The sequence below is a fragment of the Coregonus clupeaformis genome, unplaced genomic scaffold, assembly GCF_020615455.1.
Source record: "Coregonus clupeaformis isolate EN_2021a unplaced genomic scaffold, ASM2061545v1 scaf1445, whole genome shotgun sequence".
NCBI lineage: Eukaryota > Metazoa > Chordata > Actinopteri > Salmoniformes > Salmonidae > Coregonus > Coregonus clupeaformis.
In genome coordinates, this window is record NW_025534899.1 from 74547 (window position 1) to 139729 (window position 65183).

Consider the following 65183-nt stretch of genomic DNA (forward strand, 5'->3'; position numbering starts at 1 on the left):
CCTCTCCGGAGTCGGCAGCTTCTTGTTCCTGATTCCATCCCGAGCACAGAGGAGGAACCTATGCAAGTGGGTCGAGCTCGACTACCTCCAGCAGAGCGGCAACGGCGCCTCCAGGCGGGTGAGTGCCTGTACTGTGGAGACGCCACACACATTCTGGCTACATGCCCTAAGCGGCCAAAAGACAAGGCTCGCTCGTAACGGTGGGTCTACTTGCGAGCCCAGAGTTAGATCCTGAACCCATCATTCCCCGATTACAAGTACCTGTAACCTTACGTTTCCAGAGTCATTCCCTGCCACTCTCAGCTCTCATAGACTCAGGTGCAGAAGATAACTTTATTAGCCACCAGTTCGTTACACAAGCTCGTATCCCCATGGAGCCACTACCTACCCCCATTCGGGTCACAGCCCTTGATGGCGCCTCCTCGTGGAGATAACTCATCAAACCACCCCCGTTTCCCTAGTGATTTCTGGCAATCATTGTGAAAGCATTCAGCTAAGAGTTATGTCTGGCTCAGCTACCTCCCTAATCCTTGGCTTCCCCTGGTTGGCTCTTCACAACCCACAAATTGATTGGACACGTCACACCATTCTCAGTTGGAGCACTAACTGCCATTCCGAGTGCCTGAGGTCAGCGGTTCCCCCACTAAGTGTAACCCAACTCCTCCCTCAGCTCCTCTTGATCTGTCATCTGTCCCCAAAGAATACCATGACTTAGCGGAGGTTTTCAGTAAGGACAAGGCTCTGTCTCTACCACCACATAGGCCTTATGATTGCCCTATTGAACTGCTTCCTGGTGCTCCCTTGCCCTCTAGTCGGTTATACAATCTGTCCCGACCGGAAAGAGAGGCAATGGAGCAGTACATTGGTGATTCTCTGGTCTCGGGCATAATCCGTCCCTCGTCGTCTCCTTTGGGTGCAGGTTTCTTTTTCGTGGAAAAGAAGGACAAGTCGTTACGCCCCTGTATCGATTTCAGGGGTTTAAACAACATAACTGTTAAAAACAAGTATCCCCTTCCACTCATCAACTCAGCTTTTGAACCTCTGCATGGCGCCACAGTGTTTTCCAAGCTCGACCTCAGGAATGCTTATCACCTTGTCCGAATCCGAAAGGGAGATGAGTGGAAAACCGCTTTCAACACTCCACTGGGACATTTTGAGTATTTGGTCATGCCCTTTGGGCTTTCAAATGCCCCTGCGGTTTTCCAAGCCATGGTGAACGATGTTCTTAGGGATTTTTGAACCGTTTTGTCTTTGTATACCTGGATGATATTCTTGTTTTTTCCAAGTCACCCGAGGAGCATGAGTCACACGTCCGTCAAGTCCTTCAACGGCTCTTGGAGAACAAGCTGTACGTCAAAGCAGAGAAGTGTGAGTTCCACAAACAGTCTACATCGTTCCTTGGATTCATAATTGAGAGCGGGCAGGTGAAGGCGGACCCCGAGAAGATCCGGGCAGTGACGGAATGGCCCACACCCACCACCCGTAAGCAACTTCAACGATTTTTGGGCTTTGCTAACTTCTACCGTAGATTCATTAAGGGTTTTAGTAGAGTGGTGGCACCCCTTACAAGACTCACATCTCCTAAAGTCCCTTTTCGGTGGTCCCCTGAGGCGGAGCAGGCGGTAGGGGTTTTGAAGGAACTGTTTTCCACCTCCCCGTGTTGATACACCCCAATACCTCTCTGCAGTGTTGTGGAGGTGGACGCGTCGGACTCAGGTGTGGGAGCAGTCCTCTCCCAGCGCTCCCCCACTGACCAAAAGCTTCACCCCTGTGCTTTTTTCTCCAAGAAATTGTCACCCACAGAACGGAATTACGACGTTGGAAACCGGGAACTGCTGGCGGTCAAGCTTGCACTGGAAGAATGGCGGCACTGGCTGGATGGAGCTGAACTGCCGTTTGTGGTCTGGACTGACCACAAAAACTTGGCTTACATCCAAGCCACTAAGAGACTCAACTCACGCCAAGCCAGATGGGCCCTGTTTTTTAGTAGGTTTAACTTTATTCTTACATACAGACCGGGGTCAAGAAATGTTAAACCAGATGCTTTGTCCCGCCAGTTTGCTGACCCTTCGGAGACCAGCGAGCCTGAGGCAGTCCTGCCTTCCTCATGCGTCGTGGCGGCTGTTCAGTGGGAGATCGAGTCTCTTGTGAAGACTGCACTTGCCACGGACCCGGGACCGGGTGATGGACCTCCCAACCTACTCTTTGTTCCCGAGACGGTCCGGTCTCAGGTGTTGCAGTGGATTCACACCTCCCGTTTTGCTGGTCACCCTGGGATGAGACGCACGTTGACGCTGCTTAGGAGACATTTTTGGTGGCCTTCAATGGAAACTGACGTTCGGGCTTTTGTGGCAGCCTGTTCAACCTGTGCTCGGGGCAAAGCCTCCCATCAGTCCCCTTCGGGGCTGCTGCTACCCCTCCCAGTTCCCAGCCGTCCCTGGTCCCACATTGCCATGGATTTTGTCACCGGCCTACCCAAGTCTGAAGGTAATGATACTATACTTACCATTGTGGACAGATTCTCTAAATCTGTCCACTATATAGCATTACCAAAATTACCGTCTGCCAGTGAGACAGCGGACCTCCTAGTCCAACATGTATTCCGTCCCCATGGAATACCTGTGGACATCGTATCTGATAGAGGCCCACAGTTTACTTCCCGTGTTTGGAAGGTTTTCTGTTCTGCTTTGGGTGCTTCCGTTAGTCTGTCCTCAGGGTTTCATCCCCAGACCAACGGTCAAACAGAAAGAGCCAATCAAAACCTCGAAGCAACCCTTCGTTGTGTGGCTGCTCAACATCCATCATCCTGGGCCAAACATCTGCCCTGGATAGAGTATCGCCCACAACTCCTCACCGCCTCTGCCACCGGTCTTTCACCCTTCGAGGTTACCATGGGTTATCAACCCCCTCTGTTTCCTGCTCAGGAGAAGGAATTGGCTGTTCCTTTGGTTCAGGAGAACCTCCGCCGCTGCCAGAGAGTGTGGAGCGACGCTCGGGAAGCATTGCTTCGGACCACCGACAGGAACAAGACAACAGCGGATAGGAGCAGGACTCCACACCTGTGTTTCATCCTGGTCAAGAGGTTTGGCTGTCATCTAAGAACGTACCTCTTCGTGCCAAATCACGCAAGCTGTCTCCTCGGTACCTGGGTCCGTTTGTGGTGGAGTCCATCATTAACCCCCGCTGCGGTTCGTTTGAAGTTGCCTTCAGCCATGAAGATACACCCTACTTTCCACGTCTCCCAACTGAAACCTGTGTCCTCCAGCCTTTTGTGTCCGCCCGGCTGATCCACCTCCACCTGTTCGCCTCATTGACGACCATCCGGCCTACACCGTCAGTAGGCTCCTGGACTCTCGGAGGCGGGGTAGGGGTCTCCAATACCTAGTCGATTGGGAAGGTTATGGACCAGAGGAGAGGTCTTGGGTCCCTAAGCGTTTTGTGTTGGATCCTCAGCTGATCACGGACTTCCATCACGACAACCCTGACAGGCCTGGTGGGTCGCCAGGTGGCGACCATTGAGGGGGTACTGTTATGTGGGCAGCTTGTCTCTCCCTTTTCTGTTTCCCTTCCTCCTTGTTTTGTCCCCTCTTTTTCTGTTGTATCTGTATGTGTGTTTGTCCCCTTTATGTGGGTGTGTCTGGAGTGGATCAGGGCGTGCTCAGGATCTGCCTCTCCTGTGCAGCTGCGGGTTGTTTCCAGTGATTCCTGCCTACGAAGCTGCATCCTATTCTCTCATCAACCTGCACTACTTATTCCTGGGCATGGCTCTCCACCGGCGCCAGATCGTTGTTCTTACCAGAGCGTTTCGGACATATCTCCCAACCTGCCTGCCTTCCTGCCTGTCGGTCTGCCTGCCTGCCTGCCTGCCTGCCTGCCTGCCTGCCTGCCTCAGCCTCTCCTTCCTCCGGAGCCGACTAGCCCACTCTGTTCCTTTACTTCAGTTGTTTTTGGACTAAGACAATTTTAACTTTGATTAAATATTTTTGTTTCTTCCACTCCCTTTGTCGTGTTGTTTCTCTGAGTGCTGGGTTGAACCATAGCCTAACATGTACATATCTACCTCAAATACCTTATTATTATCTATCCTGATGCCGAGTCACTTTACCCTGCCTTCATGTACATATCTACCTCAAATACCTTATTATTATCTATCCTGATACCTAGTCACTTTACCCTGCCTTTCATGTACATATCTACCTCAAATACCTTATTATTATCTATCCTGATGCCTGGTCACTTTACCCTGCCTTCATGTACATATCTACCTCAAATACCTTATTATTATCTATCCTGATGCCTAGTCACTTTACCCTGACTTCATGTACATATCTACCTCAAATACCTTATTATTATCTATCCTGATGCCTAGTCACTTTACCCTGCCTTCATGTACATATCTACCTCAAATACCTTATTATTATCTATCCTGATGCCTAGTCACTTTACCCTGCCTTCATGTACATATCTACATCAAATACCTTATTATTATCTATCCTGATGCCTAGTCACTTTACCCTGCCTTCATATACATATCTACCTCAAATACCTTATTATTATCTATCCTGATGCCTAGTCACTTTACCCTGCCTTCATGTACATATCTACCTCAAATACCTTATTATCTATCCTGATGCCTAGTCACTTTACCCTGCCTTCATGTACATATCTACATCAAATACCTTATTATTATCTATCCTGATGCCTAGTCACTTTACCCTGCCTTCATGTCCATATCTACCTCAAATACCTTATTATTATCTATCCTGATGCCTAGTCACTTTACCCTGCCTTTCATGTACATATCTACCTCAAAATGTGGAAAAAGTCAAGTACAACAGGGTTTCACCCCTAATGATTTAAAACAAATCCAATTTATTTTTTACATTTTATTTCACCTTTATTTAACCAGGTAAGCCAGTTGAGAACAAGTTCTCATTTACAACTGTGACCTGGCCAAGATAAAGCAAAGCAGTGCGATAAAAACAACAACACAGAGTTACATATGGGGTAAAACAAAACATAAAGTCAAAAAATACAACAGAAAATCTATATACAGTGTGTGCGAATGTAGTAAGTTATGGAGGTAAGGCAATAAATAGGCCATAGTGCAAAATAATTACAATTAGTATTAACACTGGAATGATAGATGTGCAAAAGATGATGTGCAAATAGAGATACTGGGGTGCAAATTAGCAAAATAAATAACAATATGGGGATGAGGTAGTTGGGTGGGCTAATTTCAGATGGGCTGTGTACAGGTGCAGTGATCGGTAAGGTGCTCTGACAACTGATGCTTAAAGTTAGTGAGCGAGATAAGAGTCTCCAGCTTCAGAGATTTTTGCAATTCTTTCCAGTCATTGGCAGCAGAGAACTGGAAGGAATGGCGGCCAAAGGAGGTGTTGGCTTTGGGAATGACCAGTGAGATATACCTGCTGGAGCGTAGACTATGGGTGGGTGTTGCTACGGTGACCAGTGAGCTAAGATAAGACAGGGATTTGCCTAGCAGTGATTTATAGATGGCCTGGAGCCAGTGGGTTTGGCGACGAATATGTAGCGAGGGCCAGCCAACAAGAGCGTACAGGTCACAATGGTGGGTAGTATATGGGGCTTTGGTGACAAAACGGATGACACTGTGATAGATTACATCCAATTTGCTGAGTAGAGTGTTGGAGGCTATTTTGTAAATGACATCGCTGAAGTCAAGGATCGGTAGGATAGTCAGTTTTACGAGGGCATGTTTGGCAGCATGAGTGAAGGAGGCTTTGTTGCGAAATAGGAAGCCGATTCTAGATCTAACTTTTGATTGGAGAAGCTTAATGTGAGTCTGGAAGGAGAGTTTACAGTCTAACCAGACACCTAGGTATTTGTGGTTGTCCACATACTCTAGGTCAGACCCGCCGAGAGTGGTGATTCTAGTTGGGCGGGCGGGTGCAAGCGGGGGGCATGGGCAAGTTGCAGCGGAGGGTGCAGAGCTGGTGGCCGGGGTAGGGGTAGCCAGGTGGAAAGCATGGCCAGCCGTAGCAAAATGCTTGTTGAAATTCTCGATTATTGTAGATTTATCGGTGGTGACAGTGTTTCCTAGCCTCAGTGCAGTGGGCAGCTGTGAGGAAGTGCTCTTATTTTCCATGGACTTTACAGTGTCCCAAAACTTTTTGGAGTTAGTGCTACAGGATGCACATTTCTGTTTGAAAAAGCTAGCCTTTGCTTTCCTAACTGATTGTGTATATTGGTTCCTGACTTCCCTGAAAAGTTGCATATTGCGGGGGCTGTTCGATGCTAATGCAGTACGCCACAGGATGTTTTTGTGCTGGTCAAGGGCAGTCAAGTCTGAGGAGAACCAGGGGCTATATCTGTTCTTAGTTCTGAATTTTTTGAATGGGACATGCTTATTTAAGATTGAGAGGAAAGCACTTTTAAAGAACAACCAGGCATCCTCTACTGACGGAATGAGGTAAATATCCATCCAGGATACCCGGGCCAGGTCAATTAGAAAGGCCTGCTCGCTAAAGTGTTTTAGGGAGCGTTTGACAGTGATGAGGGGTGGTCGTTTGACCGCGGACCCATTACGAACGTAGGCAATAAGGCAGTGATCGTTGAGATCCTGGTTGAAGACAGCGGAGGTGTATTTAGAGGGTAAATTTGTCAGGATGATATCTATGAGGGTGCCCATGTTTACAGATTTAGGGTTGTACCTGGTAGGTTCATTGACAATTTGTGTGAGATTGAGGGCATCTAGTTTAGATTGTAGGTTGGCCGGGGTGTTAAGCATATCCCAGTTTAGGTCACCAAGCAGTACGAACTCTGAGGATAGATGGGGGGCAATCAATTCACATATGGTGTCCAGGGCACAGCTCGGGGCTGAGGGGGGTCTGTAGCAAGCGGCAACAGTGAGAGACTTATTTCTGGAAAGGTGGATCTTTAGAAGTACAGTGAGGGAAAAAAGTATTTGATCCCCTACTGGTTTTGTACGTTTGCCCACTGACAAAGACATGATCAGTCTATAATTTTAATGGTAGGTTTATTTGAACAGTGAGAGACAGAATAACAACAACAAAAAATCCAGAAAAACGCATGTAAAAAATGTTATAAATTGATTTGCATTTTAATGAGGGAAATAAGTATTTGACCCCTCTGCAAAACATGACTTAGTACTTGGTGGCAAAACCCTTGTTGGCAATCACAGAGGTCAGACTTTTCTTGTAGTTGGCCACCAGGTTTGCACACATCTCAGGAGGGATTTTGTCCCACTCCTCTTTGCAGATCTTCTCCAAGTCATTAAGGTTTCGAGGCTGACGTTTGGCAACGAACCTTCAGCTCCCTCCACAGATTTTCTATGGGATTAAGGTCTGGAGACTGGCTAGGCCACTCCAGGACCTTAATGTGATTCTTCTTGAGCCACTCCTTTGTTGCCTTGGCCGTGTGTTTTGGATCATTGTCATGCTGGAATACCCATCCACGACCCATTTTCAATGCCCTGGCTGAGGGATGGAGATTCTCACCCAAGATTTGACGGTACATGGCCCCGTCCATTGTCCCTTTGATGCGGTGAAGTTGTCCTGTCCCGTTAGCAGAAAAACACCCCCAAAGCATGATGTTTCCACCTCCATGTTTGACGGTGGGGATGGTGTTCTTGGGGTCATAGGCAGCATTCCTCCTCCTCCAAACACGGCGAGTTGAGTGGATGCCAAAGACCTCGATTTTGGTCTCATCTGACCACACCCAGTTCTCCTCTGAATCATTCAGATGTTCATTGGCAAACTTTAGACGGGCCTGTATATGTGCTCTCTTGAGCAGGGGGACCTTGCGGGTGCTGCAGGATTTCAGTCCTTCACGGCGTAGTGTGTTACCAATTGTTTTCTTGGTGACTATGGTCCCAGCTGCCTTGAGATCATTGACAAGATCCTCCCGTGTAGTTCTGGGCTGATTCCTCACCGTTCTCATGATCATTGCAACTCCACGAGGTGAGATCTTGCATGGAGCCCCAGGCTGAGGGAGATTGACAGTTATTTTGTGTTTCTTCCATTTGCGAATAATCGCACCAACTGTTGTCACCTTCTCACCAAGCTGCTTGGCGATGGTCTTGTAGCCCATTCCAGCCTTGTGTAGGTCTACAATCTTGTCCCTGACATCCTTGGATAGCTCTTTGGACTTGGCCATGGTGGAGAGTTTGGAATCTGATTGATTGATTGCTTCTGTGGACAGTTGTCTTTTATACAGGTAACAAGCTGAGATTAGGAGCACTCCCTTTAAGAGTGTGCTCCTAATCTCAGCTCGTTACCTGTATAAAAGACACCTGGGAGCCAGAAATCTTTCTGATTGAGAAGGGGTCAAATACTTATTTCCCTCATTAAAATGCAAATCAATATATAACATTTTTGACATGCGTTTTTCTGGATTTTGTTGTTGTTATTCTGTCTCCCACTGTTCAAATAAACCTACCATTAAAATTATAGACTGATCATTTCTTTGTCAGTGGGCAAACGTACAAAATCAACAGGGGATCAAATACTTTTTTCCCCCACTGTAGAAGCTCAAACTGTTTGGGTACAGACCTGGATAGTACGATAGAGCTCTGCAGGCTATCTCTAGAGTAGATTGCAACCTCACCCCCTTTGGCAGTTCTATCGAGACGGAAAATGTTGTAGTTGGGGATGGAAATTTCTGAATTTTTGGTGGCCTTCCTAAGCCAGGATTCAGACACTGCTAGAACATCAGGGTTGGCGGAGTGTGCTAACGCAGTGAATAACTCAAACTTAGGGAGGAGGCTTCGGATGTTAACGTGCAAGAAACCAAGGCTTTTACGGTTACAGAAGTCAACAAATGATAACGCCTGGGGAGTAGGAGTGATACTGGGGGCTACAGGGCCTGGGTTAGCCTCTACATCACCAGAGGAACAGAGGAGGAGTAGAATAAGGATACGACTAAAGGCTTTAAGAACTGGTCTTCTAGTGCGTTGGGTACAGAGAAAAATCACTGGAGGCACCGATTGAGTCGGTCTCCGCGTGTATGGGGGGTGGGACAAAGGAGCTGTCTAAGGCAGGTTGAGCTGGGCTGGAGGATCTACAGTGAAATAGTACAATAAGAAATAACCGAAACAGCAATAAGCAAGGCATATTGACATGGGAGAGAGGCATAAAGCAATCACAGGTGTTATTCGAGAGAGCTAAGACAACAGCTGGTATTGGCGACAAAGTTTGGGGTGAGGCTAAACAGGATGCGGTATCGTAAAAAGGAACAGTCCAGCAGGCATCAGCTGTATAGCTGAGTTATCATAAGGTCCGGTGAACAGCAATAGGATAGTTCGGAGGTAGTTCGGGGGCTGCTACAGCACTGGCGAGCAAGAGGCCACGGCTTGCGTGTGCTAGCGGGCCGGGGCTAGCAGATGGATCTTCGTGGTCGACGTCGTTACGGGAAGCATGTTGAAACCACATCAGACGATTTCGTCGGCAGACCAGTCGTGTTGGATCGGCGGGGCTCCGTGTCAACACTAGGAGGTCCCAACCAGTTGACAGAGAGGTAGATAGCCGGGAGATGGGCCTGGCTCGAGGCTAGCTCAAGGCTGATTAGCCAACAACAACATCCATTTGGTTGCAGCTAGCTAGTTGCGCTGATCCGGTGTTAAAGGTCCAGTGATTCAGTGATTCCGGCAGAAAAAGCGATATGTTCTGGGTCGATAACGCGCTGTGCAGACAATGCAGACTGGCCGATAATAGTCCAGACTAGTGCTGGCTGGTGAGTGGTGCAGGCCACGGACAATGGTGAAAAACCGCTAACGGTGGCTAATAGCAAGTAGCTAGTTAGCTGGCTACTCCCGTCCGGTAGACAGAGCGGTAGATAGCCGGGATATGGGCCTGGCTCGAGGCTAGCTCAAGGCTAACTGGTGCTTGCTTCTGGGACAGTGGTGATTAGCCAACAGCAACATCCATTCGGTTGCGGCTAGCTAGTTGCGATCTGGTGTTAATGTCCAGTGATTCAGTTATTCCGGCAGAAAATCCGATGTTCTGGGTGAAAACCGCTAACGGTGGCTAATAGCAAGTAGCTAGTTAGCTGGCTAGCTAGTTTCAACTGGAGATTCTAGATGAAAGGTAAGTCAATAATAGAATCCGTTCCACATTGAGTGAGGCGGGTTGCAGGAAAGTATATTTAGTAGAAGGATGAAAAGTGTGAAAGGGAAATATGTACGAAAAAGACAAAAAAAATACAAAAAACTGGCTATTTACACGGACACACAACAAAGAACACGACCGCACTGCTACGCCACCCAGTACAACAGGGTTTCACCCCTAATGATTTCAAACAAATCCAACCAGTACAACAGGGTTTCTCCCTAATGATTTCAAACAAATACAACCAGTACAACATGGTTTCACCCCTAATGATTTCAAACAAATACAACCAGTACAACAGGGTTTCACCCCTAATGATTTAAAACAAATCCACCCAGTACAACAGGGTTTCACCCCTAATGATTTCAAACAAATCCAACCAGTACAACAGGGTTTCACCCCTAATGATTTAAAACAAATCCAACCAGAACAACAGGGTTTCACCCCTAATGATTTCAAACAAATCCAACCAGTACAACAGGGTTTCACCCCTAATGATTTAAAACAAATCCACCCAGTACAACAGGGTTTCACCCCTAATGATTTCAAACAAATCCAACCAGAACAACAGGGTTTCACCCCTAATGATTTCAAACAAATCCAACCAGTACAACAGGGTTTCACCCCTAATGATTTCAAACAAATCCAACCAGAACAACAGGGTTTCACCCTAATGATTTCAAACAAATCCAACCAGTACAACATGGTTTCACCCCTAACGATTTCAAACAAATCCAACCAGTACAAGATTTAAAACAAATCCAACCAGTACAAGACTTAAAACAAATCCAACCAGTACAACATGGTTCCACCCATAATGATTTAAAACAAATCCAACCAGTACAAGATTTAAAACAAATCCAACCAGTACAACATGGTTTCACCCCTAAAGATTTAAAACAAATCCAACCAGTACAACAGGGTTTCACCCCTAATGATTTAAAACAAATCCAACCAGAACAACAGGGTTTCACCGCTAATGATTTAAAACAAATCCAACCAGTACAACATGGTTTCACCCCTAATGATTTAAAACAAATCCAACCAGTACAATATGGTTTCACCCCTAACGATTTCAAACAAATCCAACCAGTACAAGATTTAAAACAAATCCAACCAGTACAAGACTTAAAACAAATCCAACCAGTACAACATGGTTCCACCCATAATGATTTAAAACAAATCCAACCAGTACAAGATTTAAAACAAATCCAACCAGTACAACATGGTTTCACCCCTAATGATTTAAAACAAATCCAACCAGTACAACAGGGTTTCACCCCTAATGATTTAAAACAAATACAACCAGTACACCATGGTTTCACCCCTGATGATTTAAAACAAATCCAACCAGTACAAAATGGTTTCACCCCTGATGATTTAAAACAAATCCAACCAGTACAACATGGTTTCACCCCTAATGATTTAAAACAAATCCAACCAGTACAACAGGGTTTCACCCCTAATGATTTCAAACAAATCCAACCAGTACAACAGGGTTTCACCCCTAATGATTTAAAACAAATCCACCCAGTACAACAGGGTTTCACCCCTAATGATTTAAAACAAATCCAACCAGAACAACAGGGTTTCACCCCTAATGATTTAAAACAAATCCAACCAGTACAACAGGGTTTCACCCCTAATGATTTAAAACAAATCCAACCAGTACAACAGGGTTTCACCCCTAATGATTTCAAACAAATCCAACCAGTATAACAGGGTTTCACCCCTAATGATTTAAAACAAATCCAACCAGAACAACAGGGTTTCACCGCTAATGATTTAAAACAAATCCAACCAGTACAACATGGTTTCACCCCTAATGATTTAAAACAAATCCAACCAGTACAACATGGTTTCACCCCTAATGATTTCAAACAAATCCAACCAGTACAAGATTTAAAACAAATCCAACCAGTACAAGACTTAAAACAAATCCAACCAGTACAACATGGTTCCACCCATAATGATTTAAAACAAATCCAACCAGTACAAGATTTAAAACAAATCCAACCAGTACAACAGGGTTTCACCCCTAATGATTTAAAACAAATACAACCAGTACACCATGGTTTCACCCCTGATGATTTAAAACAAATCCAACCAGTACAAAATGGTTTCACCCCTGATGATTTAAAACAAATCCAACCAGTACAACATGGTTTCACCCCTAATGATTTAAAACAAATCCAACCAGTAAAACATGGTTTCACCCCTAACGATTTCAAACAAATCCAACCAGTACAAAATGTTTTCACCCCTAATGATTTAAAACAAATCCAACCAGTACAAGATTTAAAACAAATCCAACCAGTACAAGACTTAAAACAAATCCAACCAGTACAACATGGTTCCACCCATAATGATTTAAAACAAATCCAACCAGTACAAGATTTAAAACAAATCCAACCAGTACAACAGGGTTTCACCCCTAACGATTTAAAACAAATCCAACCAGTACAACAGGGTTTCACCCCTAACGATTTAAAACAAATCCAACCAGTACAAAATGTTTTCACCCCTAATGATTTAAAACAAATCCAACCAGTACAAGATTTAAAACAAATCCAACCAGTACAAGACTTAAAACAAATCCAACCAGTACAACATGGTTCCACCCATAATGATTTAAAACAAATCCAACCAGTACAAGATTTAAAACAAATCCAACCAGTACAACAGGGTTTCACCCCTAACGATTTAAAACAAATCCAACCAGTACAACAGGGTTTCACCCCTAACGATTTAAAACAAATCCAACCAGTACAACATGGTTTCACCCCTAATGATTTAAAACAAATCCAACCAGTACAACAGGGTTTCACCCCTAACGATTTAAAACAAATCCAACCAGAACAACAGGGTTTCACCCCTAATGATTTAAAACAAATCCAACCAGAACAACAGGGTTTCACCCCTAATGATTTAAAACAAATACAACCAGTAAAACATGGTTTCACCCCTAACGATTTCAAACAAATCATATTAATTTCCAATTCAATTCTAAGTATATTCTTTACAATTCCAATTAACACATTTCCAATTCAATTCCAATTCCATAACTTCAAGATTGTTGAAATTCGAAAATAGAATTCAACATAAATTCTCCACTTTATGAGTGAATTCAAGAATTGAATTGGAAATTCAATTTAAATTGGAATTAACCCCAACCCTGGTGTGTGTCCAACCCGAGATTGGAACCGGAGGTCTGAAACACAACAACAACAACAACAACAACAACAACAACAACAACAACAACACAACAACAACCCCTGTGTCACACCAGCCTTGGCTTTGGCTCCCCCTCCTGTCCATCTCAGGCGTTGGGCATCGCCGGCCTTCTAGCTGCTGCCGAACCTGCTGCTGGCAAACGCCCTTCACTCATCAACCCCGGCCTTCTAGCTGCTGCCGAACCTGCTGCTGGCAAACGCCCTTCACTCATCAACCCCGGCCTTCTAGCTGCTGCCGAACCTGCTGCTGGCAAACGCCCTTCACTCATCAACCCCGGCCTTCTAGCTGCTGCCGAACCTGCTGCTGGCAAACGCCCTTCACTCATCAACCCCGGCCTTCTAGCTGCTGCCGAACCTGCTGCTGGCAAACGCCCTTCACTCATCGACCCCGGCCTTCTAGCTGCTGCCGAACCTGCTGCTGGCAAACGCCCTTCACTCATCGACCCCGGCCTTCTAGCTGCTGCCGAACCTGCTGCTGGCAAAGCGTCCTTCACTCATCGACCCGGCCTTCTAGCTGCTGCGAACCAGCTGCTGGCAAACGCCCTTCACTCATCAACCCCGGCCTTCTAGCTGCTGCGAACCTGCTGCTGGCAAACGCCCTTCACTCATCAACCCCGGCCTTCTAGCTGCTGCCGAACCTGCTGCTGGCAAACGCCCTTCACTCATCAACCCCGGACTTCTAGCTGCTGCCGAACCTGCTGCTGGCAAACGCCCTTCACTCATCAACCCGGCCTTCTAGCTGCTGCCGAACCTGCTGCTGGCAAACGCCCTTCACTCATCAACCCCCGGCCTTCTAGCTGCTGCGAACCTGCTGCTGGCAAACGCCCTTCACTCATCGACCCCGGCCTTCTAGCTGGTGCCGAACCTGCTGCTGGCAAACGTCCTTCACTCATCGACCCCGGCCTTCTAGCTGCTGCCGAACCTAATGCTGGCAAACGCCCTTCACTCATCAACCCCGGCCTTCTAGCTGCTGCCGAACCTGCTGCTGGCAAACGCCCTTCACTCATCAACCCCGGCCTTCTAGCTGCTGCCGAACCTGCTGCTGGCAAACGCCCTTCACTCATCGACCCCCCCGGACTCGTCTCGTCATCATTACACACACCTGGTTCCAATCCCCACTCTATCACTGTATATAGACTCCCTCTGTCATTTGTCTTTGTCGGTCATTGTAAATGTTGCTTGTTTTTTTTCCTGAGAGGAGTCTCTCCTACTATTTCCTGAGTGCGTTATATTTTGCACTGTGGGTTTGGTCCCGCTTTAAGCGATGGCGCTTTAATAAATTCAGTAGTTCTAAACCTGCGACTGCCTCCTGCCTCCTCCTCTCTTCCCTGTGACACCCTGTCTATATAGTCCAGGCCTTTATTAGTCCAGGCCTTTATTAGTCCAGGCCTTTATTAGTCCAGGCCTTTATTAGTCCAGCGACATTAAAGCTACAAGACGATCAGTATATACACCACATTACCAGAACATTCATGCACAGGCGCAGTACTCAATCAGTATCAATGCTCTAGGTTCCACGGTTACAACATAAAGTAGTGCCTAGTATAAATGCTATAGAATGGTATCACATTATATCATACATAACACCTTACAGATACACCACATTACCACAAGTATGTGGACACCTGCTCGTCGAACATCTCATTCCAAAATCATGGGCATTAGCATGGAGTTGGTTCCCCCTTTGCTGCTATAACAGCCTCCACTCTTCTGGGAAGGCTTTCCACTAGATGTTGGAACATTGCTGCAGGGGATTTGCTTCCATTCAGCCACGAGAGCATTAGTGAGGTCAGGCACTGATGTTGGGCGATTAGGCCTGGCTCACAGTCGGCGTTCCAATTCATCCCAAAGGTGTTCGATGGGGTTGAGGTCAGGGCTCTGTGCAGGCCAGTCAAGTTCTTCCACACCGATCTCGACAAACCATTTCTGTATGGACCTCGCTTTGTGCGCGGGGGGCATTGTCATGCTGAAACAGGAAAGGGCCTTCCCCAAACGGTTGCCACAAAGTTGGAAGCACAGAATCGTCTAGAATGTCTAGAATGTCATTGTACGCTGTAGTGTTAAGATTGCAACCGAGAACAGACGATTTTTATGCGATACACGCTTCAGCACTCGCTGGTCCCGTTCTGTGAGCTTGTGTGGCCTACCACTTCGCAGCTGAGCCGTTGTTGCTCCTAGACGTTTCCACTTCACAATAACAGCACTTACAGTTGACCAGGGCAGCTCTAGCAGGGCAGAAATGTGACGAACTAACTTGTTGGAAAGGTGGCATCCTATGGCGGTGCCACGTTGAAAGTCACTGAGCTCTTCAGTAAGGCCATTCTACTGCCAATGTCTGTCTATGGAGATTGCATGGCGGTGTGCTTGATTTCTATACACCTGTCAGCAACGGGTGTGGCGGAAAATAGTCAAATCCACTAACATGAGGAATGATTCAATGAATGAATTAATGAATGAAACATTCTGTTGATGATATATCTAATAATTCTGTCACACTACGAGATCAGAACATTCTTCTTCTAAAACGTGACGTTGTGTTGATGAAGAATAGAAATATGTTTTGTTCTATAAGAGTTGAAGGTGTGTTATAGACTGAATGGGTATATAGTATCTAAACGAAGAGGCGGCAGGTAGCTTAGTGGGTGAGAGCGTTGTGCCAGTAACCGAAAGGTAGCTGGTTCTAATCCCTGGGCCGACTAGGTGAAAAATCTGCCGATGTGCCCTTGAGCAAGGCACTTAACCCTAATTGCTCCTGTAAGTCGCTCTGGATAAGAGCGTCTGCTAAATGACTAAAATGTACAGTTGAATTTGGAAGTTTACATACACTTAGGTTGGAGTCATTAAAACTTGTTTTTCAACCACTCCACAAGTTTATTGTTAACAAACTATAGTTTTGGCAAGTCGGTTAGGACATCTACTTTGTGCATGACACAAGTGATTTTTCCAACAATTGTTTACAGACAGATTATTTCACTTATAATTCACTGTATCACAATTCCAGTGGGTCAGAAGTTTACATACACTAAGTTGACTGTGCCTTTAAACAGCTTGGAAAATTCCAGAAAATGATGTCATGGCTTTAGAGGCTAATTGACATAATTTGAGTCAATTGGAGGTGTGCCTGTGGATGTATTTCAAGGCCTACCTTTCAAACTCAGTGCCTCTTTGCTTGACATCATGGGAAAATCAAAATAAATCCCTTTTTTCTAAGAGTGTAGAACCGTAATGGACTGATATTCTAGAACCGTACTGGACGATCTAGAACCACACTGAACTGATCTAGAACCATAAAATGGAAGTAAAGTGCTTCAATGAATCCAACTTGTAAAAAAAGGTTTAATTACAATGAACAGTGAAGAAAAATACATGATTAATAATAATCTCACCAGAATAATGTTTTTATTCAGGAACAACGGCCTGATGCTATTGGTCAAGAGTCAATACCAGACAATAAATCAATCAAATATATTTAGAAAGCTTCAGCAGATGTCCCAAAGTGCTTATACAGAAACTCAGCCTCAATCCCCAAAGATGCCTAATGTTATCAGGGTTGGGGTCAATTTAAATTCCAGTCAATTCAAAAAGTGAACCAAACTCCAATTCAAATTCTAAATGTTCCTAATTGAAAAGAATTGAAGAGAATTGGAATTGAAATGTTTGTGTACTTCCTGAATTGACTGGAATTTAAATGGAATTGACCCCAACCCTGAATGTTATTGATCAAGACCAAACAAGGGCTGATGTTATTGGTCAAGACCAAACAAGGCTTGATGTTATTGGTCAAGAGTGTTCTACTCTATTTTAGTGTGTTCTTTTCCCACAAGGCACTGCACACTCAGGAGTCCAGTTCTGACACTTCATGAAGTGTGTGTGTAAGCGTGCATTCATAAGTGCACGTGTTTGTGTGTGTGTGTGTCTGTCTGCGTGAGCGTCTGTATGCCTGCGTCCGTGTGTGTTTACTGATCCTTCTTGCTCATCAGGTGTCTGTTGTACTGGGAGTCCGTGTGGAGTATCTTGTCCCACCAGGTAAAGGTTGAGGCGTAGTTCCCTACAAAGTTCATATGGTGGAAGTCATGGAAACGAGCTCCGGCATAGAACGGGATCAGGTGGAGAGGGTTGAGAGGGATGTCATACCCACTGGAGAGAGGAGGAGAGGAGAGAGGAGGGGAGGGAGGGAGGAGAGAGGAGGGGAGGGAGGGAGGAGAGGAGGAGGAGAGAGGAGGGGAGGGAGGGAGGAGAGAGAAGGAGAGGGGAGGAGAGAGGAGGAGAGGAAGGAGGGGAGGGAGGGAGAAAGAGAGGAGAGGAGGAGGGAGGGAGGGAGGGAGGGTGAGAGAGGAGGGAGGAGGAGAGGAGAGAGGAGAAGAGGGAGGGAGGGGGGAGAGAGAAGGAGAGGGGGGAGAGAGGAGGAAGGAGGGGAGGGAGGGAGAAAGAGAGGAGAGGAGGAGGGAGGGAGGGAGGGAGGAGGGAGGGTGAGAGAGGAGGAGAAGGGAGGAGAGGAGAGAGGGAGGGAGAGAGGAGGAGGAGGAGGGAGGGAGGGAGGGAGGGAGGGAGGGAGGGAGGGAGGGAGGGAGGGAGGGAGGGAGGGAGGGAGGGAGGAGGAGAGAGAGGGAGGGAGGGAGGAGAGGAGAGAGGGAGGGAGAGAGGATGAGAGAGGAGGGAGGAGGAGAGGAGAGAGGAAGAGAGAAAGGAACTTTGTTAATTTAACATTTGAATATGAATACACATAACCTACACATAAGGTAGTATGTGGTGGTCAGACCAGAGAACAACATGGTACATCTGGAGCCCCCTGGTGGTCAGACCAGAGAACAACATGGTAGATCTGGAGCCCCCTGGTGGTCAGACCAGAGAACAACATGGTAGATCTGGAGCCCCCTGGTGGTCAGACCAGAGAACAACATGGTAGATCTGGAGCCCCCTGGTGGTCAGACCAGAGAACAACATGGTACATCTGGAGCCCCCTGGTGGTCAAACCAGAGAACAACATGGTAGATCTGGAGCCCCCTGGTGGTCAGACCAGAGAACAACATGGTAGATCTGGAGCCCCCTGGTGGTCAGACCAGAGAACAACATGGTACATCTGGAGATCTTTACGTGCATTTACCCTCCACTACACCACTTCCTACAGTCTCTAGGAGTGTGTGTGTGTGTGTGTGTGTGTGTGTGCGTGCTTGTGTGCGTGTACCTGTGTACGTCGATGGTCTCCAGCAGACGGAAGGCGACCCATGCCCACAGTAACGTGACGTGGTTACAGAACACCATGATGCCGATGAAGAACCCAGACCCCAGGATCACTGTCTCAGCTGGGTGGGCGTACTCTGCCTGCATGCCAAATGGAGACTACACAGAGAGAGAGAGAGAGAGAGAGAGAGAGAGAGAGAGAGAGAGAGAGAGAGAGAGAGAGAGAGAGAGAGAGAGAGAGAGAGAGAGAGAGAGAGAGAGAGAGAGAGAGAGAGAGGAGAGAGTGAGATTTGAATTGAGAGAGAGAGAGAGAGAGAGAGAGACAGAGAGAGAGAGAGAGAGAGAGAGAGAGAGAGAGAGAGAGAGAGAGAGAGAGAGAGAGAGAGAGAGAGAGAGAGAGAGAGAGAGAGAGAGAGAGAGAGAGAGAGAGAGAGAGAGAGAGAGAGAGAGAGAGAGAGGGGACATACAGACACACAGGCATATACACACACAAAGAGAGATAGGTTATAGCAAGTTTGTTTCACATTTTAGTCATTTAGCAGACGCTCTTATCCAGAGCGACTTATAGGAGAATTAGGGTTAAGTGCCTTGCTCAAGGGCACATTGACAGATTTTTAACCTAGTCGGCTCAGGGATTCGAACCAGCAACCTTTCGGTTACTGGCCCAACACCCTTAACCGCTACATACATTTGCATTTGTGCGTACGTTTGTGCCTGCCTGTCTGCGTGTGTGTGTGTGTGTGTGTTTGTGCCTGCCGTGTGTGTGTGTGTGTGTGTGTGTGTGTGTGTGTGTGTTTGTGCCTGCCTGCGTGTGTGTGTGTGTGTGTATGTGTTTGTGCCTGCGTGTGTGTGTGTGTGTGTGTGTGTGTGTGTGTGTGTGTGTGTGTGTGTGTGTGTGTGTACTCACAGTGAACTCGTGGTGCACTTTGTGGATGTACTTGTAGATGCTGCGGTGATGCAGCAGGCGATGGAGGAAATAGTGCCAGGTGTCCTCTATCACAGCACAGCCTAGACACTGAGCTAGCAGGTAGGGCCTGGGGAGGGGAGAGAGAGACAGAACAGCCTTAATACTGAGTTAACAGGTAGGGCCTGGGGAGGGGAGAGAGAGACAGAACAGCCTAGACACTGAGCTAGCAGGTAGGGCCTGGGGAGGGGAGAGAGAGACAGAACAGCCTTAATACTGAGTTAACAGGTAGGGCCTGGGGAGGGCAGAGAGAGACAGAACAGCCTAGACACTGAGCTAGCAGGTAGGGCCTGGGGAGGGGAGAGAGAGACAGAACAGCCTTAATACTGAGTTAACAGGTAGGGCCTGGGGAGGGGAGAGAGAGACAGAACAGCCTTAATACTGAGTTAACAGGTAGGGCCTGGGGAGGGGAGAGAGAGACAGAACAGCCTAGACACTGAGCTAGCAGGTAGGGCCTGGGGAGGGGAGAGAGACACAGAACAGCCTTAATACTGAGTTAACAGGTAGGGCCTGGGGAGGGGAGAGAGAGACAGAACAGCCTAGACACTGAGCTAGCAGGTAGGGCCTGGGGAGGGGAGAGAGAGACAGAACAGCCTTTATACTGAGCCAGCAGGTAGGGCCTGGGGAGGGGAGAGAGAGACATAACAGCCTTAATACTGAGTTAACAGGTAGGGCCTGGGGAGGGGAGAGAGAGACAGAACAGCCTAGACACTGAGCTAGCAGGTAGGGCCTGGGGAGGGGAGAGAGAGACAGAACAGCCTAGACACTGAGCTAGCAGGTAGGGCCTGGGGAGGGGAGAGATAGACAGAACAGCCTTTGTGGCATGCTGTCGTAGGGGAGGTTGTGTATGTGTTGGGCTGTACCATCGTGGCATGCTGTCCCAGTCGTAGGGGATGCTGAAGAACTCAGTGAAGTGGTACGTCCCACAGATCATGGGCAGCTGAATACAGAAGTGATTGAACAGAAGCATCTTGAAACACTTCCACTGTTTCTCCCACGTCTCTGGCTTGTCCTGCACACACACACACACACACACACACACACACACACACACACACACCACACAGCACAGCACACAACCACACACACACACACACACACAACACAACACACACAACACACACAGGATGAGAGAGAGCATTTTAAAAATTCCACTGCTTCTTCTATAAAAAATAACTACCTGTTGGATCTACCCCCCCCCTACTTGGATCTAACACACACCACCTACCGGTTGGATCTTGTACTTCTGCATGAAGGGAAGGAACTGAAACAGGAAACCAGGTAGACAAAACAGGAAGTAGATGGCCTCATGGACGATGAGAGAACCCCAGGTGGCGATCTGGAATTTAGTGTAGTTCTCATTCACATACCTGGTGGACAGAGATCAACAGATATCAATCAATTAATCAAATGATATGTCCATCAGTCTGTCTGTCTGTCTGCCTGGAACTGGGTGTGGTCAGCCATTCAGTCAGCCATTCAGCCATTCAGTCAGCCAGTCAGCCACTCAGTCAGCCAGCCATTCAGTCAGCCATTCAGCCAGTCAGCCATTCAGTCAGCCAGTCAGTCAGCCAGTCAGCCATTCAGCCAGCCATTTAGTCATTCATTCAGTCATTCATTCAGCCATTCAGTCAGCCATTCAGCCAGTCAGTCAGTCAGTCAGCCATTATTTCAGCCAGTCAGCCATTCAGTCAGCCATTCAGCCAGTCAGTCAGTCATTCAGCCAGTCATTCATTCAGCCAGTCATTCATTCAGCCAGTCAGTCAGTCATTCAGTCAGCCATTCAGTCAGCCATTCAGACAGCCATTCAGTCAGCCAGCCATTCAGTCAGCCATTCAGTCAGTCTTTCAGTCAGTCATTCATTCAGCCATTCAGTCAGTCAGTCATTCAGCCATTCAGTCATTCATTCAGCCATTCAGTCAGTCAGTCATTCAGCCATTCAGTCAGTCATTCAGACAGTCAGTCAGTCATTCAGCCAGTCAGTCATTCAGTCAGCCATTCAGTCAGTCTTTCAGTCAGTCATTCATTCAGCCATTCAGTCATTCATTCATTCAGCCATTCAGCCAGTCAGTCAGTCTTTCAGTCAGTCATTCATTCAGCCATTCAGTCAGTCATTCAGTCAGTCATTCAGTCAGTCATTCATTCAGCCATTCAGTCATTCATTCATTCAGCCATTCAGCCAGTCAGTCAGTCTTTCAGTCAGTCATTCATTCAGCCATTCAGTCAGTCATTCAGTCAGTCATTCAGTCAGTCATTCATTCAGCCATGTCAGTCATTCATTCATTCAGCCATTCAGCCAGTCAGTCAGTCTTTCAGTCAGTCATTCATTCAGCCATTCAGTCAGTCATTCAGTCAGTCAGTCATTCAGTCAGCCATTTAGTCATTCAGTCAGTCAGTCAGCCAGTCATTTAGCCATTCATTCAGTCAGTCAGTCAGTCAATCAGTCATTCAATCAGTCATTCATTACCCCCAGGCATGCTGTAGTGAGGGCTGGAGGTTGTCAGGTAAAACTGTAGTAGTATAGTAGTAGTATGGTAGTAGTAGTAGTAGTATAGAAGTAGTAGTATAGTAGCAATAGTAGTATAGTAGTGTATTAGTAGTAGTATAATGGTCGTAGCATTGTAGTAGTATAGCAATAGTAGTAGTAGTTTAGTAGCAGTAGTATAGTAGTATTATAGTCATAATGTAGTATTAGTGTAGTAGTAGTAGTAGTAGTAGTAGTAGTAGTAGTAGCAGTAATAGTATAGTAGTTTAGTAGTAGTACAGTAGTATATGGGTAGAAGTCGTAGTAGTAGTAGTAGTATAGTAGTAGTAACAGTAGTATATTAGTATTATAGTAGTAGTACAGAAGATTAGTAGTAGTATAGTAGTATTATAGTAATACAGTAGTTTAGTAGTAGTATTATAGTAATAGTATAGTAGTAGTACAGTAGTATTATATTAGTAGTACAGTAGTACAGTAGTAGTATATAAGTTTAGTAGTAGTATAGTAGTAGTATACTAGTATAGCAATTGTATAGAAGTAGTATATTAGTTGTAGTATAGTATTAGTATATAAGTTTTGTAATAGCATAGTAGTAGTAGTACAGTAGTTTAGTAGCAGTATATTAGTAGTAGTACAGTAGTTTAGTAGTAGTAGTAGTAGTAGTAGTAGTGGTATAGTAGTAGTATAGTCCTATTACCCCCAGGCGTATTGTAGTGAAGGCTGTAGAGGGTTTTCAGGTAAGACAGCGTCAACATATTCCACGGCCAGGAAGGCAGAGGACAAGATGGTGGCCGTGCTGTTCATCTCCATTCTGATTGGCTTGTGGGGATGGGCTGGGAGGAGACTGGAAAACACAGAGAACACACACACACACACACACACACACACACACACAGACACAGACACAGACACAGACACAGACACAGACAGACACAGACACACAGATGAATATTGATTGTCTCTGACCAGGGAGAGGACTGGGCAAACACAATACTGTTTAATATATTAATAACCAGACTAGTCAACCACACACACTGCATAGCCATGGACATAGTCATGAATCAAATAACTACCATATTGTTTGTTTTTAAATGACTAGAAATAAATGCTGCACAAAATAAATAAGATGGTAAAAGACCTCTGGATTGAAATACACAGGGAAAACCTCTGGACTAACCAGGACATATAACAGAAATATACAGGGAAAACCTCTGGACTAACCAGGACATATAGAAATATACAGGGGAAACCTCTGGACTAACCAGGACATATAACAGAAATATACAGGGAAAACCTCTGGACTAACCAGGACATATAACAGAAATATACAGGGGAAAACCTCTGGACTAACCAGGACATATAACAGAAATATACAGGGGAAAACCTCTGGACTAATCAGGACATATAACAGAAATATACAGGGGAAAACCTCTGGACTAACCAGGACATACAACAGAAATATACAGGGGAAAACCTCTGGACTAACCAGGACATATAACAGAAATATACAGGGGAAAACCTCTGGACTAACCAGGACATACAACAGAAATATACAGGGAAAACCTCTGGACTAACCAGGACATATAACAGAAATATACAGGGAAAACCTCTGGACTAACCAGGACATATAACAGAAATATACAGGGGAAACCTCTGGACTAACCAGGACATATAGAAATATACAGGGGAAAACCTCTGGACTAACCAGGACATATAACAGAAATATACAGGGGAAAACCTCTGGACTAACCAGGACATATAACAGAAATATACAGGGAAAACCTCTGGACTAACCAGGACAACCTCTGGACTAACCAGGACATATAACAGAAATATACAGGGGAAACCTCTGGACTAACCAGGACATATAACAGAAATATACAGGGAAAACCTCTGGACTAACCAGGACATATAACAGAAATATACAGGGAAAACCTCTGGACTAACCAGGACATATAGAAATATACAGGGAAAACCACTGGACTAACCAGGACATATAGAAATATACAGGGAAAACCTCTGGACTAACCAGGACATATAACAGAAATATACAGGGGAAACCTCTGGACTAACCAGGACATATAGAAATATACAGGGAAAACCTCTGGACTAACCAGGACATATAGAAATATACAGGGGAAACCTCTGGACTATCCAGGACATATAGAAATATACAGGGAAAACCCCTGGACTAACCAGGACATATAAAATACATATACAGGGAAAAGGGTTAATGTACAGAGACTGTGACAGGACAGAACCTATAACCAGGACATATAAAATACATATACAGGGAAAAGGGTTAATGTATAGAGACTGTGACAGGACAGAACCTATAACCAGGACATATAAAATACATATACAGGGGAAAGGGTTAATGTATAGAGACTGTGACAGGACAGAACCTAGAATGATCAGTGATCACCAAACAGTCTGAAAAGCTGCATAGCAGAAGAGATTTTATAACATACTGCAAAAATGACAAGAAATATAGAAGATAACAGATAATTATACAGGGCTAAGGATTCATGTGTACAAATTAAATATTATTATTATTACTACAGATTGACAATGAGAAAGCCTATATAAGGACAAGTGATCATCACTATGGAATATGACCGCTTGCATAACTACAGGACAATGATACTGAGTTGAGATCCATATTGGACCAGACCAATTCATATGTTATCGAGATGTTACACACTCACAGTTCTTATGTCCGATAATAGTCTGATTAACAGATCATACGATTATTAGTATAAAAATGTCAGTAAACGTTTACAATCCTGACTAGACGTTATAGAAACATCAACTTGCAACTTTACAGGAGACCTTAACTCAGTTAAATAATATAGCCTAAAACAATATAGTTCTACAATAACTGGTAACAACACAGTTATAAGACTTTCGACACATTCCCCGGGTCCCTTGGGCAGGCTAGCAATGTTTCAGAACTGCGTCGGTTAGATACGCAGACTCCTCTCCGCATCGAGTTTCTCTTACCAAGTGCATTTATCTGATCGTTGGCTACATTGTCCCGTTATTTTGTCCGGTCAACAACACCTATACATTTATAAAGCTTTACAGTACAGTGCCATACATCTGACCCATATAACCTAACCGTCGGTATTACGCCCTATAGCCTCTCTAGTCTGCCTTAGACCGCAAACGTTCCTGCTGCGTTAGAATATAAAGTAAATGTCGTTTTGTTATTGATTAGATTTAAGAACATTAGTATAATATCTTTAATATATTACCTCGGTGCAGCGGTGGGTCCGTCTACCTGAGCCAGAGGCTGCGGTGCGGCGTCAAGTACATGTATTATCTACGAGCCTGATTGGACGAGGGGGAGAGGAGACTGACGTCAAGGGGCCGAGCGGGCGCTCTGATTGGCAGTGGGAATGGAGTGATGATAGTGAGACGCGGAGTTCCTAAAGCAACGACCAATCGGCGAGCAGCAGGGCTTTCATAACCTCAGAGCGCTATACAGAGAGTAGGAGGAGGGAGAGGATGGGGTGGTGGGCGGGTAGGAGAGTGTGTGTGTGGTGTGTGTGTAGGAGAGTGTGTGTGTGTGTGGTGTGTGTGTAGGAGAGTGTGTGTGTGGTGTGTGTGTGTGTGTGTGTGTGTGTGGTGTGTGTAGGAGAGTGTGTGTGTGTGTGTAGGTGTGTGTAGGAGAGTGTGTGTGTGTGTGGTGGTGTGTGTGTGTGTGGTGTGTGTGTGTGTGTGTGTGTGTGTGTGGTGTGTGTGTGTGTGGTGTGTGTAGGAGAGTGTGTGTGTGTGTGTGTGTAGGAGAGTGTGTGTGTGTGTGTGTGTGTTCTGTAATCAGCGATCTTTACAGAGTAACAGAGGTGTGTCCATAGGTCTCACTCTCCCTCCCGAGTACACAGTATTTACAGGAGGTTTGTACCTGTTGTTCAGTCCAGAGGGTGCACATGTTGGTTCTAACCCTGCAGTAACATACCTGATGCAGCACACGTTGGTTCTAACCCTGCAGTAACATACCTGATGCAGCACACGTTGGTTCTAACCCTGCAGTAACATACCTGATGCAGCACACGTTGGTTCTAACCCTGCAGTAACATACCTGATGCAGCACACGTTGGTTCTAACCCTGCAGTAACATACCTGATGCAGCACACGTTGGTTCTATCCCTGCAGTAACATACCTGATGCAGCACACGTTGGTTCTAACCCTGCAGTAACATACCTGATGCAGCACACGTTGGTTCTAACCCTGCAGTAACATACCTGATGCAGCACACGTTGGTTCTAACCCTGCAGTAACATACCTGATGCAGCACACGTTGGTTCTAACCCTGCAGTAACATACCTGATGCAGCACACGTTGGTTCTAACCCTGCAGTAACATACCTGATGTCACATAAACCAATTCTCTGGTTCCCTGTCGGACCAACGCGCCCATACTGTAGTGCCCTCCATTATCATTGGCACCCTTGACAACGATGCACAAAACAATATGGTAATTCATTCATTTTGACCACTATCTTTTAGATTGTTTTTATTACTTGTTAAACAAAATATTTCTCTGAGCAATTGTATTATTATAAAATAGTATAATTTTCCATTTTTTAAGCATACAATATAACTCAGTATTTGAATGATTTATTTTGTCTTTTTTATCAAGATGGACCTGACAGTATCCTGCCCAGTCAAACCCACCTGACACCTATTCTGATCCAAACTCATGTATTCTGTCAGTACAAAACAACCAGTGTTGTTCTGATCCAAACTCATTTATTCTGTCTGGACAAAACAACTTGTTCTGATCCAAACTCATTTATTCTGTCTGGACAAAACAACCAGTGATGTTCTGATCCAAACTCATTTATTCTGTCAGGATAAAACAGGCGATGTTCTGATCCAAACTCATTTATTCTGTCAGGACAAAACAGGCGGTGTTCTGATCCAAACTCATGTATTCTGTCAGTACAAAACAACCGGTGTTGTTCTGATCCAAACTCATTTATTCTGTCTGGACAAAACAACTTGTTCTGATCCAAACTCATTTATTCTGTCTGGACAAAACAACCAGTGATGTTCTGATCCAAACTCATTTATTCTGTCAGGATAAAACAGGCGATGTTCTGATCCAAACTCATTTATTCTGTCAGGACAAAACAGGCGGTGTTCTGATCCAAACTCATGTATTCTGTCAGGACAAAACAACAGACTCAACAGAAATATTTACACAAGTCAAATAGAAAACATAAAGATGACGTTCTCTCTGGAAGAGAGAGAGGTGTGTGTTACGTCAGAGTGGAGCGAAGGACAGGCTAGCGGAGGTGTGTGTTAGGTCTGTTTGAGTGGTGCAGGGGGCAGACTAGCGGAGGCCTGTGTTAGGTCTGTTTGAGTGGTGCAGGGGGCAGACTAGCGGAGGCCTGTGTTAGGTCTGTTTGAGTGGTGCAGGGGGCAGACTAGCGGAGGTGTGTGTTAGGTCTGTTTGAGTGGAGCAGGGGGCAGACTAGCGGAGGCCTGTGTTAGGTCTGTTTGAGTGGAGCAGGGGGCAGACTAGCGGAGGCCTGTGTTAGGTCTGTTTGAGTGGTGCAGGGGGCAGACTAGCAGAGGCCTGTTCCAGAAAGGCCAGGGGTCCAGGTGGCGGGAGGTCTGACGGTTTACGATGCTGGACACTGACATCCTCCAGAACCTACAGACAGTACAGACATTATATTAACTACAGACAGACATGTTATCATGATGCTGGACCTGACATCCTCCAGAACCTACAGACAGTACAGACATTATATTAACTACAGACAGACATGTTATCATGATGCTGGACCTGACATCCTCCAGAACCTACAGACACGTTATTATAACACCTACACTACCAGTCAAAAGTTTGGACACACCTACTCATTCAAGGGTTTTTCTTTATTTTTACTATTTTTTACATTGTAGAATAATAGTGAAGACATCAAAACTATGAAATAACACATATGGAATCATGTAGTAACCAAAAAAGTGTTAAACAAATCAAAATATATTTTATATTTGTGATGCTTCAAATAGCCACCCTTTGCCTTGATGACAGCTTTGCACACTCTTGGCATTCTCTCAACCAGCTTCATGAGGTAGTCACCTGGAATGCATTTCAATTAACAGGTGTGCCATGTTAAAAGTTAATTTGTGGAATTTCTTTCCTTCTTAATGCGTTTGAGCCAATCAGTTGTGTTGTGACAAGGTAGGGGTGGTATACAGAAGAAAGCCATATTTGGTAAAAGACCAAGTCCATATTATGGCAAGAACAGCTCAAATAAGCAAAGAGAAACGACAGTCCATCATTACTTTAAGACATGAAGGTCAGTCAATCCGGAAAGTTTCTTCAAGTGCAGTCGCAAAAACCATCAAGCGCTATGATGAAACTGGCTCTCATGAGGACCGCCACAGGAAAGGAAGACCCAGAGTTACCTCTGCTGCAGAGGATAAGTTCATTAGAGTTACCAGCCTCAGATTGCTGCCCAAATAAATGCTTCACAGAGTTCAAGTAACAGACACATCTCAACATCAACTGTTCAGAGGAGACTGCGTGAATCAGGCCTTCATGGTCGAATTGCTGCAAAGAAACCACTACTAAAGGACACCAATAATAAGAAGAGACTTGCTTGGGCCAAGAAACACGAGCAATGGACATTAGACTGGGGGAAATCTGTCCTTTGGCCTGATGAGTCAAAATGTGAGATTTTTTATTCCAACCGCAGTGTCTTTGTGAGACGCAGAGTAGATGAACGGATGATCTCTGCATGTGTGGTTCCCACCGTGAAGCATTGAAGTGGTGTGGGGGTGCTTTGCTGGTGACACTGTCTGTGATTTATTTAGAATTCAAGGCACACTTAACCAGCATGGCTACCACATCATTCTGCAGCGATACGCCATCCCATCTGGTTTGGGCTTAGTGGGACAATCATTTGTTTTTCAACAGGACAATGACCCAACACACCTCCAGGCTGTGTAAGGGCTATTTGACCAAGAAGGTGAGTGATGGAGTGCTGCATCAGATGACATCAAGGCAAAGCGTGGCTATTTGAAGAATCTCAAATATAAAATATACTTTGATTTGTTTAACACTTTTTTGGTTACTACATGATTCCATATGTGTTATTTCATAGTTTTGATGTCTTCACTATTATTCTACAATGTAGAAAATAGTAAAAATAAAGACAAACCCTGGAATTAGTAGGTGTGTCCAAACTTTTGACTGGTACTGTATGTACAAATAGAATTTCATATACATCTTAAAATGACCACATTTTCATGAATTTTATGATATAATCAAATCTGTCGATGTGCCCTTGAGCAAGGCACTTAACCCTAATTGCTCCTGTAAGTCGCTCTGGATAAAAGCGTCTGCTAAATCACTAAAATGTAAAATGTAAATGTAATAATCTTGAAGCCCATTCAAAAACAGTATGAGACTGGATCCAGGAAGTGATGCGGGAAAGGTGGGACTGTGCCAGCGAAGTAGACCATGGGCTTTTGCTCAACTCCTGTGTCTTCTCTCGCCTCCTTTAGAAAAAGGGGGTGCGGCAGATTTCCAAACTCTTCCGTGAAGGACTCATGTAGGATACACTTGTGCTTCCTCGCCAAAAGGATGCTATCGAGGAGGGGAGGACCATCTTCCGTTTGCCTACTAACAAATGTACAGACTCCTCAACCACTTATCGGTTGCCCGGGTCACGGAGGAGAGAGGACGTACCTGCTGCCAGTGGTGAAGCTTAGACAGGTGTTTCTGGACCAGCAGCTCTTTCCTCTGGAGTTCATTCCGCAGCTCAGACACATCCTGGAGAGGGAGAGGAGAGGGAGGGAGAGAGGAGAGGTAGGGAGAGAGGGAGAGAGGGAGGGAGGAGAGGGAGGGAGAGAGGAGAGGGAGGGAGGGAGGGAGGAGAGGGAGGGAGAGAGGAGAGAGGGAGAGAGGAGAGAGGGAGAGAGGTAGGGAGAGAGGAGAGAGGGAGGGAGAGAGGAGAGAGGGAGGGAGAGAGAGGGGGAGGGGGAGGGAGAGAGGGAGGGGGAGGGGGGGAGAGAGAGAGGGGAGAGGAGAGGGAGAGAGGGAGGGAGAGAGGAGAGGTAGGGAGAGAGAGGGGGAGAGGGAGGGAGGGAGGGAGGAGAGGGAGGGAGAGAGGAGAGGTAGGGAGAGAGGAGAGGTAGGGAGAGAGGAGAGAGGGAGAGAGGTAGGGAGAGAGGAGAGAGGTAGGGAGAGAGGAGAGAGGGAGGGAGAGAGGAGAGAGGGAGGGAGAGAGAGAGGGGAGGGAGAGGGAGGGGAGGGAGGGAGAGAGAGAGGGGGAGAGGAGAGGAGAGAGGGAGGGAGAGAGGAGAGGTAGGGAGAGGGAGGGAGGAGAGGTAGGGAGAGGGAGGGAGGAGAGAGAGAGGGAGAGAGAGAGGGAGAGAGAGAGAGAGAGAGGGAGGGAGAGAGGGAGAGAGGGAGGGGGAGAGGAGAGGTAGGGAGAGGGAGGGAGGAGAAAGAGGGAGGAGAGATGGATCAGCTGTTAATAGCGGTGGGTGGCCGTCCTAACACCAGAATATCACTATACTGGTGAAGTCCCCCCATACATAGAGCTCCAGGGTGCATTTTCCCCTTTATACAGATCTAGAATCAGCTTCTCCTCCCCCAATCCTAACATTAACCATTAGTGGGGAAAATGAAACACTGACCCCAGATCTAGAATCAGCTTCTCCTCCCCCAATCCTAACATTAACCATTAGTGGGGGAAATGTAACACTGACCCCAGATCAGCATCTAGGGGCGACTTCGCCCTCCTCCATCATGAGCCATCAAATTCAAATCTGGAACTAGAAGCCAGTTCCACTGGTGTTTTTTCTCCCATTCTTCCTCTCTAATCAGGGACTGATTTAGACCTGAGACACCAGGTGGGTGCTATTAAATGATCTGGTAGAACAGAAAGGCTGGTAGGGTAAGATTTGAATACCCCTGGTGTACACTATCACCTACCTCTTTGACCACCTGCTCAGGTTTCTGGACTGATAGCTGAAGACGCTTCTGCAGGAAGAAACATTCTGTCTGTCTGGCAACATCCAGAAACTTCTGAATACACTGATCCACACCTGGGGAGACAGACAGGTAGGTTAGAGACAGACAGACACAGAGACAGCTAGAGAAACAGACAGGTTAGCGAGACAGACTGGTTAGAGAGACAGACATGTAAGTCAGGTAACTGTAGCTAGATAAGCAAAGTGATGAAATATGAATGTGTTTCAAACTGTTTACAATGCAACTAGCTAACTTCCCCAAGGCTGGCCAACCCTCCTCCTCCTCCTGAGTTACTGGGTGTGCAGGCTTTTGCTGCAGCCCCGCTGTAAAACACCTGATTCCACCAACCAGCTGCTCATCTGGACCCTGATTGGCTAAATCAGGTGTGTTAGAACGGGGCTGGAGCAAAACCATGCATACCCTGTAGCTATCCTGGTGGGAGGACGTTTGTTGGTCACCTAGGAGCTTGTCTGGGAATAGGGTGCCATTTGGGCCGTTAGCTTTACTGGTCTCACCTGTCCGAATTTCTTCCTGGTCGGTTCCGTTCACGTAGTCTTGACTTACTAGGGAAGCAAAGCAAGCCTGCTGACACAAGACAACTGGGTTAACAGTTCGCTGCTAGCACTTAGCTAGCTGCATTAACGACACGCCAGAGATACTGTACTTAGCTAGCTATAACATTACATTTAACGCGCGAATTATGTGTCCAGGCAACCCAGCATAGCATAGCAAAGCATTAGACGCAAAGCATGCCTGCAGACACAATGTAACTAACGTTAGCTAACTACTTAACGTTACCTGGCTTCGGTAACGCCAGACAGTCCAAAGGCTATGCTTCATTTAAGGTAGCTGGTTACATTTTTCAAAAGAACGGTAGCTTTGTAACTAGCTGACATACTGGGCAGTAACCACAGACTTAAGTATATTTGGTAAGCAGTCAGCTAGCGCCATCTAGTTAGTAGACAAACAGTGTGGTGCGCTAGCTAGCATCACTACGTTAGCTATACCACGGCTGGCTAGGCTAGCTAGCATCATTACGTTAGCTATACCACGGCTGGCTAGGCTAGCTAGCATCATTACGTTAGCTATACCACGGCTGGCTAGGCTAGCTAGCTAGCATCATTACGTTAGCTATACCACGGCTGGCTAGGCTAGCTAGCATCATTACGTTAGCTATACCACGGCTGGCTAGGCTAGCTAGCATCATTACGTTAGCTATACCACGGCTGGCTAGGCTAGCTAGCATCATTACGTTAGCTATACCACGGCTGGCTAGGCTAGCTAGCATCACACCGGGACAGCAGAGTAGTCGCTCTCGTACCTCGAAAGAAGCCTCCAGGTCGTCTACCAGAGTGTTGGGGCCCTGGACCCTGTTCCCTGGAGCTCCTCCGGGCAGTAGTCCCGGCTGACCCGGGCCGCCGACAGGGTGAGGACCAGCGGGCTGCTGGCCGGGGAACATCCCGCTGCCCATAGAGGAAGACATCTTGGATGGTTTGTCTGTACCGGTCCGTGAGGCCGCTGCACGCAATGCTCAGTACATGCCACACTGGCTGACGAATTTGATAGGTTCTACTAAATGACTATAAAAAAAAGTTGTTATTCAAATACAAAAAGTAAAGCAAATTGTAATTTACATGCAGTTATAATATTATAGTGAGGATACAAGACAGGCAAATTGATCCAAAATATAGTTTTATTGGTGTTTTATTTAAATTACATGATAATATTGGCAAAACTATTTTACAGTTTTTGTCTGCAGAAGTGCATACCAACTTCAGTATAGGAGTTTCTCCCACTACTACCGGTTTGTTTCCTGACTGACACTGAAGCCTAGTTTTTACCCTTCGTATGCAACGCAAGAACGCTACGCAAAATGGCCATCCAGTTATAAATTGCGGGGCTGCGTCGTGTTGCTACGCAACAACATTTTGCATAGCTACTTGTAGTTACTCACAAAAAAAAGATTGCAGTAAAAGTGAAGTCGACTGTGGTATTTTGGATGCAGTAATTGCAGAATAAATGCAGTGGAAAATTACTGCAGTAAAAAACAACTTATTTTGGACGCAGTATTTGCAACATACTGCAGTTATACTGCAATCCTTTTTGTAAGGGTAGGATACAACACACTTTATTGTCCATTTACATGAAAATGCAGTTTCTCAATGAGTTCGTATGTAGGCTATAAACTAGGCTTAGTTGCTAGTGCTGTGGCCCGGGGGGGGGGGTGGAAATGTCCTCTTCAACCCTCTATCCACAGCAGGCTACTACCAGATGACTCAGAGTACATCCCAAATGACACCCTATTCCCTATATAGTGCACTACTTTTGACCACAGTCCTATGGGTAGTACACTACATAGGGCAGCAGGTGTGAAACTCATTTTGCCCTTCACCGAGGCCTGCACTTAAAATTCATTATATTTCATGGCCGTCAAAGTTTGCTAAAAATTGTCCATCCAAGGCTTTTGGAATTGTGTATGCTCCCTGTCTAGCTTTCATTTTGATGACTGTTATCAAGCTGGACAGAGTGAAGAGACTATAAATGACTGTTATCAAGCTGGACACAGTGAAGAGACTATAAATGACTGTTATCAAGCTGGACAGAGTGAAGAGACTATAAATGACTTATCAAGCTGGACAGAGTGAAGAGACTATAAATGACTTATCAAGCTGGACAGAGGGAAGAGACTATAAATGACTGTTATCAAGCTGGACAGAGGGAAGAGACTATAAATGACTGTTATCAAGCTGGACAGAGTGAAGAGACTATAAATGACTTATCAAGCTGGACAGAGGGAAGAGACTATAAATGACTGTTATCAAGCTGGACAGAGGGAAGAGACTATAAATGACTGTTATCAAGCTGGACAGAGTGAAGAGACTATAAATGACTGTTATCAAGCTGGACAGAGTGAAGAGACTATAAATGACTGTTATCAAGCTGGACAGAGGGAAGAGACTATAAATGACTGTTATCAAGCTGGACAGAGGGAAGAGACTATAAATGACTGTTATCAAGCTGGACAGAGGGAAGAGACTATAAATGACTGTTATCAAGCTGGACAGAGTGAAGAGACTATAAATGACTTATCAAGCTGGACAGAGGGAAGAGACTATAAATGACTTATCAAGCTGGACAGAGTGAAGAGACTATAAATGACTTATCAAGCTGGACAGAGGGAAGAGACTATAGATGACTTATCAAGCTGGACAGAGGGAAGAGACTATAAATGACTGTTATCAAGCTGGACACAGTGAAGAGACTATAAATGACTTATCAAGCTGGACAGAGTGAAGAGACTATAAATGTAGGTCCATTATCAATTCTACAGTTTCCAGTTGGTTTTTGTCATTTCAATGTCCGTTAAGATCATCACACCACCCACAGGCCGGACTGAATGGGCTCGCGGGCCAAATGCTTCACAGGACTGATGTCTATTTAGTGCACTACTTTTGACCAGACTCCTTATGGGGTAGTGCACCAGATAGGGAATAGGGTGCTATTTGGGATGTAGTCTGTGATTCTACACGGTACCACAGTCTCTGTCTCTACAGAATAATCCTTCTCCAGCCAGCTCAGTGTGTGGGTGTGGTCTCTCTCTTCAGGCTTGGTTGGCCAGTCCAGCAGCGAACTCCACCAGCGTTCGTGTCGGTCGTCCAGACATTCCTTTCTTCAGGTAGGGAACCTGGAGAGAGACAAACAGACAGACACAAACAGTGAGCGAGAAAGGAGCAAGAGAGAGAATCTAAAAAGAGAAACAAAGTGTATTGTTAATGTCTAGCAGGAAAACAGCCAGTGTCTCTCAGCAATCCAACCCGTCACCCTTACAGAACATTCATTCTGTTTCCGAAACAGTTCTGATCATCATGGTTCTAAAAGTCTAACGCGGTTCTGATCATCCTGGTTCTAGAACACTAACAGAAGTGATCATGGTTCTAGAACACTATCAGAAGCAGTTGTGATCATGGTTCTAGAACACTATCAGAAGCAGTTGTAGCTGTTCAACTGATGTTTTTAAAGGTCGACTTTGGGCACAAAAAACGGTCCAACTCCGCCTCTTTCTCAATTTTCAAACAGAAATGGGATGTGCCTTTGGTGGTTCATCGGTGTCATTCTGATCATGCGCGCCGCGACCGACATAGCTAGTTCGTTAGCTAAGCTAGCCACTGTAGCTGGCCAGTAACTCCTCCAGTATGTGTTGATGTGTCGTAGCTAGTTCGTTAGATAAGCTAGCCACTGTAGCTGGCCAGTAACTCCTTCAGTATGTGTTGATGTGTCGTAGCTAGTTCGTTAGATAAGCTAGCCACTGTAGCTGGCCAGTAACTCCTTCAGTATGTGTTGATGTGTCGTAGCTAGTTCGTTAGCTTAGCTAGCCACTGTAGCTGGCCAGTAACTCCTCCAGTATGTGTTGATGTGTCGTAGCTAGTTCGTTAGCTAAGCTAGCCACTGTAGCTGGCCAGTAACTCCTTCAGTATGTGTCGTAGCTAGTTCGTTAGCTAAGCTAGCCACTGTAGCTGGCCAGTAACTCCTCCAGTATGTGTTGATGTGTCGTAGCTAGTTCGTTAGCTTAGCTAGCCACTGTAGCTGGCCAGTAACTCCTCCAGTATGTGTTGATGTGTCGTAGCTAGTTCGTTAGCTTAGCTAGCCACTAACTCCTCCAGTATGTGTTGATGTGTCGTAGCTAGTTCGTTAGCTAAGCTAGCCACTGTAGCTGGCCAGTAACTCCTCCAGTATGTGTTGATGTGTCGTAGCTAGTTCGTTAGCTAAGCTAGCCACTGTAGCTGGCCAGTAACTCCTCCAGTATGAGTTGATGTGTCGTAGCTAGTTCGTTAGCTAAGCTAGCCACTGTAGCTAGCCAGTAACTCCTCCAGTATTTGCTGACGTCATTTCACAGGAAGCTGTAGAGATCAGTAAGAAACGTCACTTCACAGGAAGCTGTAGAGATCAATAAGAAACGGCTTCTGTAGCCAAATATCTTCTTCATCCATTTGTTTTAGTTTTGAATGATTCACTGACCTGGTGCGATGGTGCATTGATCAGTTCTACAGTTAAAAGCCTTTATTTTAGCATTTTCCCCAATAGTCACACTTTAAACTGTAATAATAATAATAATATGCCATTTAGCAGACGCTTTTATCCAAAGTGACTTACAGTCATGTGTGCATACATTTTTACGTATGGGTGGTCCCGGGGATCGAACCCACTACCCTGGCGTTACAAGCACCATGCTCTACCAATTGAGCTACAGAGGACCACAGTGTTTTATGTTGTACATGTTTTAAACTTTGTGTGCTGCTATTTTGGCCTGGTCTCTTTTGCAAAAGATGTTTAATCTCAATGAGACTAACCTGGTAAAATAAATTTTAAAAAATCAAACAGTTCTAAGATCAACGTTCCAGAAGACTACCGTACCTCGTCCTTATTGGTCATCACCCCGGCGATGTCCAGGTGCGCCCAATGAGGGGCCGTCACAAACTCCCTCAGAAATGCTGCCGCCGTGCAGGCTCCACCAGAACTACACACACACACACACACACACACACACACAGGTCAGAAGATGGCATTAACACAGAAGTTGTTTAGGGTTGTTTCTAGTTCTTACCTCTGTGTGTGTGTGTGTGTGTGTTCTCGTGTTCTTACCGGCTGTACTTGCCGACGTTGTTGAGGTCAGCCAGCTGGCAGTCAGTGACCTGTCTGGTGTAATGTTCAAACAGCGGCATCCTCCACACCCGGTCTCCTGTTACCACGCTGGCCTAAACACACAGACGCACCACAGGGTGTTAGTGTTGTCACGACGCACCACAGTGTGTGTTAGTGTTGTCGCGACGCACCACAGTGTGTTAGTGTTGTCACGACGCACCACAGTGTGTTAGTGCTGTCACGACGCACCACAGTGTGTTAGTGCTGTCACGACGCACCACAGTGTGTTAGTGTTGTCACGACGCCAGAATTTTGCCTTCGATACTCAATACCAAAACGATACAGGGACAAGGACAGATTCTTCCAGGTTTCCACTCTCAAAAATCACACTTTTTAATAGAAAAACAATTACATTCGATGTTCTAACTCCACATCAGGAGACCACTTGAGGTCGGGGAAAAAATATATCTCTAAGGACGTTTCTGTAGCGCACATGTAGCGGAGTTAGCAAAAACATATGCCCACTGGTTTGATGCAAATATGCATTGGCTACTTTGTAGTGAACTCTTAACTGAGATGGTTTTTGGGAAAGCCTTTCCATCTACCTGAAGAATGTTATCATTAGCATCCGTATCATTAGCATCGCTAACGGTTACAGAGTATAGACATGCAGTGCCTTCAGACAGTATTCACACCCCTTGACTTTTCCACGTTGTCTTTGAGTTACAGCCTGAATTTAAAATGGAGTACATTTAGATTTTGTCTCACTGGCCTACACACAATACACCATAATTTCAAAGTAGAATTATGTTTTTCAAAATTTTAACAAATAAATGAAAATGGAAATGTCTTGAGTCAATAAGTATTCAACCCCTTTGTTATGGCAAGCCTAAAGTTCAGGAGTAAAAATGTGCATGGACACTGTGTGTAATAATAGTATTTAACATGATTTATGGATGACTACCTCATCTTTGTACCCCACACATACAATTATCTGTAAGGTCCCTTAGTCAACAGTGAATTTCAAACACAGATTCAACCACAAAGACCAGGGAGGTTTTCCAATGCCTCGCAGAGAAGGGCACCCATTGGTAGATGGGTAAAAATAAAAAATCAGCCATTGAATATCCCTTTGAGCATGGTGAAGTTATTAATTACACTTTGGATGGTGTATCAATACACCCAGTCACTACAAAGATACAGGCATCCTTCCTAACTCAGTTGCCGGAGAGGAAGGAAACCGCACAGGGATTTCACCATGAGGCCAATGGTGACTTTAAAACAGTTACAGAGTTTAATGTCTGTGATAGGAGAAAACTGAGGATGGATCAACAACATTGTAGTTACTCCACAATACTAACCTAAATGACAGAGTGAAAAGAAGGAAGCCTGTACAGAATAAAATATTCCAAAACATGCATCCTGTTTGCAACAAGGTACTAAAGTAATACTGCAGAAAATGTGGCAAAGCAATTCACTTTTTGTCCTGAATACAAAGTGTTTATGTTTGGGGAAAATCCAATACAACACATTCCTGAGCACCACTCTCCATATTTTCAAGCATAGTGGTGGCTGCATCATGTTATGGGTATGCTTGTAATCATTAAGGACTGGAGAGTTTTTCAGGAGAAAAAAATCGATTTACTCCATTTTGAATTCAGGCTGTAACACAACTAAATGTGGAATAATTCAAGGGGTGTGAATACTTTCTGAAGACACTGTACACACACCAGACAGACAGACAGGCAGGCTGTTGCCTCTACAGACAGTATTCACAACACACCAGACAGACAGGCTGTTGCCTCTACAGAAAGTAGTCACAACACACCAGACAGACAGACAGGCTGTTGCCTCTACAGACAGTATTCACAACACACCAGACAGACAGACAGGCTGTTGCCTCTACAGAAAGTATTCACAACACACCAGACAGACAGGCAGGCTGTTGCCTCTACAGAAAGTATTCACAACACACCAGACAGACAGACAGGCTGTTGCCTCTACAGAAAGTATTCACAACACACCAGACAGACAGACAGGCTGTTGCCTCTACAGAAAGTATTCACAACACACCAGACAGACAGGCAGGCTGTTGCCTCTACAGAAAGTATTCACAACACACCAGACAGACAGACAGGCTGTTGCCTCTACAGAAAGTATTCACAACACACCAGACAGACAGACAGGCTGTTGCCTCTACAGAAAGTATTCACAACACACCAGACAGACAGGCAGGCTGTTGCCTCTACAGAAAGTATTCACAACACACCAGACAGACAGACAGGCTGTTGCCTCTACAGAAAGTATTCACAACACCAGACAGACAGACAGGCTGTTGCCTCTACAGACAGTATTCACAACACACCAGACAGACAGACAGGCTGTTGCCTCTACAGAAAGTATTCACAACACACCAGACAGACAGACAGGCTGTTGCCTCTACAGAAAGTATTCACAACACACCAGACAGACAGACAGGCTGTTGCCTCTACAGAAAGTATTCACAACACACCAGACAGACAGAAAGTATTCACAACACACCAGACAGACAGACAGGCTGTTGCCTCTACAGAAAGTATTCACAACACACCAGACAGACAGGCTGTTGCCTCTACAGAAAGTATTCACAACACACCAGACAGACAGACAGGCATTTCCGTGTGTTGCCTCTACAGAAAGTTGCAGGAAATCACAGATATTTTCTGTTCTTGTCTTATGATAATATTGGGCAATTAAATAAATAAAAAAATCGAACAAGTTCAATACATTTCGTTGATTTCCAAACGTGAGACATTTGATAGAAGAACCCAAAGTACCCAATCCTTAATACAGGGCCGTTTTTCTCTAAAGTACTGATGTTTCAGTACTCTGTGTGTGTTACCTTGTGAAGCTGTTCCCAGAGCCAGTCAGAGTTGGTGAAGACTCCTGTTGCTGCTGAACCCAGAGCAACATCCATCGCTCCTGAGAGCCAGACAGACAGAGAGTCAGACAGACAGACAGACAGAGAGCCAGACAGACAGAGAGCCAGACAGACAGAGAGCCAGACAGACAGACAGCCAGACAGACAGCCAGAGAGACAGACAGCCAGACAGACAGAGAGCCAGACAGACAGCCAGAGAGTCAGACAGACAGAGAGCCAGACAGACAGAGAGCCAGACAGACCGAGAGCCAGAGAGACAGACAGACAGACAGAGAGCCAGACAGACAGTCAGACAGACAGAGAGTCAGACAGACAGACAGACAGACAGACAGAGAGCCAGACAGACAGCCAGAGAGTCAGACAGACAGAGAGCCAGACAGACAGTCAGACAGACAGAGAGCCAGAGAGTCAGACAGACAGACAGACAGCCAGACAGAGAGTCAGACAGACAGAGAGCCAGACAGACAGACAGACAGACAGACAGAGAGTCAGACAGACAGAGAGCCAGACAGACAGACAGAGAGCCAGACAGACAGACAGCCAGAGAGACAGACAGACAGCCAGAGAGTCAGACAGACAGACAGCCAGCCAGCCAGAGAGTCAGACAGACAGAGAGTCAGACAGCCAGCCAGCCAGAGAGCCAGACAGACAGCCAGAGAGACAGACAGACAGACAGAGAGCCAGACAGACAGCCAGAGAGCCAGACAGACAGCCAGAGAGTCAGACAGACAGAGAGTCAGACAGACAGCCAGAGAGACAGACAGACAGACCATGAGTGACCAATAGACTAGCCCTTTAGAGAACAGCGATGGCGCTCTCACGCACACTGTACTAACCAGTGAGGGTAGCAGCGTTGACGATGGCCCTGGGGTTGAAGCTGTGAGCGTAACAGAGAGCATCTGCAAGGATCAACCTTCCCTCTGCATCCGTGTTGTCCACCTACACACACACACACACATTAATACTTCATTTGATGGGAATGTAAACAAACACACACCTGTATGGTTTAGTAGCCACGGTAACAATTACCTGTATGGTTTAATAGCCATGGTAACAATTACCTGTATGGTTTAGTAGCCACGGTAACAATTACCTGTATGGATTAGTAGCCACGGTAACAATTACCTGTATGGTTTAGTAGCCACGGTAACAATTACCTGTATGGTTTAGTAGCCACGGTAACAATTACCTGTATAGTTTAGTAGCCACGGTAACAATTACCTGTATGGTTTAGTAGCCACGGTAACAATTACCTGTATAGTTTAGTAGCCACGGTAACAATTACCTGTATAGTTTAGTTGCCACGGTAATAATTACCTGTATGGTTTAATAGCCACGGTAACAATTACCTGTATGGTTTAATAGCCATGGTAACAATTACCTGTATGGTTTAATAGCCACGGTAACAATTACCTGTATGGTTTAGTAGCCACGGTAACAATGACCTGTATGGTTTAGTAGCCACGGTAACAATGACCTGTATGGTTTAGTAGCCACGGTAACAATGACCTGTATGGTTTAATAGCCACGGTAACAATTACCTGTATGGTTTAGTAGCCACGGTAACAATGACCTGTATGGTTTAGTAGCCACGGTAACAATTACCTGTATGGTTTAGTAGCCACGGTAACAATTACCTGTATGGTTTAGTAGCCACGGTAACAATTACCTGTATAGTTTAGTAGCCACGGTAACAATTACCTGTATGGTTTAGTAGCCACGGTAACAATTACCTGTATAGTTTAGTAGCCACGGTAACAATTACCTGTATAGTTTAGTTGCCACGGTAACAATTACCTGTATGGTTTAATAGCCACGGTAACAATTACCTGTATGGTTTAATAGCCACGGTAACAATTACCTGTATGGTTTAATAGCCACGGTAACAATTACCTGTATGGTTTAGTAGCCACGGTAACAATGACCTGTATGGTTTAGTAGCCACGGTAACAATTACCTGTATAGTTTAGTTGCCACGGTAACAATTACCTGTATGGTTTAGTAGCCACGGTAACAATTACCTGTATGGTTTAGTAGCCACGGTAACAATTACCTGTATGGTTTAATAGCCACGGTAACAATTACCTGTATGGTTTAGTAGCCACGGTAACAATTACCTGTATGGTTTAATAGCCACGGTAACAATTACCTGTATGGTTTAGTAGCCACGGTAACAATGACCTGTATGGTTTAGTAGCCACGGTAACAATTACCTGTATAGTTTAGTTGCCACGGTAACAATTACCTGTATGGTTTAGTAGCCACGGTAACAATTACCTGTATGGTTTAATAGGCACGGTAACAATTACCTGTATGGTTTAATAGCCACGGTAACAATTACCTGTATGGTTTAATAGCCACGGTAACAATTACCTGTATGGTTTAAAAGCCACAGTAACAATTACCTGTATGGTTTAATAGCCACGGTAACAATTACCTGTATGGTTTAGTAGTCACGGTAACAATTACCTGTATGGTTTAAAAGCCACAGTAACAATTACCTGTATGGTTTAATAGCCACGGTAACAATTACCTGTATGGTTTAATAGCCACGGTAACAATTACCTGTATGGTTTAATAGCCATGGTAACAATTACCTGTATGGTTTAAAAGCCACAGTAACAATTACCTGTATGGTTTAGTAGCCACGGTAACAATTACCTGTATGGTTTAATAGCCACAGTAACAATTACCTGTATGGTTTAGTAGCCACGGTAACAATTACCTGTATGGTTTAGTAGCCACGGTAACAATTACCTGTATAGTTTAGTAGCCACGGTAACAATTACCTGTATAGTTTAGTTGCCACGGTAACAATTACCTGTATGGTTTAATAGCCACGGTAACAATTACCTGTATGGTTTAATAGCCATGGTAACAATTACCTGTATGGTTTAATAGCCACGGTAACAATTACCTGTATGGTTTAGTAGCCACGGTAACAATGACCTGTATGGTTTAGTAGCCACGGTAACAATGACCTGTATGGTTTAGTAGCCACGGTAACAATGACCTGTATGGTTTAATAGCCACGGTAACAATTACCTGTATGGTTTAGTAGCCACGGTAACAATGACCTGTATGGTTTAGTAGCCACGGTAACAATTACCTGTATAGTTTAGTTGCCACGGTAACAATTACCTGTATGGTTTAGTAGCCACGGTAACAATTACCTGTATGGTTTAGTAGCCACGGTAACAATTACCTGTATGGTTTAATAGCCACGGTAAGAATTACCTGTATGGTTTAGTAGCCACGGTAACAATTACCTGTATGGTTTAGTAGCCACGGTAACAATTACCTGTATGGTTTAGTAGCCACGGTAACAATTACCTGTATGGTTTAATAGCCACGGTAACAATTACCTGTATGGTTTAGTAGCCACGGTAACAATGACCTGTATGGTTTAGTAGCCACGGTAACAATGACCTGTATGGTTTAGTAGCCACGGTAACAATGACCTGTATGGTTTAATAGCCACGGTAACAATTACCTGTATGGTTTAGTAGCCACGGTAACAATGACCTGTATGGTTTAGTAGCCACGGTAACAATTACCTGTATGGTTTAGTAGCCACGGTAACAATTACCTGTATGGTTTAGTAGCCACGGTAACAATTACCTGTATAGTTTAGTAGCCACGGTAACAATTACCTGTATGGTTTAGTAGCCACGGTAACAATTACCTGTATAGTTTAGTAGCCACGGTAACAATTACCTGTATAGTTTAGTTGCCACGGTAACAATTACCTGTATGGTTTAATAGCCACGGTAACAATTACCTGTATGGTTTAATAGCCACGGTAACAATTACCTGTATGGTTTAATAGCCATGGTAACAATTACCTGTATGGTTTAGTAGCCACGGTAACAATGACCTGTATGGTTTAGTAGCCACGGTAACAATTACCTGTATAGTTTAGTTGCCACGGTAACAATTACCTGTATGGTTTAGTAGCCACGGTAACAATTACCTGTATGGTTTAGTAGCCACGGTAACAATTACCTGTATGGTTTAATAGCCACGGTAACAATTACCTGTATGGTTTAGTAGCCACGGTAACAATTACCTGTATGGTTTAATAGCCACGGTAACAATTACCTGTATGGTTTAGTAGCCACGGTAACAATGACCTGTATGGTTTAGTAGCCACGGTAACAATTACCTGTATAGTTTAGTTGCCACGGTAACAATTACCTGTATGGTTTAGTAGCCACGGTAACAATTACCTGTATGGTTTAATAGGCACGGTAACAATTACCTGTATGGTTTAATAGCCACGGTAACAATTACCTGTATGGTTTAATAGCCATGGTAACAATTACCTGTATGGTTTAAAAGCCACAGTAACAATTACCTGTATGGTTTAATAGCCACGGTAACAATTACCTGTATGGTTTAGTAGTCACGGTAACAATTACCTGTATGGTTTAAAAGCCACAGTAACAATTACCTGTATGGTTTAATAGCCACGGTAACAATTACCTGTATGGTTTAAAAGCCACAGTAACAATTACCTGTATGGTTTAATAGCCACGGTAACAATTACCTGTATGGTTTAATAGCCATGGTAACAATTACCTGTATGGTTTAAAAGCCACAGTAACAATTACCTGTATGGTTTAGTAGCCACGGTAACAATTACCTGTATGGTTTAATAGCCACAGTAACAATTACCTGTATGGTTTAGTAGCCACGGTAACAATTACCTGTATGGTTTAGTAGCCACGGTAACAATTACCTGTATAGTTTAGTAGCCACGGTAACAATTACCTGTATAGTTTAGTTGCCACGGTAACAATTACCTGTATGGTTTAATAGCCACGGTAACAATTACCTGTATGGTTTAATAGCCACGGTAACAATTACCTGTATGGTTTAATAGCCACGGTAACAATTACCTGTATGGTTTAGTAGCCACGGTAACAATGACCTGTATGGTTTAGTAGCCACGGTAACAATGACCTGTATGGTTTAGTAGCCACGGTAACAATGACCTGTATGGTTTAATAGCCACGGTAACAATGACCTGTATGGTTTAGTAGCCACGGTAACAATGACCTGTATGGTTTAGTAGCCACGGTAACAATTACCTGTATAGTTTAGTTGCCACGGTAACAATTACCTGTATGGTTTAGTAGCCACGGTAACAATTACCTGTATGGTTTAGTAGCCACGGTAACAATTACCTGTATGGTTTAATAGCCACGGTAACAATTACCTGTATGGTTTAGTAGCCACGGTAACAATTACCTGTATGGTTTAGTAGCCACGGTAACAATTACCTGTATGGTTTAGTAGCCACGGTAACAATTACCTGTATAGTTTAGTAGCCACGGTAACAATTACCTGTATGGTTTAGTAGCCACGGTAACAATTACCTGTATAGTTTAGTAGCCACGGTAACAATTACCTGTATAGTTTAGTTGCCACGGTAACAATTACCTGTATGGTTTAATAGCCACGGTAACAATTACCTGTATGGTTTAATAGCCACGGTAACAATTACCTGTATGGTTTAATAGCCACGGTAACAATTACCTGTATGGTTTAGTAGCCACGGTAACAATGACCTGTATGGTTTAGTAGCCACGGTAACAATTACCTGTATAGTTTAGTTGCCACGGTAACAATTACCTGTATGGTTTAGTAGCCACGGTAACAATTACCTGTATGGTTTAGTAGCCACGGTAACAATTACCTGTATGGTTTAATAGCCACGGTAACAATTACCTGTATGGTTTAGTAGCCACGGTAACAATTACCTGTATGGTTTAATAGCCACGGTAACAATTACCTGTATGGTTTAGTAGCCACGGTAACAATGACCTGTATGGTTTAGTAGCCACGGTAACAATTACCTGTATGGTTTAGTAGTCACGGTAACAATTACCTGTATGGTTTAAAAGCCACAGTAACAATTACCTGTATGGTTTAATAGCCACGGTAACAATTACCTGTATGGTTTAATAGCCACGGTAACAATTACCTGTATGGTTTTGCCGTTCTTGGCGGTGACGACGTCTCCAGGCTTGTTGGCTTTCCCGCTGGGCATGTTCTCACAGAGAGGTGTTAGACCTGAGGGTTAATAACACACTACAACGTTCCTGTGTATAAACTTCTAGGAGCAATCTGCAGGTCAAACTATAAACTTCTAGGAGCAATCTGCAGGTCAAACTATAAACTTCTAGGAGCAATCTGCAGGTCAAACTATAAACTTCTAGGAGCAATCTGCAGGTCAAACTATAAACTTCTAGGGGCAATCTGCAGGTCAAACTATAAACTTCTAGGAGCAATCTGCAGGTCAAACTATAAACTTCTAGGAGCAATCTGCAGGTCAAACTATAAACTTCTAGGGGCAATCTGCAGGTCAAACTATAAACTTCTAGGGGCAATCTGCAGGTCAAACTATAAACTTCTAGGGGCAATCTGCAGGTCAAACTATAAACTTCTAGGGGCAATCTGCAGGTCAAACTATAAACTTCTAGGGGCAATCTGCAGGTCAAACTATAAACTTCTAGGGGCAATCTGCAGGTCAAACTATATAAACTTCTAGGGGCAATCTGCAGGTCAAACTATAAACTTCTAGGGGCAATCTGCAGGTCAAACTATAAACTTCTAGGGGCAATCTGCAGGTCAAACTATAAACTTCTAGGGGGCAATCTGTAGGTCAAACTATAAACTTCTAGGGGCAATCTGCAGGTCAAACTATAAACTTCTAGGGGCAATCTGCAGGTCAAACTATAAACTTCTAGGGGCAATCTGCAGGTCAAACTATAAACTTCTAGGGGCAATCTGCAGGTCAAACTATAAACTTCTAGGGGCAATCTGCAGGTCAAACTATAAACTTTTAGGGGCAATCTGCAGGTCAAACTATAAACTTCTAGGGGCAATCTGCAGGTCAAACTATAAACTTCTAGGGGCAATCTGCAGGTCAAACTATAAACTTCTAGGGGCAATCTGCAGGTCAAACTATAAACTTCTAGGGGCAATCTGCAGGTCAAACAATAAACTTCTAGGGGCAATCTGCAGGTCAAACTATAAACTTCTAGGGGCAATCTGCAGGTCAAACTATAAACTTCTAGGAGCAATCTGCAGGTCAAACTATAAACTTCTAGGGGCAATCTGCAGGTCAAACTATAAACTTCTAGGGGCAATCTGCAGGTCAAACTATAAACTTCTAGGGGCAATCTGCAGGTCAAACTATAAACTTCTAGGGGCAATCTGCAGGTCAAACTATAAACTTTTAGGGGCAATCTGCAGGTCAAACTATAAACTTCTAGGGGCAATCTGCAGGTCAAACTATAAACTTCTAGGGGCAATCTGCAGGTCAAACTATAAACTTCTAGGGGCAATCTGCAGGTCAAACTATAAACTTCTAGGGGCAATCTGCAGGTCAAACAAACTTCTAGGGGCAATCTGCAGGTCAAACTATAAACTTCTAGGGGAAATCTGCAGGTCAAACTATAAACTTCTAGGGGCAATCTGCAGGTCAAACTAAAGCTGGAGAAATGAAACCACTCAGACAGAGCTATGGATGGATATCAACCATGATATCTAAATGATAGTTTTATCTGAGGCTATATAGTGGCTACCAACGTTGGAGTAAAACAGCTTCTATGTTGGGTTCTGATGGGGGACGACAGTTGGACTAAGGTCATGAGGCATTTATAAGTTATATTCTTCAAGCATCGATGGCTATAATAATATATGATTATAATGAATTACTTTAATATCCTCAATATGTCAATAAAGGGATGTACCAATCGCAGATTGATTAATATATATCTTACTACGTACGCAACGCAATCAGCTGAAATACAACACGCAAAATGGCGATCCTCTATTTTACAACGAGTTACAAGATTGCGGGGCTGCACATCTCTGCAGGACTGCCATTTTACCACTAGGCCCCTCCAACCCTGTCCCTGGAGAGATGCCCTCCTGTAGGTTTAAACTCCAACCCTGTTCCTGGAGAGACACCCTCCTGTAGGTTTAAACTCCAACCCTGTTCCTGGAGAGAGACCCTCCTGTAGGTTTAAACCCCAACCCTATTCCTGGAGAGACACCCTCCTGTAGGTTTAACCTCCAACCCTGTTCCTGGAGAGATACCCTCCTGTAGGTTTAACCTCCAACCCTGTTCCTGGAGAGATACCCTCCTGTAGGTTTAAACCCCAACCCTGTTCCTGGAGAGACACCCTCCTGTAGGTTTTAACTCCAACCCTGTTCCTGGAGAGATACCCTCCTGTAGGTTTAAACTCCAACCCTGTTCCTGGAGAGAGACCCTCCTGTAGGTTTAAACTCCAACCCTGTTCCTGGAGAGAGACCCTCCTGTAGGTTTAAACTCCAACCCTGTTCCTGGAGAGATACCCTCCTGTAGGTTTAAACTCCAACCCTGTTCCTGGAGAGCTACCCTCCTGTAGGTTTAAACCCCAACCCTGTTCCTGGAGAGATACCCTCCTGTAGGTTTAAACCCCAACCCTGTTCCTGGAGAGAGACACCCTCCTGTAGGTTTTAACTCCAACCCTGTTCCTGGAGAGACACCCTCCAGTAGGTTTTAACTCCAAATCCAGTTGTAACTGTCCTGGTTCAGCTTCTCAACCAGCTAATTATTAGAATCAGATGCACTAGATTGGGGTCGGATCGAAAAAAACCTACAGGACAGTAGTTCTTCAGGAACAGGGTCGGAGAGCCCTGCTCTAGACACCGATTGGCTAGCGCGTCACGCCGCAAGCTCACCTATGATGTTGATTGGCAGGTTGAGGGCCGCTGCCGTGACGATGGCGGAACACACGGTGGCGGCTCCTCCCATATCAGCCCTCATAGCATCCATACCCGATGGAGGCTTTAGACTGATCCCACCGCTAGAGAGAGAGAGAGGGAGGGTAAGGAACATAGTTAAAATAAATAAAATAAATTGGTCATTTAGCAGACGCTCTTATCCAGAGCGACTTACAGGAGCAATTAGGGTTAAGTGCCTTGCTCAAGGGCACATCGACAGATTTTTCAACTAGTCGGCTCGGGGATTAGAACCAGCGACCTTTCGGTTACTGGTACAACGCTCTTAACCACTAAGCTACCTGCCGCCCCGTTAACACTTGTATCAATTAAAATGACACTAGTAATGTTTAGAAAAAAGGCCAGCTGGCCTCCCGAGTGGCGTAGCGGTCTAAGGCACTGCATCGCAGTGCTAAAGGCGACACTACAGACCCGGGTTCGATTCCCGGGCTGTATCACAACCGGCCGTGATTGGAAGTCACAATTGGCCCAGCGTCGTCCGGGTTAGGGGAGGGTTTGGCCGAGGGGGGCTTTACTTGGCTCATCGCGCTCTAGCGACTCCTTGTGGCGGGCCGGGCGCCTGCAGGCTGACCTCGGTCGTCAGTTGAACTGTGTTTCCTCCGACACATTGGTGCGGCTGGCTTCCGGGTTGAGCGGGCGGGTGTTTAAGAAGAGCGGTTTGGCGGGTCATGTTTCGGAGGACGCATGACTCGACCTTCACTTCCCGAGACCGTTGGGGAGAAGCAGCGATGAGACAAGATCTGATGCTTTAACAACACAGTGAACAGAGCACCCTGGTTGGACAGCAGTGATGGGAACAGAGCACCCTGGTTGGACAGCAGTGATGGGTGGTGTCCAACACAGTGAACAGAGCACCCTGGTTGGACAGCAGTGATGGGCGGTGTCCAACACAGTGAACAGAGCACCCTGGTTGGACAGCAGTGATGGGCGGTGTCCAACACAGTGAACAGAGCACCCTGGTTGGACAGCAGTGATGGGCGGTGTCCAACACAGTGAACAGAGCACCCTGGTTGGACAGCAGTGATGGGAACAGAGCAAACTGGTTGGACAGCAGTGGTGGGTGGTGTCCAACACAGTGAACAGAGCACCCTGGTTGGACAGCAGTGATGGGCGGTGTCCAACACAGTGAACAGAGCACCCTGGTTGGACAGCAGTGATGGGAACAGAGCACCCTGGTTGGACAGCAGTGATGGGAACAGAGCACCCTGGTTGGACAGCAGTGATGGGAACAGAGCACCCTGGTTGGACAGCAGTGATGGGTGGTGTCCAACACAGTGAGCAGAGCACCCTGGTTGGACAGCAGTGATGGGCGGTGTCCAACACAGTGAACAGAGCACCCTGGTTGGACAGCAGTGATGGGAACAGAGCAAACTGGTTGGACAGCAGTGGTGGGTGGTGTCCAACACAGTGAGCAGAGCACCCTGGTTGGACAGCAGTGATGGGCGGTGTGTGATGTGGTGTGTGTACCTGTCGAAGGTGATGCCCTTGCCCACCAGCAGTAGAGGAGAGTGTGTGTTGTCAGGGCAACCGTTGTAGTGCAGCTCCAGGAAGACAGGGGGTTCCTCTGAGCCTAAAACAACAACAGAATGAACCGTCTGCTGCTATCACCTTTAGAAACACTGAGGAACGCTCCCATCTATCACCTTTAGAAACACTGAGGAACGCTCCCATCTATCACCTTTAGAAACACTGAGGAACGCTCCCATCTATCACCTTTAGAAACACTGAGGAACGCTCCCATCTATCACCTTTAGAAACACTGAGGAACGCTCCCATCTATCACCTTTAGAAACACGGAGGAACGCTCCCATCTATCACCTTTAGAAACACTGAGGAACGCTCCCATCTATCACCTTTAGGAACACAGAGGAACGCTCCCATCTATCACCTTTAGAAACACTGAGGAACGCTCCCATCTATCACCTTTAGAAACACTGAGGAACGCTCCCATCTATCACCTTTAGAAACACTGAGGAACGCTCCCATCTATCACCTTTAGAAACACTGAGGAACGCTCCCATCAATCACCTTTAGAAACACAGAGGAACGCTCCCATCTATCACCTTTAGGAACGCTCCCATCTATCACCTTTAGAAACACTGAGGAACGCTCCCATCTATCACCTTTAGAAACACTGAGGAACGCTCCCATCTATCACCTTTAGGAACGCTCCCATCTATCACCTTTAGGAACGCTCCCATCTATCACCTTTAGGAACGCTCCCATCTATCACCTTTAGAAACACTGAGGAACGCTCCCATCTATCACCTTTAGGAACGCTCCCATCTATCACCTTTAGGAACGCTCCCATCTATCACCTTTAGAAACACTGAGGAACGCTCCCATCTATCACCTTTAGAAACACTGAGGAACGCTCCCATCTATCACCTTTAGAAACACAGAGGAACGCTCCCATCTATCACCTTTAGGAACACTGAGGAACGCTCCCATCTATCACCTTTAGAAACACAGAGGAACGCTCCCATCTATCACCTTTAGAAACACAGAGGAACGCTCCCATCTATCACCTTTAGAAGCACAGAGGAACGCTCCCATCTATCACCTTTAGAAACACTGAGGAACGCTCCCATCTATCACCTTTAGAAACACTGAGGAACGCTCCCATCTATCACCTTTAGAAACACAGAGGAACGCTCCCATCTATCACCTTTAGGAACACTGAGGAACGCTCCCATCTATCACCTTTAGAAACACGGAGGAACGCTCCCATCTATCACCTTTAGAAACACAGAGGAACGCTCCCATCTATCACCTTTAGAAGCACAGAGGAACGCTCCCATCTATCACCTTTAGAAACACTGAGGAACGCTCCCATCTATCACCTTTAGAAACACTGAGGAACGCTCCCATCTATCACCTTTAGAAACACTGAGGAACGCTCCCATCTATCACCTTTAGAAACACTGAGGAACGCTCCCATCTATCACCTTTAGAAACACGGAGGAACGCTCCCATCTATCACCTTTAGAAACACTGAGGAACGCTCCCATCTATCACCTTTAGGAACACAGAGGAACGCTCCCATCTATCACCTTTAGAAACACTGAGGAACGCTCCCATCTATCACCTTTAGAAACACTGAGGAACGCTCCCATCTATCACCTTTAGAAACACTGAGGAACGCTCCCATCTATCACCTTTAGAAACACTGAGGAACGCTCCCATCAATCACCTTTAGAAACACAGAGGAACGCTCCCATCTATCACCTTTAGGAACGCTCCCATCTATCACCTTTAGAAACACTGAGGAACGCTCCCATCTATCACCTTTAGAAACACTGAGGAACGCCCCCATCTATCACCTTTAGGAACGCCCCCATCTATCACCTTTAGGAACGCCCCCATCTATCACCTTTAGGAACGCTCCCATCTATCACCTTTAGAAACACTGAGGAACGCTCCCATCTATCACCTTTAGGAACACTCCCATCTATCACCTTTAGGAACGCTCCAATCTATCACCTTTAGAAACACTGAGGAACGCTCCCATCTATCACCTTTAGAAACACTGAGGAACGCTCCCATCTATCACCTTTAGAAACACAGAGGAACGCTCCCATCTATCACCTTTAGGAACACTGAGGAACGCTCCCATCTATCACCTTTAGAAACACGGAGGAACGCTCCCATCTATCACCTTTAGAAACACAGAGGAACGCTCCCATCTATCACCTTTAGAAGCACAGAGGAACGCTCCCATCTATCACCTTTAGAAACACTGAGGAATGCTCCCATCTATCACCTTTAGAAACACTGAGGAACGCTCCCATCTATCACCTTTAGAAACACGGAGGAACGCTCCCATCTATCACCTTTAAAAACACTGAGGAACGCTCCCATCTATCACCTTTAGAAACACGGAGGAACGCTCCCATCTATCACCTTTAGGAACGCTCCCATCTATCACCTTTAGGAACGCTCCCATCTATCACCTTTAGAAACACAGAGGAACGCCCCCATCTATCACCTTTAGAAACACAGAGGAACGCTCCCATCTATCACCTTTAGAAACACAGAGGAACGCTCCCATCTATCACCTTTAGAAACACAGAGGAACGCTCCCATCTATCACCTTTAGGAACACAGAGGAACGCTCCCATCTATCACCTTTAGGAACACAGAGGAACGCTCCCATCTATCACCTTTAGAAACACTGAGGAACGCTCCCATCTATCACCTTTAGAAACACTGAGGAACGCTCCCATCTATCACCTTTAGAAACACTGAGGAACGCTCCCATCTATCACCTTTAGGAACGCCCCCATCTATCACCTTTAGACACACTGAGGAACGCTCCCATCTGCTGCTCCTCTATCCACTCTTGAGACCTGCACACACACACACACGTTAACAATGACATCCGAAATGAAACTGTTTCGTCAAAAATAGTTCCATCCATTACATCCTCCCTCCTCCCCCTCCTCCTCCTCCTCCTCCGTACCTCTTATGGATGGTGACGTGGTCGGCGTAGGGAGCCAGTCTGTGTGTGATGGTATCAGCGAAGACCGACGGAGTGACGTGATTGGCTGGAGCTTCCATCAGGTAACGGGCCAGGTTCTGACCTTCTCCGTACAACACACCCTTCTCCCAGCCAGATACACACCCACTGGACACACACACAGGTTAGAGAGAGACAGTGGATGTCTGTGTGTGTGTCAGTGTGTCAGTGTGATTGAGAGGGTGTACGTGTGTGTGTGTGTGTGTACGTGTGTGTGTGTGTGTACACGTGTGTGTGTGTGTGTCTCTCTGTGTGTGTGTGTGTGTGTACCTGCCGTGTAGCTGTGTGGTGACTCTGGTCTTCTTCTTGGTTTTCAGGTCATCGTATGTAAACAGCCCCAGGACAGCGCCCTCTGCTGCCGACTGGCTGTCATTACACCCATCCACCTCTATATGGGTCAACGCGTGGTCCTGGAGCCCCCTGCAGCCTCCTATCACAGACTAGCTGGTCATTACACCCATCCACCTCTATATGGGTCAACGCGTGGTCCTGGAGCCCCCTGCAGCCTCCTATCACAGACTAGCTGGTCATTACACCCATCCACCTCTATATGGGTCAACGCGTGGTCCTGGAGCCCCCTGCAGCCTCCTATCACAGACTAGCTGGTCATTACACCCATCCACCTCTATATGGGTCAACGCGTGGTCCTGGAGCCCCCTGCAGCCTCCTATCACCCAGACTAGCTGGTCATTACACCCATCCACCTCTATATGGGTCAACGCGTGGTCCTGGAGCCCCCTGCAGCCTCCTATCACCCAGACTAGCTGGTCATTACACCCATCCACCTCTATATGGGTCAACGCGTGGTCCTGGAGCCCCCTGCAGCCTCCTATCACAGACTAGCTGGTCATTACACCCATCCACCTCTATATGGGTCAACGCGTGGTCCTGGGCCCCCTGCAGCCTCCTATCACAGACTAGCTGGTCATTACACCCATCCACCTCTATATGGGTCAACGCGTGGTCCTGGAGCCCCCTGCAGCCTCCTATCACAGACTAGCTGGTCATTACACCCATCCACCTCTATATGGGTCAACGCGTGGTCCTGGAGCCCCCTGCAGCCTCCTATCACAGACTAGCTGGTCATTACACCCATCCACCTCTATATGGGTCAACGCGTGGTCCTGGAGCCCCCTGCAGCCTCCTATCACAGACTAGCTGGTCATTACACCCATCCACCTCTATATGGGTCAACGCGTGGTCCTGGAGCCCCCTGCAGCCTCCTATCACAGACTAGCTGGTCATTACACCCATCCACCTCTATATGGGTCAACGCGTGGTCCTGGAGCCCCCCTGCAGCCTCCTATCACAGACTAGCTGGTCATTACACCCATCCACCTCTATATGGGTCAACGCGTGGTCCTGGAGCCCCTGCAGCCTCCTATCACAGACTAGCTGGTCATTACACCCATCCACCTCTATATGGGTCAACGCGTGGTCCTGGAGCCCCCTGCAGCCTCCCTATCACACAGACTAGCTGGTCATTACACCCATCCACCTCTATATGGGTCAACGCGTGGTCCTGGAGCCCCCTGCAGCCCCCTATCACACAGACTAGCTGGTCATTACACCCATCCACCTCTATATGGGTCAACGCGTGGTCCTGGAGCCCCCTGCAGCCTCCTATCACCCAGACTAGCTGGTCATTACACCCATCCACCTCTATATGGGTTGAATATCGCTGTCCATCAATGATTCCCAATAAAATCTACTGTGCTTGAGCAATTTCAACAAATAAAATATTGATGTTGCCACTAAGAGTTGTGCAGAGTTGGTAGAATCTGATTCTAAATGATTTCCAGCTGTATTGGCTGCCCAAGGCGCTTCCACCAATCAAGACATCTTCGTTTTTTTTATGTCTTATAAATATACTAGACTTTTTTTTTACTCATAAAAATGTGAAGCGGGTTGTGTAGATCAGTAAGAACAAATATGAGGGAAAGAGAGAGACTGACCTGCTATGGCAGCTCTGATGTTCTCCTTACAGGTGTCCCAGTATTCTATTCCACACACACCCAGAGAGTTCCTCCCTAGACCTACTACTGCTATACACGGGATGTCCTGTATACACGCACACGCACGCACGCACACACACACACACACACACACACACACACACACACACACACACACACACACACACACACACACACACACACACACACACACACACACACACACACACAGGTAATTATTGCATGTGTTATTTCATAGTTTTGATGTCTTCACTATTATTAAAAATTAAATGTAGAAAATAGTAAAAATAATGGAAAAACCCTTGAATGAGTAGGTGTGTCCAAACTTTGGACTGGTACTGTGTGTGTGATATAAATATATATATTACCTCATGAAGACCGTAGAATATTCTGTTAATATAGTTAATATATGTGTTACCTCATGAAGACCGTAGAATATTCTGTTCATATAGTTAATATATGTGTTACCTCATGAAGACCGTAGAATATTCTGTTCATATAGTTAATATATGTGTTACCTCATGAAGACCGTAGAATATTCTGTTCATATAGTTAATATATGTGTTACCTCATGAAGACCGTAGAATATTCTGTTCATATAGTTAATATATGTGTTACCTCATGAAGACCGTAGAATATTATGTTCATATAGTTAATATATGTGTTACCTCATGAAGACCGTAGAATATTCTGTTCATATAGTTAATATATGCGTTACCTCATGAAGACCGTAGAATATTCTGTTCATATAGTTAATATATGTGTTACCTCATGAAGACCGTAGAATATTCTGTTAATATAGTTAATATATGCGTTACCTCATGAAGACCGTAGAATATTCTGTTCATATAGTTAATATATGCGTTACCTCATGAAGACCGTAGAATATTCTGTTCATATAGTTAATATATGTGTTACCTCATGAAGACCGTAGAATATTCTGTTCATATAGTTAATATATGTGTTACCTCATGAAGACCGTAGAATATTCTGTTCATATAGTTAATATATGCGTTACCTCATGAAGACCGTAGAATATTCTGTTCATATAGTTAATATATGTGTTACCTCATGAAGACCGTAGAATATTCTGTTCATATAGTTAATATATGTGTTACCTCATGAAGACAGTAGAATATTCTGTTCATATAGTTAATATATGCGTTACCTCATGAAGACCGTAGAATATTCTGTTCATATAGTTAATATATGTGTTACCTCATGAAGACCGTAGAATATTCTGTTCATATAGTTAATATATGTGTTACCTCATGAAGACCGTAGAATATTATGTTCATATAGTTAATATATGTGTTACCTCATGAAGACCGTAGAATATTATGTTCATATAGTTAATATATGTGTTACCTCATGAAGACCGTAGAATATTCTGTTCATATAGTTAATATATGTGTTACCTCATGAAGACCGTAGAATATTCTGTTCATATAGTTAATATATGTGTTACCTCATGAAGACCGTAGAATATTCTGTTCATATAGTTAATATATGTGTTACCTCATGAAGACCGTAGAATATTCTGTTCATATAGTTAATATATGCGTTACCTCATGAAGACCGTAGAATATTCTGTTCTTCCCTTTCTTCAGACCTGGTCCTGATCTGAGGAGTTACCAGGGAGGGTGTTATTTACACCAGTCAACTCTCTCTCATGCTTACAGATAGTCTGTGTGTGAGGTGGACTCTTACAGATAGTCTGTGTGTGAGGTGGACTCTTACAGATAGTCTGTGTGTGAGGTGGACTCTTACAGATAGTCTGTGTGTGTGAGGTGGACTCTTACAGATAGTCTGTGTGTGTGAGGTGGACTCTTACAGATAGTCTGTGTGTGAGGTGGACTCTTACAGATAGTCTGTGTGTGAGGTGGACTCTTACAGATAGTCTGTGTGTGGGGTGGACTCTTACAGATAGTCTGTGTGTGGGGTGGACTCTTACAGATAGTCTGTGTGTGAGGTGGACTCTTACAGATAGTCTGTGTGTGAGGTGGACTCTTACAGATAGTCTGTGTGTGTGAGGTGGACTCTTACAGATAGTCTGTGTGTGGGGTGGACTCTTACAGATAGTCTGTGTGTGAGGTGGACTCTTACAGATAGTCTGTGTGTGAGGTGGACTCTTACAGATAGTCTGTGTGTGCGGTGGACTCTTACAGATAGTCTGTGTGTGAGGTGGACTCTTACAGATAGTCTGTGTGTGGGGTGGACTCTTACAGATAGTCTGTGTGTGAGGTGGACTCTTACAGATAGTCTGTGTGTGCGGTGGACTCTTACAGATAGTCTGTGTGTGCGGTGGACTCTTACAGATAGTCTGTGTGTGAGGTGGACTCTTACAGATAGTCTGTGTGTGTGAGGTGGACTCTTACAGATAGTCTGTGTGTGGGGTGGACTCTTACAGATAGTCTGTGTGTGAGGTGGACTCTTACAGATAGTCTGTGTGTGAGGTGGACTCACATCTTTAGCAGCTCAGTCAGTTTACCAGACAGAACTCTGTCGACCCCAGCTGCTGCTTCAGTTAGATGGAGAGAGTCCTCTTCCTTCTCCGTCTCGTACACTCCTAGTACCAGACCCTGGGTGGACACACACACACACACACACAACCAGTTAACACACTCGCTAGCTACTACCAAGGCTTTCAGCCCAGCAGCAACAACAGACAGCTAGCTAGCTGGCTACAGTAGAGGGCTGTGGCTAGCTACTACCAAGGCTTTCAGCCCAGCAGCAACAACACAGACAGCTAGCTAGCTGGCTACAGTAGAGGGCTGTGGCTAGCTACTACCAAGGCTTCCAGCCCAGCAGCAACAACACAGACAGCTAGCTAGCTGGCTACAGTAGAGGGCTGTGGCTAGTTACTACCAAGGCTTCCAGCCCAGCAGCAACAACACAGACAGCTAGCTAGCTGGCTACAGTAGAGGGCTGTGGCTAGCTACTACCAAGGCTTCCAGCCCAGCAGCAACAACACAGACAGCTAGCTAGCTGGCTACAGTAGAGGGCTGTGGCTAGCTACTACCAAGGCTTCCAGCCCAGCAGCAACAACACAGACAGCTAGCTAGCTGGCTACAGTAGAGGGCTGTGGCTAGCTACTACCAAGGCTTCCAGCCCAGCAGCAACAACACAGACAGCTAGCTAGCTGGCTACAGTAGAGGGCTGTGGCTAGCAACTACCAAGGCTTCCAGCCCAGCAGCAACAACACAGACAGCTAGCTAGCTGGCTACAGTAGAGGGCTGCGGCTAGCTACTACCAAGGCTTCCAGCCCAGCAGCAACAACACAGACAGCTAGCTAGCTGGCTACAGTAGAGGGCTGTGGCTAGCTACTACCAAGGCTTCCAGCCCAGCAGCAACAACACAGACAGCTAGCTGGCTACAGTAGAGGGCTGTGGCTAGCTACCACCAAGGCTTCCAGCCCAGCAGCAACAACACAGACAGCTAGCTAGCTGGCTACGGTAGAGGGCTGTGGCTAGCTACCACCAAGGCTTCCAGCCCAGCAGCAACAACACAGACAGCTAGCTAGCTGGCTACAGTAGAGGGCTGTGGCTAGCTACTACCAAGGCTTCCAGCCCAGCAGCAACAACACAGACAGCTAGCTAGCTGGCTACAGTAGAGGGCTGTGGCTAGCTACTACCAAGGCTTCCAGCCCAGCAGCAACAACACAGACAGCTAGCTAGCTGGCTACAGTAGAGGGCTGTGGCTAGCTACTACCAAGGCTTTCAGCCCAGCAGCAACAACACAGACAGCTAGCTAGCTGGCTACGGCTAGCTACTACCAAGGCTTTCAGCCCAGCAGCAACAACACAGACAGCTAGCTAGCAGGCTACAGTAGAGGGCTGTGGCTAGCTACTACCAAGGCTTCCAGCCCAGCAGCAACAACACAGACAGCTAGCTAGCTGGCTACGGTAGAGGGCTGTGGCTAGCTACTACCAAGGCTTTCAGCCCAGCAGCAACAACACAGACAGCTAGCTAGCTGGCTACAGTAGAGGGCTGTGGCTAGCTACTACCAAGGCTTCCAGCCCAGCAGCAACAACACAGACAGCTAGCTAGCTGGCTACAGTAGAGGGCTGTGGCTAGCTACTACCAAGGCTTCCAGCCCAGCAGCAACAACACAGACAGCTAGCTAGCTGGCTACAGTAGAGGGCTGTGGCTAGCTACTACCAAGGCTTTCAGCCCAGCAGCAACAACACAGACAGCTAGCTAGCTGGCTACGGCTAGCTACTACCAAGGCTTTCAGCCCAGCAGCAACAACACAGACAGCTAGCTAGCAGGCTACAGTAGAGGGCTGTGGCTAGCTACTACCAAGGCTTCCAGCCCAGCAGCAACAACACAGACAGCTAGCTAGCTGGCTACGGTAGAGGGCTGTGGCTAGCTACTACCAAGGCTTTCAGCCCAGCAGCAACAACACAGACAGCTAGCTAGCAGGCTACAGTAGAGGGCTGTGGCTAGCTACTACCAAGGCTTCCAGCCCAGCAGCAACAACACAGACAGCTAGCTGGCTACAGTAGAGGGCTGTGGCTAGCTACTACCAAGGCTTCCAGCCCAGCAGCAACAACACAGACAGCTAGCTAGCTGGCTACGGCTAGCTACTACCAAGGCTTTCAGCCCAGCAGCAACAACACAGACAGCTAGCTAGCAGGCTACAGTAGAGGGCTGTGGCTAGCTACTACCAAGGCTTCCAGCCCAGCAGCAACAACACAGACAGCTAGCTAGCTGGCTACGGTAGAGGGCTGTGGCTAGCTACTACCAAGGCTTTCAGCCCAGCAGCAACAACACAGACAGCTAGCTAGCAGGCTACAGTAGAGGGCTGTGGCTAGCTACTACCAAGGCTTCCAGCCCAGCAGCAACAACACAGACAGCTAGCTGGCTACAGTAGAGGGCTGTGGCTAGCTACTACCAAGGCTTCCAGCCCAGCAGCAACAACACAGACAGCTAGCTAGCTGGCTACAGTAGAGGGCTGTGGCTAGCTACCACCAAGGCTTCCAGCCCAGCAGCAACAACACAGACAGCTAGCTAGCTGGCTACAGTAGAGGGCTGTGGCTAGCTACTACCAAGGCTTCCAGCCCAGCAGCAACAACACAGACAGCTAGCTAGCTGGCTACGGTAGAGGGCTGTGGCTAGCTACTACCAAGGCTTCCAGCCCAGCAGCAACAACACAGACAGCTAGCTAGCTGGCTACAGTAGAGGGCTGTGGCTAGCTACTACCAAGGCTTCCAGCCCAGCAGCAACAACACAGACAGCTAGCTAGCTGGCTACGGTAGAGGGCTGTGGCTAGCTACTACCAAGGCTTCCAGCCCAGCAGCAACAACACAGACAGCTAGCTAGCTGGCTACAGTAGAGGGCTGTGGCTAGCTACTACCAAGGCTTCCAGCCCAGCAGCAACAACACAGACAGCTAGCTAGCTGGCTACAGTAGAGGGCTGTGGCTAGCTACTACCAAGGCTTCCAGCCCAGCAGCAACAACACAGACAGCTAGCTAGCTGGCTACAGTAGAGGGCTGTGGCTAGCTACTACCAAGGCTTCCAGCCCAGCAGCAACAACACAGACAGCTAGCTAGCTGGCTACAGTAGAGGGCTGTGGCTAGCTACTACCAAGGCTTCCAGCCCAGCAGCAACAACACAGACAGCTAGCTAGCTGGCTACAGTAGAGGGCTGTGGCTAGCTACTACCAAGGCTTCCAGCCCAGCAGCAACAACACAGACAGCTAGCTAGCTGGCTACAGTAGAGGGCTGTGGCTAGCTACTACCAAGGCTTCCAGCCCAGCAGCAACAACACAGACAGCTAGCTAGCTGGCTACAGTAGAGGGCTGTGGCTAGCTACTACCAAGGCTTCCAGCCCAGCAGCAACAACACAGACAGCTAGCTAGCTGGCTACAGTAGAGGGCTGTGGCTAGCTACCACCAAGGCTTCCAGCCCAGCAGCAACAACACAGACAGCTAGCTAGCTGGCTACAGTAGAGGGCTGTGGCTAGCTACTACCAAGGCTTCCAGCCCAGCAGCAACAACACAGACAGCTAGCTAGCTGGCTACAGTAGAGGGCTGTGGCTAGCTACTACCAAGGCTTCCAGCCCAGCAGCAACAACACAGACAGCTAGCTAGCTGGCTACAGTAGAGGGCTGTGGCTAGCTACCACCAGGCTTCCAGCCCAGCAGCAACAACACAGACAGCTAGCTAGCTGGCTACAGTAGAGGGCTGTGGCTAGCTACTACCAAGGCTTCCAGCCCAGCAGCAACAACACAGACAGCTAGCTAGCTGGCTACGGTAGAGGGCTGTGGCTAGCTACTACCAAGGCTTCCAGCCCAGCAGCAACAACACAGACAGCTACCTAGCTGGCTACAGTAGAGGGCTGTGGCTAGCTACTACCAAGGCTTCCAGCCCAGCAGCAACAACACAGACAGCTAGCTAGCTGGCTACAGTAGAGGGCTGTGGCTAGCTACTACCAAGGCTTCCAGCCCAGCAGCAACAACACAGACAGCTAGCTAGCTGGCTACAGTAGAGGGCTGTGGCTAGCTACTACCAAGGCTTCCAGCCCAGCAGCAACAACACAGACAGCTAGCTGGCTACGGTAGAGGGCTGTGGCTAGCTACTACCAAGGCTTCCAGCCCAGCAGCAACAACACAGACAGCTAGCTGGCTACAGTAGAGGGCTGTGGCTAGCTACCACCAAGGCTTCCAGCCCAGCAGCAACAACACAGACAGCTAGCTAGCTGGCTACAGTAGAGGGCTGTGGCTAGCTACTACCAAGGCTTCCAGCCCAGCAGCAACAACACAGACAGCTAGCTAGCTGGCTACAGTAGAGGGCTGTGGCTAGCTACTACCAAGGCTTCCAGCCCAGCAGCAACAACACAGACAGCTAGCTAGCTGGCTACAGTAGAGGGCTGTGGCTAGCTACTACCAAGGCTTCCAGCCCAGCAGCAACAACACAGACAGCTAGCTAGCTGGCTACAGTAGAGGGCTGTGGCTAGCTACTACCAAGGCTTCCAGCCCAGCAGCAACAACACAGACAGCTAGCTAGCTGGCTACAGTAGAGGGCTGTGGCTAGCTACCACCAAGGCTTCCAGCCCAGCAGCAACAACACAGACAGCTAGCTAGCTGGCTACAGTAGAGGGCTGTGGCTAGCTACTACCAAGGCTTCCAGCCCAGCAGCAACAACACAGACAGCTAGCTAGCTGGCTACAGTAGAGGGCTGTGGCTAGCTACTACCAAGGCTTCCAGCCCAGCAGCAACAACACAGACAGCTAGCTAGCTGGCTACAGTAGAGGGCTGTGGCTAGCTACCACCAGGCTTCCAGCCCAGCAGCAACAACACAGACAGCTAGCTAGCTGGCTACAGTAGAGGGCTGTGGCTAGCTACTACCAAGGCTTCCAGCCCAGCAGCAACAACACAGACAGCTAGCTAGCTGGCTACGGTAGAGGGCTGTGGCTAGCTACTACCAAGGCTTCCAGCCCAGCAGCAACAACACAGACAGCTACCTAGCTGGCTACAGTAGAGGGCTGTGGCTAGCTACTACCAAGGCTTCCAGCCCAGCAGCAACAACACAGACAGCTAGCTAGCTGGCTACAGTAGAGGGCTGTGGCTAGCTACTACCAAGGCTTCCAGCCCAGCAGCAACAACACAGACAGCTAGCTAGCTGGCTACAGTAGAGGGCTGTGGCTAGCTACTACCAAGGCTTCCAGCCCAGCAGCAACAACACAGACAGCTAGCTGGCTACGGTAGAGGGCTGTGGCTAGCTACTACCAAGGCTTCCAGCCCAGCAGCAACAACACAGACAGCTAGCTGGCTACAGTAGAGGGCTGTGGCTAGCTACTACCAAGGCTTCCAGCCCAGCAGCAACAACACAGACAGCTAGCTAGCTGGCTACAGTAGAGGGCTGTGGCTAGCTACCACCAAGGCTTCCAGCCCAGCAGCAACAACACAGACAGCTAGCTAGCTGGCTACAGTAGAGGGCTGTGGCTAGCTACTACCAAGGCTTCCAGCCCAGCAGCAACAACACAGACAGCTAGCTAGCTGGCTACAGTAGAGGGCTGTGGCTAGCTACTACCAAGGCTTCCAGCCCAGCAGCAACAACACAGACAGCTAGCTAGCTGGCTACAGTAGAGGGCTGTGGCTAGCTACTACCAAGGCTTCCAGCCCAGCAGCAACAACACAGACAGCTAGCTAGCTGGCTACAGTAGAGGGCTGTGGCTAGCTACTACCAAGGCTTTCAGCCCAGCAGCAACAACACAGACAGCTAGCTAGCTGGCTACAGTAGAGGGCTGTGGCTAGCTACTACCAAGGCTTTCAGCCCAGCAGCAACAACACAGACAGCTAGCTAGCTGGCTACAGTAGAGGGCTGTGGCTAGCTACTACCAAAACGTCCAGCCCAGCAGCAACAACACAGACAGCTAGCTAGCAGGCTACGGTAGAGGGCTGTGGCTAGCTACTACCAAGGCTTCCAGCCTAGCAGCAACAACACAGACAGCTAGCTAGCTGGCTACAGTAGAGGGCTGTGGCTAGCTACTACCAAGGCTTCCAGCCCAGCAGCAACAACACAGACAGCTAGCTAGCTGGCTACAGTAGAGGGCTGTGGCTAGCTACCACCAAGGCTTCCAGCCCAGCAGCAACAACACAGACAGCTAGCTAGCTGGCTACAGTAGAGGGCTGTGGCTAGCTACTACCAAGGCTTCCAGCCCAGCAGCAACAACACAGACAGCTAGCTAGCTGGCTACAGTAGAGGGCTGTGGCTAGCTACTACCAAGGCTTCCAGCCCAGCAGCAACAACACAGACAGCTAGCTAGCTGGCTACAGTAGAGGGCTGTGGCTAGCTACTACCAAGGCTTCCAGCCCAGCAGCAACAACACAGACAGCTAGCTAGCTGGCTACAGTAGAGGGCTGTGGCTAGCTACTACCAAGGCTTTCAGCCCAGCAGCAACAACACAGACAGCTAGCTAGCTGGCTACAGTAGAGGGCTGTGGCTAGCTACTACCAAGGCTTTCAGCCCAGCAGCAACAACACAGACAGCTAGCTAGCTGGCTACAGTAGAGGGCTGTGGCTAGCTACTACCAAAACGTCCAGCCCAGCAGCAACAACACAGACAGCTAGCTAGCAGGCTACGGTAGAGGGCTGTGGCTAGCTACTACCAAGGCTTCCAGCCTAGCAGCAACAACACAGACAGCTAGCTAGCTGGCTACAGTAGAGGGCTGTGGCTAGCTACTACCAAGGCTTCCAGCCCAGCAGCAACAACACAGACAGCTAGCTAGCTGGCTACAGTAGAGGGCTGTGGCTAGCTACTACCAAGGCTTCCAGCCCAGCAGCAACAACACAGACAGCTAGCTAGCTGGCTACAGTAGAGGGCTGTGGCTAGCTACTACCAAGGCTTTCAGCCCAGCAGCAACAACACAGACAGCTAGCTAGCTGGCTACAGTAGAGGGCTGTGGCTAGCTACTACCAAGGCTTCCAGCCCAGCAGCAACAACACAGACAGCTAGCTAGCTGGCTACAGTAGAGGGCTGTGGCTAGCTACTACCAAGGCTTCCAGCCCAGCAGCAACAACACAGACAGCTAGCTAGCTGGCTACAGTAGAGGGCTGTGGCTAGCTACTACCAAGGCTTCCAGCCCAGCAGCAACAACACAGACAGCTAGCTAGCTGGCTACAGTAGAGGGCTGTGGCTAGCTACTACCAAGGCTTCCAGCCCAGCAGCAACAACACAGACAGCTAGCTAGCTGGCTACAGTAGAGGGCTGTGGCTAGCTACTACCAAGGATTTCAGCCCAGCAGCAACAACACAGACAGCTAGCTACAGTAGAGGGCTGTGGCTAGCTACTACCAAGGCTTTCAGCCCAGCAGCAACAACACAGACAGCTAGCTAGCTGGCTACAGTAGAGGGCTGTGGCTAGCTACTACCAAGGCTTCCAGCCCAGCAGCAACAACACAGACAGCTAGCTAGCTGGCTACAGCAGAGGGCTGTGGCTAGCTGTACATGACAGTCACAGGACTATAGATAGGAGATAACTAGTCATTGTGTTACCTTTAGCTTCCTGTTCTTTAACAGGTGTCTCAGAGTCAGGACAGTAGCTAGCTAGCTATTATTCCCCTTTCACCAGTGATCTGGTCCAGAAGCTAGTGCCTTCAAAAAGTACTCACACCCCTTGACTTTTTACATATGTTGATGTGTTACAGCCCACAATTTTTTTTGTTGTCATTTAGCATTTAGAGAGACTTAAAGGAGCAATTAGGGTTAAGTGCCTTGCTCTAGGGCACATCGACAGATTTTTCACCTAGTCATCTCGGGGATTAGAACCAGCGACCTTTCGGTTACTGGCACAACGCTCTTAACCACTAAGCTACCTGCCGCCCGGTGATATTCAACATCATCAACTAGGTC

At 46.6% G+C, this 65183-nt stretch overlaps 3 protein-coding genes across 3 annotated transcripts; all 3 read right to left on the reverse strand.

Annotated features, from left to right (window-relative positions):
• Positions 1-16655: 16655 nt before the first annotated feature.
• On the reverse strand, positions 16656-25305 carry LOC121563070 (methylsterol monooxygenase 1-like). Its single transcript, XM_045218221.1, has 7 exons — positions 25227-25305; positions 22667-22813; positions 20713-20854; positions 20348-20496; positions 19428-19554; positions 18525-18679; positions 16656-17476 (listed from the first exon to the last, which is right to left on the reverse strand). Exons 2-7 carry the CDS (start codon positions 22777-22779, stop codon positions 17296-17298), a joined length of 867 nt encoding a protein of 288 aa, XP_045074156.1. The 5' UTR covers positions 22780-22813; positions 25227-25305; the 3' UTR covers positions 16656-17295.
• A 1767-nt stretch (positions 25306-27072) lies between these two features.
• Positions 27073-32471, reverse strand: LOC123487059 (mediator of RNA polymerase II transcription subunit 28-like). The gene is made up of 5 exons (XM_045218223.1): positions 32295-32471; positions 31489-31555; positions 30935-31047; positions 29684-29767; positions 27073-27634 (listed from the first exon to the last, which is right to left on the reverse strand). The coding sequence occupies exons 1-5, from the start codon at positions 32454-32456 to the stop codon at positions 27515-27517; spliced, it is 546 nt and encodes a 181-aa protein (XP_045074158.1). The 5' UTR covers positions 32457-32471; the 3' UTR covers positions 27073-27514.
• A 1748-nt stretch (positions 32472-34219) lies between these two features.
• lap3 (leucine aminopeptidase 3) lies at positions 34220-57409 on the reverse strand (the record flags this gene model as incomplete). The annotated part of the gene is given in 14 exon segments (XM_045218224.1): positions 34220-34658; positions 36386-36488; positions 36614-36726; positions 39495-39574; positions 40370-40472; positions 45523-45611; positions 48273-48397; positions 49800-49902; positions 52626-52681; positions 52795-52959; positions 53122-53281; positions 54807-54912; positions 56396-56450; positions 57294-57409. Coding segments are annotated over 14 exon segments (1458 nt in total), but the record flags the coding sequence as incomplete, so codon positions are not given.
• Positions 57410-65183: the final 7774 nt, after the last annotated feature.

Bases quoted from the DNA above. Each gene is read 5' to 3' on its own strand.
- LOC121563070 (XM_045218221.1), bottom strand. From the start codon at position 22,779: ATGGAGATGAACAGCACGGCCACCATCTTGTCCTCTGCCTTCCTGGCC. The intron at 20,497-20,712 runs GTAGGTGGTGTG...GTGTGTGTGCAG, and splicing joins AGAAGTACAAGATCCAACCG to GACAAGCCAGAGACGTGGGA. The intron at 18,680-19,427 runs GTGAGTACACAC...CTCTCTGTGTAG, and splicing joins AAGTGCACCACGAGTTCACT to TCTCCATTTGGCATGCAGGC.
- LOC123487059 (XM_045218223.1), bottom strand. From the start codon at position 32,456: ATGTCTTCCTCTATGGGCAGCGGGATGTTCCCCGGCCAGCAGCCCGCT. The intron at 31,556-32,294 runs GTACGAGAGCGA...TTGTGTCAGCAG, and splicing joins ACCTGGAGGCTTCTTTCGAG to GCTTGCTTTGCTTCCCTAGT. The intron at 29,768-30,934 runs GTAGGTGATAGT...CTCCCTCTCCAG, and splicing joins CTGAGCAGGTGGTCAAAGAG to GATGTGTCTGAGCTGCGGAA.